Below are 72,089 nucleotides of genomic sequence, written 5' to 3'. Positions count from 1 at the left end.
ATTCAATAGGAAATAAACAAACCACCACAGTAAATAACATAACACCATGATTTGATACCCTTAATGTTCGACTGCTACCAAGGATCATATGTACTACAAGTACCCCATTCGGTTTCGCAATGACAAGGATAGACATTTGGGCATTAGTGCTATCAAGTTCATTAAGTCCACTGTTCACACTGTCCATTTTATGCATCCATTTGCACTCTCTTACGTTTAGGATAGAGTTAATGTCCCCAACCCTGCTTCCCGTGGTTACTTTCTCTAGGACTACCCATCTTAATGACTCAGGTTTGTGATGTTTCATGGTGAAGGGCTCCACCAGAGGCGCACCTACTGTTCTACATCTAATTCTGCTGCAATGCTGTAGTACTCTTGTTTTGAACTTCTGTGGTCTGAGGGTGCCGCTCACCGCGTTTGCTGTAGTGTGCTCTTGTCATCACCTGCCGTTCCTGAGATGGAGGACACCGGAGGGACCTTGTGCTAACATTTCACGGCCCCCGCTTCGCTGGCACCGTTCACGGGGCTGAATCCTTTGAACTACTAACACCGAGGGACTGCGAGGACCAGCAGGCTTTTCCACTCACAGCTGCTGCCTCTTCCCTCGGTGTCGATGCCCCCTGCCTGGAAGGATTATAATCACTTCATTCACCCCGCGACGTGGGACGCGCACGGGTGGGCGCCGGGCAAGGGGCGGCCTCCTGAGCCCGTCCGAGAACGATCGTGGCCGGGCTGGGCCACCCTATTTGACTCCAGGTTTCATTCCGACACTGTGTTATTATATTTTATATATATATTCATAGTATCTGTTATAATTGTTCATTGATAACTGTTGACCTGTCATTATGGCCTTACGATCAGGAAAAAGCAGACTGGTTACTCTGAATACAAATGCTGGAATGGTTACGGGCACATTGGATCCGTTTTTTAAACGGGCTACCGGAATTTTAGAGAAGAAAATAGCTTTTGTAGAAAAGCGTTTGTCGATTGACATTTTAACGGGCAAGCGGTCCTCTCTGGGTGCGATCGGGTCTGCTTTAACACCGGCCCATTGTAATGACCCGGTCCTTCTGGTAGCCACTAGCCCAATCCCTTATTCTTTGGAGGAGGGGCCAGGTGGTTCAGCTACTGGCTCTATCTTGAGTTCAACCTCACTTAGTCCTTTTTCCAGTGGCTTGAGCCGCAAAACCTCCATACCAACGCTACCACCTCCTGTCCTTCGGACAGAACAAGATCAGGTGACGAGGGGAGTTGATAAGAACTGTATTGTAACTTCTAAGCCTGGGAAAAAGAAGACAGGGGGAGGCAAGAGGAAGGGTGGTGGCACAAGTCTGACAAAAACTCAAAATCCTAGTGATGCTCCACAGGCTGTAGTCCAGTCACCTATCTCAAATGATGCACTAACTAATACTGCCCTACCCCTGATTCAACAGAATCCTAATGAGGATCTTCTTGCTAAAATGGAAACACTAGTAAGGTCACTAATATTGCCCCTGATCAATCGAACGAAATTAATCAAAGAAAAATTTGATCAGTTAGAGCTAATGACAAAAGGGAACACTTCAAAACTCGATGCGCTAAGTAAGGGTATAAAAATCAAAGAAGTCGGAGCACCTCCCACTACATCCTCAGGAAACGTTAAGCCTCCTAAAGCTGCTCATTCTGTGACAAATGCTACTCTTGTGGCTCAGAATATTCAATTAGCCACAGGGGAAAAAGGTGTAGCAAGTAGAAAGGCCCAAGGCACCGAGGTAGACATGGTGGTTGCCTCTAAACAGGTCCCAAATCTAAAACAAGTGGTCAAACAGTCTCTGAATAATGCACCACAGGGCAAAGAAGTGCCAAGAAAGAGGCTCCCATGTGTAAATCTCCCCCCGGAATCTATACCCTTCACTATTATCTTAACAGGGGTACCAGAACTTAGGCCAGAATCCCAAGAATCAGATAGGGAACTTAAGAACAAAGGGCTAGATGTAGGTAATTCGTATTTACCGATTCATAAATACCGAATTTTACCGATTCGGTATTTATGAATCGGTAAATATGAAGGTAGGAGATGTAGGTAATTTCAAAAATAGAAATACCGATTCGTTAAAATTCGGTATTTACCGATTCGGTAAATACCGAATCGGTATTTCCTATTGATTCCTATGGGCTGTGAAGCCCATAGGAATCAATGGGAAATACCGATTCGGTAATAACCGAATCGGTAAATACCGATTCCTGCAAGGGTGCAGGGGGTGTCACTTTGACACCCTCTAGCACCCCAAATACAGGCATGTGTGCCGTGTGGCACACAGACATGCCCTAAGGGCATGTCTGTCTGTCACATGGCATAGGTGTGCATGCACACATGTGCATGCACACCTGGATTCGGTATTTTACCACCCAATTGAATTGGGTGGTAAAATACCGAATCTGTAAGGCCTTTGGGACTCAGAAGAGTCCCACGTACATCAGGAAGTTACCGAATCGGTAAAAATACCGATTCGGTATTTTTTACCGAATCGGTAAAATAGGGCCCCTACATCACAAATACCCATTTACCGGTCGGTAACGGCGGTCGGTAAATGGCCACCTACATCTGGCCCAAAGTTATTTTCTGGCTTAGTAAGAATAGGAGATTACCCCTGGGTTCAAATTCGGAGATCTTAGGTGTGAGGCGAGTGGCCTGGTTGGGCCATAGCACTAAGGACCTCGAGGGAGACTGCATAATTGTTAATCTTAGAGACCCATGGGTTGTAGACCATATACGTAGGGAACCAAGGTTCGGCAGATCAGGTGATATTCAATCACTAGGACTAGATTATTTCTACCCCTATGTGAATCCTGGTTTGCAACGTCTATCACAGAACTTCGGCAGGGGTAGATCTTTTGGTGACAACAGATTGGATTGGGTAGCACAGTATCTACCATTAAGGGGTGGATTGTCCCCAGAACCCCTGCATCTCTGATAGTGGGGCTGAAGATATGGATAGGGATAGGGCTGTCAGCCCAATGAGGCAAAACCCAGATGAAGTAGTTGGAATTTGGGTAGCGACGGCTAGTAATATAAATTTATGCCCTAATCCGCTAATTGTCCCCATGGTAGCGGCCAAGCGAGGGAGAGATGAGGCCGAACAAATAGCAATGGTACCTTTGGACCTAGAAAATACTCATATGGCAGTAAATCAGGGTGGGAGAGATAACACCAGTCAGGTAGATTTGGCACCCTTGGATGCAGACATTAGTCCTGTAGTAGTAATCCAGGACGAGAGTGATGTGACCCAGTCGAGAGTAATAATACCCCTGGGGGAAGTAGATAGTCTGGCTGATGGCTGCCCTTTCCGCCTGATCTCATGGAACATAGCTGGTTTTTCCCGGAGGCTAGAGGATCCGGTGTGGTTAAAATTAATTGAATCCTTTGATATAATTTCCCTCCAAGAAACCTGGAGTAGAGGGGACCATAGCTTGGATGGATATGAAATGTTTAATGTTCACGCTGAGCCCTCATATGCTGGAAGAGCTAAGGGTGGTCTTATGACAGCTATCTCTGTGAAGTATAACATGATAAAAACTGTAACATTGGTGGAATCTCCCTGGTACCAAATGCTTATGATTAAGGACTTATTTCCAGTGCCTTTGCTTTTAATTAATTGTTACTACAATATATTTGATGCCCACGCAACATTGGTCATTGAAAAATTACAGGATGAGATTGTTAAAGTGACTAATATTGTATTTCCTCTCTTTATCATGTGGGTAGGTGATTTTAATTGTGCCTTGTGCAAATTTAGCGGAACTAGAGTCTGTGGCTTGGTAGACTTAAGTGACCAGCCATTGGCCCATTTCAAGCACTCAAAACAAGGGGATGCTTTGAATAACATCATTATGATTAATGAACTTTGTGTCCTGGACATGCCTAGTTTCTCTAGACCATCGGGTATACCCACCTTTCAAGGCACAGGGGGCAAGATGAGTGTAATTGATTTTGCTATGGTCTCTAGCAGGTACACTCACCTTGCTAATGATTTTCAGATTGAAGTGAACCCTGCTAGCGACCATAACCTCTTGATCTTAAGTTTGAGCCCTGTTCTTGAAAGAGTTCGGTCCCCCGGAACAGCCAATAAAATATAGCCAGAATCAAGGGGTCACCTTAAAGTGGGATAAGGTAGACGCAAGGCAATTGGAGGTGGAGATTTTTAAAGCAAATAAGGTAAAGATAGATGCTTGCTTAACCCCCACCACTGAGCCAGGTGTAATAATTCAGAACTTTGAGGCTCTTCTAGCCAATGTGGCATCTCACCTTTTATAAACTGTGGGGGGGGGGAAGAAAATGGATGCAAATGGTTTGATATTGAATGTTCCACAGCACAAACTAGATTACCGAAGGCATTACATCAGGTACCACGGGATATGGAGCTGGTTAGAAAGTCAAGGAAAACGTACAGAGATGTTATCAATTGGCGAAAATCAGACTTGAGGAAAAAGGCTTGGGGTGATTTAGGAAAAGCGTCAGAACTGAGGGATAGTAGGCTTTTTTGGGAGGTAATAAACCGCCCATTCCTAAAGAGTAAAGAAAAGGGCAACATGTTGGTGCTTATACCAGGGGGATACCTGGGAAGCACATTATGGAAGAATTTTTAATCCAAAAGGGGTGATGCTGTCAACTGCAAATGAGGGGGCTAGTGATTTCCATATGGAGTCAGCCCTAACGCTTAGCCTTTCACTAACTCTCCCAGAGGTAGAGGCCGCTTTAAGGAAGGGCACCACACTAAAGGCCTCAGGGCCTGATTTAGTCCCTTTAGATCTTTTTAAATACAACGTTGAGGTGTGGGCACCACTCTTATTAAATCTTTTTAGAGCAGTTGCGGTAGGGCGTATTCCGACTTCCTGGCAAGAGGCGGTAGTGGTACCGATATTTAAAAAGGGTGATAAAGGTGATCCCTGCTGTTACAGACCGATAATGTTAATAGATGCGTCTTGTAAGTTGATGGGAAGGGTGATACTGGCACGCCTGGACACCTGGGCTGAGTCATCAGGTATTATTGTGGATTCCCAGTATGGGTTTAGGAGAGGTAAAGGAACCACAGAGCAGTGTCTTAATTTGGCTTTAATTATGGGTAAGTACATGAGGGCCAAGCGTGGTTGTATCCACTTGGCCTTCATGGACTTATCCAGTGCCTTTGACACTGTCTGTAGAGGCAAATTGTGGCAAATGATGGAGACCATGGGGTTTGAAGAACCGTTGGTCACCTTGCTACGGCCCAGGCTGCATGCCGCCACAACAGTGAGGATTAGATTTGGCCCAGGTGGGGAGAAGACAAAACCCATCCCATCTACTGAAGGTGTTCGCCAGGGATGTAGCTTGGCTCCTTTTTTGTTTCTGGTGTATACCAACGGCTTGGAAAGTTTTCTGTTGGATAACTGTGTAGATTTCCCCCAGGTAAATGGTAAACGGATACCGATGTTATCTTATGTAGATGACACGGTGTTAATGACCCTAACCGCTAACAGCATGCAAACTTGTTTGAATGCCTTTGATACTTTTATGCAAGGATTCGATCTAAGGGTCAACTTCACAAAGTCTTTTACCATGGTCTGTGGTCCCAAAGGGGTAAAATCTCGCAGGTTTATGGTGGATGACTCAATTATTGCGAAAGTCGATAATTTTAATTACCTGGGGAATCTATTTAACAAAACTCTGAGTTGGGATCCTCTAATATCAGCTCGCGTTCAAAAGGCTACGCAATCTATAGAGGCCCTTTCCTGTTTTTCAAGTAAACTGGGTCAAAAGCCGGTTACAGAACTAAAAACCTTATATAAAGCAAAATGCCTCCCTGTTGCTACTTATGGTGCGGGAGTGTGGGGGATACAAAATTGTAATAAGATCCAAGTCATGGAAAATAAATTTATAAAGCGCCTTTTATCTGTTCCATCTGGAACTTCTAATAGTTTCTGTCATACTGAGGTGGGTCTTGAATTTGTGAGTGATATTATCCATGTCTCTCCTTTGCTGCTATGGAGTAAGGTTTGGCAGTCTGAAGAATTGAAACTCACAAAATAAATTTTGCAAGACTGCCTTAAGCTTGATCATTCTATGGAGATCCCATGGCTGCTATATGTAAGGGAAACCTTTCACAAGATTGGGTTGGGACATATATATTTAAATCCCGAAATTGTTGGTAAGGAGTCCAAGTTAACAATTAAAAACGCCTATCGTACCAGGTTAGGTATGTTTAGAAATAGTGAGCATGCAATATATGATGGGGGTAAGCTGCAGTAGCAGCTTTACCTGTCATATATTATGCATACCCAATGGCGTTTTTACTTGACAAGGTTTCGTCTTAGCACACTGCACTTTCTTTTTGCTTTTCCAAAGCAAGGGGGTGGTGTGAGAGACTACCCCCTTGCCCCTGTAATAACAAAGTTTCACAAAATACTGTGCACCTTATTCTTTTTTGTACCCTGTATAAAGATCCAAGAAATCGGTTCATTAAGCCTGTCTTGTTAACTCTTGGATCCCGTTATTATAAAGAGGGCTATGAGTATTTATTGTCCCTATCAACTCCAGCCATATGTAGTGCTGTGCTTAGTTTTAGTAGACTGGCGCTCACTATTAGAAATCGATATTGAACAGCATTACTGGAATCCTACTATTATTATTTGACATACATCTAGTAGATTATTGTATAGATTGGTATCTACATGGAACGCATAAGCACTTTAAAATATTTTTTGTTCATATATGCGACCATTTTAAAAAAAATGTATTGTAAATATAATCTGGATATATAATATGTATTACGGATGTCAATATAATTGTATGGTCTTTTTTAATTATTTGTGTAATGTTCTCCTTTAATCTGTTTATACTTTTATGATTCTATGTATGAATCGAAATAAAGTTAATTGAATCGACCTTCTGTCTCATCTGTCCCACGTATATTTGTTCACATGGGCAGAGAATGCCATAAATAACATCCAACATATTGCAGTTGGAATGCACCTTGAGGTCAATGGTATGCTGTTTGTAGCAGAATTGTCTGGTTTCGATAGCCATTTTACATGCTGTCCCGGAGGGGTTGGGACTTGTGGGGAATCTACCACGAGACTGTCTTGTGAGGCTTTGGTAAAGAGAAACACAGGTGCCTTCAGGAGAGGTTTTAAAGAAGGTTTAATGGGTATATAAGTCTTTTTCATTGGCAAAGGCAGTCCACTTGTAATCAAGAAGATAACAGGGTCTCAAATCATATACGGCTTCAATTCAGCTCTAACATCCGGGGTCTTGACAGGCGTGGTGATGTCTGTCACAGGTGCGTCTTTCGAGGCTTCCCCCACCGGTACCAAAAGAAAAGGGAAACAGGGGTCAGGTACTTGCAACGCTTTCAGAATTATTGCAGGGCCGGGGGTGAAGACACAACTCCCATGCAATAGTGCTCGTTTCACTCAGTCGGGTGTGAGGGCCAGTGCTCGTGCAGAGGGAGGGGAAGTAAGGGCGGTGCTCTTCACTCTCGGGGCTGTTTCCTCCGCCCAACCCAGCCCGCTACCCGTCCACGTACCTCTTGGAGCCACGCTCCTCCCGCGGGACCGTGGCTGGGCGATGCGTTTTGTTGTTGGCCTCCTGGCTTGCCGCTCTCTCCACTCTCGAAGTCTCTCCTTTCGTCTCCTTCCACGCTTGTCTTCTCCTGGGAAACGCCGTTCGCGGAGCTCTCGGCACTTCCTGCTTTTGACTTGACGTCTTCGTCGAAGGGCGGAGCCTCGGCCTCACTATACAGTTCCTTAAAGGGGCCGCCTCTGTGGATATCGTCGGTCCAGTCGGCCTCGGGGTCAGCCGTCCAGGTGCATTGTGGTAGCTGTGGGGACAATGGGCACGGTGAGAGGGGGGTGGCGGACCACCAGTCCTTGGGTCCTACCATGTCCGGTCCGCCCGCCCCGTCACACATGCCTTGCATTTTGTACATTTGAAGTGTCCCACTATTTCTGGAAGATTCCAAAGCCTTTGGATCGTGGTTTGCGAGGGTGTGTCGAGCAGGGAGCGGACCACATGGTCTCTGACGCTTTTTGCTTTTTCGAAAGAATGAAGAGGAGGGTCTGGGATTTCAAGATCCTCCGCGATGAGGCCCCAATGTCCATTGATCTTCTTTATTTGGTTACTTTTAGTGCTGAAGGTTGTCACACATATCATCCTTGACATTTCCGTTGGGCGTTGTCTCAGTGTCAGGAGTGCATCGCGGTCATAGTACCGGGCTCTTTTATGCGCTCTCTTTACCAGCCACTTAGGATCTCCTCGTTCTATAAGACGATTGATCAGGTTGTCTGATTCTTGAAAGAAGTCTTCTTTGCAGGAACAATTTCTGAGAATGCAGAGAAATTGTCCGAAGGGTAGGTTGTTCTGGAGGCCTCTGGGGTGGTGGCTATAGTACCTTAGCAGTGTATTCCTCTCAGCAGGTTTTCTGCACAGTGTGGTGTAGAGGTATGCATCATCCAGTTTTATAGTGATGTCAAAAAAACCATTGTATTCTTATGCCATTTAATGGTAAATTTGATGTCCTCTGATCTTAGATTTAGCCATTTGAAAAATGCCTGGAGGTCTGTGTCGTTGCCTGTCCATATCAATAGAACTCTCGTCCATATATCGCCACCACAGTGTCACATTGTTTTTATAGGGATTGGATTGGTGAAAGATGAAATTCTCTTCAAATTGATCCATGTACAGGATCGCTAGATCCGGCGCGAAGGCTGCTCCCATTGCCACACCATTTGTCTGCAAAAAGAACTCGTTCTGGAATAGAAAGAAATTCTTCTTCATGGCCACCTCCAAGAGTTCCACAATAAACTCTGTAGGGACGTAGGCAGGTTGTGATCTTCTGTCTAACAATGTAACCATGCATTCTAGTGCTCCTAGACATGGCTGTACCCCTGCCAAAGATCCTGGAGTTAGGCTTTAAAGCCAAAGAGTCAGCCATTGCTATTGGCCGTGAAGAACTGATTGGCTGGGCTCAATGGGCTATATGCCAACTCGGCAACGTGAATTGCTCCATGTTGAGTGAAAGGCGACACTCCAATCTTTTTAAATTGGACCCAAAACTGGCAGAGATTTCCATTTCAGAGCCCAGCCCCTTGGCTCAGGGCCTTCTTTTTGGCCACTCGTTTCTCAAAGAACTTACCAAGTTCGTGGCTACTTGACAAGGCACAGGGGTCCCTAAGACGTACCTTCTGTGCATTTTTTGGCAGGGCCGGACGGTATCGAGGAAGATCGTTCGGCCATGGCTACAATTAGGGTGCCCCTCGTGGCCAGTACCACCAACAACGCGGAGGCTACCAAGACCCCAACAATGGCCCCTCCTTCTACCCGACTAGATAGTCCAGAAACTACTTTAAGAAAGCCAGAAATGGAGGAAATCTAGGTGGAAACCAAGACACCGGAACCACAGGTGAGACTGATTTTGTGTTCAAAGGTGAGGTTGGGGGGCAGGATCCAGCTTTTTCTGCAAGAATGGCAGGCAATCTCTCAGGATGCTTGGATCTTGGAGACGGCGCAGGGATACAAGTAAGAACTCTACAGTTTACCCTCCCAGACGACCTACCCCCCTCACATGAATTTTTCCCAACAAGATCAAGTCTTCATTTCTGCCGAAATACAATCTCTTGTAGAGAAGGGAGCCATAGTCCCCACAGATCCTCACCCCAGGGGGTTCATCAGCAGCATCTTCTTAGTCAAGTAGAAAGGAGGTGGATCCAGACAAGTTTTGAATCTCAAGGAGTTCAATGGTTGGGTGGTCTATCGGCACTTCAAGATGGAGGGGATCCATCTTCTTCGTGACCTTCTCCAAGAAGGAGACTGGAAGGCCCATTTGGACCTGATGGATGCATATCTGTCCGTTCCCATTTTCATGCCACATCAGCGTTTTCTGCAGTTCTGCTGGGAAGGAGTTTGCTTCGAGTACAAAGTTCTTCCCTTCAGTCTCTCATCGGCACCTTGGTACTTCACGAAACTCCTTCGACTTGGGGTAGAATTCTTGAGGGCCCAAGGGTTACAGTTCATCATCTATTTGGATGACATAATAATCATGGCACGCTGTCCACAACTGGTGGTAACCCAGCTAGCTTTGGCGATCAAGCTCCTACAAAGCTTAGGGTTCATTGTGAACTCTAAGAAATCGGTCCTGACACTGACACAGTCAATAGAATTTCTGGGGTTTCAGATCGATTCTTGTCTGTGCCAGCTACTCCTCCCAGCACAGAAGGTCAGGTCAATCAGAAGAGACTTGAGATTGATCCTGAAAAAGCAGATTGTATCATTGAGGTCAGTAGCCCAGGTGGTGGGGCTGCTGGCCTCTTCAATACAAGCAATCTTTCTTGGCCCACTCCACTACCGAGAGCTCCAGAGATGAAAGAGTCAGCATCTCTGGAAAGGCCTCAGATAAGCAGATCATATTCTCCTCTCAGAGGAGGCGAGGGTGGAGATGTTGTGGTGGCTGGACCTCATGGAGGCTTGGAACTGCAGAGCCATTTTAAACTCAGCGACAGATGTTGTGATTGAGTCGGATGCCAGCCGTTGGGGTTGGGGAACCTGTTGCGGACAGATCTCCACGGGGGGTCGTTGGTCCCGAGATGAACTAGCCTTACACATAAACTGCCTGGAACTCCTAGCGGGATTATTTGCGATCCGCAGTCTATCCCCACGGAAGACGGACTGTTGTATCTTGTTCCGCATGGACATTGTGTCGGAAGTATGATATGTGAACAAACTGGGAGGGAAGAGGTCCCACGTGTTAGCGGAGATCGCCAAGGATTTTTGGCACTTCTGTCTACAACACCGGATTTCGGTTGTGGCGGAATATCTTCAAGGCTGCAACAACACAGTAGCAGATTAGGATTCTCAATATCTACAGGACTTCAGCTAATGGAGACTCCATTCTTTGATTTTCCGGGCACTGAATCTCCATTGGGGACCCTGATATCTAGACCTGTTTGTGTCACGTCTCAACAGACAAGTTCCAGCATTTTACAGTTGGCGTCCAGACCCAGAGGCACAGGCCACAGAAGATTTTCTCCAGATTTGGTCAACCACACTGTGTTACGCGTATCCTCCATTCATGATGATACCCAGAGTATTGGCACAGACACGCTGTCAAGGAACAAAATTGCTTTTGGTCACTCATCTATGGAGAGCACAAGCATGGTTCCCGGTACTTCTGGAAATGTCAAATCAGTTTTGAATCTCAAGGAGTTCAATGGTTGGGTGGTCCATTGGCACTTCAAGATGGAGGGGATCCATCTTCTTCGCGACCTTCTCCAAGAAGGAGACTGGATGGCCTATTTGGACCTGAAGGACACATATCTGTCTGTTCCCATTTTCGTGCCACATCGGTGTTTTCTGCAGTTCTGCTGGGAAGGAGTTTGCAGTTCTGCTGGGAAGGAGTTTGCTTCGAGTACAAAGTTCTTCCCTTCAGTCTCTCGTCTGCACCTTGGTGCTTCACGAAACTCCTTCGACCGGTGGTAGAATTCTTGAGGGCCCAAGGGTTACAGTTCATCATCTATTTGGACGACATAATAATAATGGCACGCTGTCCACAACTGGTGGTAACCCATCTAGATTTGGCGATCAAGCTCCTATAAAGCTTAGGGTTCATTGTGAACTCTCAGAAATCGGTCCTGAAACCGACACAGTCCATAGAATTGTTGGGGTTTCAGATCGATTCTCGTCTGTGCCAGCTACTCCTCCCAGCACAGAAGGTCAGGTTAATCTGGAGATAATTGAGATTGATCCTGAACAAGCAGATTATATTATTGAGGTCAGTAGCCCGGGTGGAGGGGCTGCTGGCCTCTTCGATACAAGCAATCTTTCCTGGTTCCCTCCACTACAGAGCGCTCCAGAGACTAAAGATTCAGCATCTCCGGAAAGGCCTCAGATATGCAGATCAGATTCTCCTCTCAGAGGAAGCGAGGGTGGAGATGTTGTGGTGGCTGGATCACATGGAGGCTTGGAATGGCAGAGACATTTTTGGCTCAGTGACAGAGGTAGTGATTGAGTTGGTTGCCAGCCGTTGGGGTTGGGGAACCTGTTGCGTACAGATCTCCATGGGGGTCGTTGGTCCCGAGATGAACTAGTCTTACACATAAACTGCCTGGAACTCCTAGCAGGATCATTTGCGATCCGCAGTCTCTCCCCACGGAAGATGGGCTGTTGTATCTTGCTCCGCATGGACAATGTGTCGGCAGTAAGATATGTGTACAAACTGGGATGGATCATGTCCCACGTGTTAGCGGAGATCGCCAACGATTTTTGGCACTTCTGTCTACAACACCGGATTTCGGTTGTGGCGGAATATCTTCCGGGCTCCAACAACACAGTAGCGGATTGGGATTCCCAATATCTACAGGACTTCAGCTAATGGAGACTCCATTCTTTGATTTTCCGGGCACTGAATCTCCATCGGGGACCCTGCTGTCTAGACCTGTTTGTGTCAAGTCTCACAGAAAAGTTTCAGCATTTTACAGTTGGTGTCCAGACCCAGAGGCACAGTCCACGGACGAATTTCTCCAGATTTGGCCAACCACACTGTGTTACGCGTTTCCTCCCTTCATGATGATCCCCAGAGTATTGGCACAGACACGCTTTAAGGGGTTAAATTGATTTTGGTCACTCCTCTATGGAGAGCACCAGCATGGTTACCGGTACTTCTGGAAATGTTGTGCGTTCCCCCGATCCTTCTTCCACATGGGTGGAATCGGTTACTGGACCCTCGGGGATCTCCGCATCCATTGATAGAGTTGGGTCAACTATCTCTGGTAGTGTGGAGAGTTTCCGGGATAGATGGCACGTCCCTGGTCCTTCAAGAGACACTCACAGGTTTACCAATGAGGCATGGTCAGCCAATACCCATAAACGATACTCTTCAGCTTGGAATCGATGATGCAGCTGGTGCAGTGAACGGGAGATTGATTCTGTTAACACACATATTTCCCTAATTGTCAACTTTCTATCCTCCATCACCTCGTCTGGAATGGCTTATAGGATGGTGAATAATTTCAGGCCAGCTATTTCGGCAGGTCATGGGCGAGTAGATGGTAAACCAGTGGATGAACATCCTTTAGTATGCAAACTTCTTAGAGCTATCCGAATGGTTAGACTCCCTTCTCCTAAATACTTGGTTTATTGGGATGTATCCACTGTTCTAAGATTTTTGGAATCTTGGCCTTCCAATAAGTATCTATCTAGGAAACAATTATCGGCCAAGTGGACCATGTTGTTGTGTCTGGTCCCTTGTAAACGAGTATCTGATGTCCGTGCGCTGGACCTAGCAGGACTCAGTTTTTACCCAGAGGGTGTTAGTTTTTCCCTTACAAAACAAACCAAATGCAACACCTCATCTGTATCATACCCAGCTTTTCCAGATAACCCTAAGCTAAGTGTTGTACAATGCTTGAAAGCGTACGAGGTAAGTACAGCTGAGTTTTTTTCTGACATGAGAGGTCAATTGTTGATTACAATGCAAAAACCCTTTCGCCCAGTGATCCCAGCCTCCCTGTTGAGATGGGTGCATTGGCTCATGAGCGAGGCTTGCATTGATGTGTCTAAATTTGGAGCCCACTCAGCTTGCAGTATTTACAACAAGGGGTGGTGATGGACAGAGTCTCTGAATTAAGCAGAGTACTCTCACCCAGTCAAGAGATCAGGGCTAGATCCAACACTGTTTTTTAGCTCATTGCACCATCCCAGTTTCAGAACCCGGCTGTATGCAAATTAGTCTGTCCCTGGCCCAGTGCATCATGGGAACAGGGCAGACCAGACTACAAAAGCCAATTCTTACACTGGGAAGGAAACAAGCTTCCGGGGACCGGTTTCTGCCATTTCAGGCGTCTTCGGCCCGGCTTGCTTGAATCCTGATGGTGCAATGAGCAAGGGACTCGCATCTGAGTATACCCTTCCACGCTTAGGGTGGACAAAATTATTTACAACAAGGGGTGGTGATGGACAGAGTCTCTAGGTGTGGCAGGGTATACTCAGACATGAGTCCCTTTCTCACTGCTCCATCAGGATTCAAGCAAGCCGGGCCGAAGAGGCTGAAATGCCAGAAACCGGTCCCCGGTAGCTTGTCTCCTTTCTGGTGAAGAATTGGCTTGGTAGTTTGGTCTGCCCTGTTCCCATGATGCACTGGGCCAGGGACAGACTAATTTGCATATAGCCAGGTTCTGAGCTGGGATGGGGCAGTGAGATAAATAACAGTGATGGATCAAGCCCTGATCTTTGGACTGGGTAAGAGTGGTCTGCTTTATTCAGACACTCTGTTCATCACCACCCCCTTTTCTGAATCACTCAGCTTGCAGGGCTATGGCCTCAAAATCTTTCAACTTGGAAATCAACCTGGCAGATATAATGTTTAGTCTACATAGACCACTTTTAAAGCATTTTATTACAAACCTATTGTTGATGTGGCTTCTGTAGTGGTGGCTAAGCTTTAAACAAGCATAATCGGAGCCTCCAGTCCTGGCATGGAATAAAAAATGTGCAAACATTTGTGACACACATTTTCAATTCTATTAAGGTCACAAGGCGAGGATTATCCCTCCCAGTTAAATGTCTTTAGATTGTATGATTTTTTTGTATATGCTTCTTTTTTCTCCCTCCCGAAATATTATCCTTATTTTCATTACTTTTTGACATGAGTCTTGAGACCAGAATTACAGTAATTTTCTCCTTTGCAATTTCGGGTGTGGATAGCAAGTAAAGAGGGCAGATTCAGCGCTTCAGTGTAACCATTCTGCAAAAAATTGTGGTGGACTTTGTCACACTGACAAGGAGAGAGATCGAGTGTTGAGCTCTGTTGGGCACCAAGTTGATTTTTTCTGGAAGAGCTCCTGTTGGATCAATGGTTCTACATGATCAAGTTATTTGCTGATCAGATTTAACTGTTGAGTGGATATTAAAAGAAAGAGGACTCTATTACTGTTGTGTTTGTTTATATATGGATATACTCAATGGTTGATCAGGTGACTCATTGGTACCTATGGGTAATGTAGTGTTTATGAAAAAGTTTCTTTCATTGGCTGCTGTCTAGTAGTAAAGAAATGAGAAAGCATAATCCTCACCTCAGTGTCCTTAATAGAATTGAAAATTTTTGTCACAAATGTTTGCACATTTTTTATTCCTCTTCCCCGGGGCCAAGACAGCCTCTCCCTGAAGCAACTAACCAGCGGCATGACTGAGGCCATTAATATATGAACAAGTGGACTGATGCCTGACTTGCATGGCTGGTCGACTTGTATCTGCCGTGACTGTGCCTCAAGAGACTGAGAAAGTGCCTCTGTCAATGCCCCTGCCTAAGTTATGACGGATGCCAGCAGCTTTTAATGGAGACAACACCAGCGCTGAGACTACTCTGACATGCCAGCATTTCCCACTGATAAGTACGGTTGCCGCAATTTCTAAATAAATGCCTGCCATTGGTTTATATAGTTGTAAGGCTCAAGCGTGGCATAGAAAGTTATAAAAATAGTCTTTATAAAGTGTATTCATATTTATGATGCCCTTTCTGTCTTTGTTTACTCTAATTATCAGCCACTGATCATTAACTTTGCAAGTCCAAAACATTGCAAGATGCCTTCTGCTTATTTTTACTTTTATAGTATGTACTGATTACGGGGAAAATTCTGGCTTTAGGTGCTTTTCACAATTTTTGTATCAACCAGATCAATAAAATACTGTTCATGCCAGTAAAAAAGACACAGCCAGGTAACCGATCAGTACAAGAGGACCTGACTGTAAAGTGATGCACTAATAGTCAGTAATAATAAAAAGACAATAATCCAAAGTGGGAGGTGGGTGAATCTGCAGACTGAGCAGCATTTAGGCGAGCGAGCGAGCGCGAGAGAGAGAGAGAGAGAGAGAGAGAGGGAGAGAGAGAGAGAGTCCTTAAGGTATAAATGAGAGGGCATTTGTGTCAGAGGGTGCCTCACATTCTCACCTTACATCACACCAAGGACTGTAGTGTACGCAATCCTCAGGACTGTAATGTACGCGATCCTCAGCTGCTACCTGTTGTGTGCCGTATGTGAATTGTACCTGAGTGTTTAAACATTTTAATTCAAAACACTTTGCTGGGACTTGTAGTTTTCTCTTCTACCATCATTCAGTATAAGCATACAAACCCCAGCATACAAAGTATACCTTGTTTTAAAACACACAAACAAGACGTGTGTGATAGACTGCGCGTGTGTGACAGCGCTGACCTGGTGTGGCTTGTGGCGTGCTTGATTCCCTCTCGCGGGTTCCGCCTCGAGACACACCACCATCACTGTTTAGATTCAAGAGTTGCTATATTTTGTTCTGGTTATATTTGCCCCCGAGGATGTGTCAGCCGGTACTCAGTATTGCCGGTTGTAGAGTAGGTTGACTCCACGGCTCCTGCTGACCAGCGGTCATCTGTTGTGGGCAAAGTTGCCTGATAATAAATCTACGTTTCTCCACCAAAGTCTCTCTATTTCATTTCACCACTACTTGTAATAAATAGTGACCTTTCACTTTAGATGCTCTGCAGCAGTTTCAAGATCTTTTTAAAGCTCCTCGTAGCTCAAAAGGATGGAATCCGAATATATCAGTTCCCATGGACTTTATTGATTAGTTTAATTCTTGAGAAAGTGGCACTCTAAGTGTCACACACAGTTGGCACTGAATGTCACTCATAAGTACACTGAAAATGTCACACATCCATCTAAAGCCTTGGCAGCTATGTTTTGGTTCGTTTATCCAGTCCCTTTTTTATGTTTTATGTAACATGCTTTCTTTTCCCCCTTTGTCCGTTTTCTATTTTAATGATCCGTTTTCTGACATTAGACGCGCCTGGCTATTTTTTTCCTGACTTTACCACCACCCCATGTTCAATAGTCCATTTTCTATTTCAATGTACCTTTGTCCTATGTCTATTCCCATTACTTGTGCACCAAAGGGGTGCGGATAGAGCAGAGCAAGTCACGTGCTTTTTACGTCACCGTCTCTCCCAGGCTTCTCCTCCCGTATCGCCATCTTACTTACCGCGTGTCGCTGCGGAGGTCTTCGGTCACAGGTCAGAGTGGGTTTGGGGTCGTTTGTTGGTGATCTTGGGTGGGCCATTAATACTCCGGGTAAGAGGAATGCTCCTGTCTTAAGTATGAGCTGCACGCGCTGCAAAACGGACGGGTGTGTGTTCTGGAGCCTGCAGCCCGAGAGGAGGAGCTGCCGAAAGGCCTGTCACTGAGCCCCGTGAACTGCTCTCCTTAACCGGTTATTGGGTTGTGGTGTCCTTTCCTTGGCTGCCAGCTTCGCCCTTCTCGAGAGTCTTCTCTGTGGTGCCACTCGTTGATTGTCGTGTCTTTTGCTTATTCTCTACCTTTTCCCACCAACACCAGTGTTGGCCCCATGACCATTCCTTTACCCCACTGTCGTATGCGTCGCAGTCCCCCCTCGACTCTGTCCTTTTCTGGTTACTTTCGAACCCCTTTTCTTAAGAGAGGGTAGCTAGAGTTCCCTAGACAGTCTTTGATTATTTCACTGTCTATCCATCCATCCCGACACATTCAATTATAAGGAATACGTCTGACTGACTTTAGAGGACACTTTGGGACACAGAACTTTGGTGCTGCAGAGGGTAATTTAGAGTACGTGTTTGAATCTGATTTTTGGGGAGTGTATATGTGTAAATAAGTAAACCTATGAACATACTTACAAAGTCCGTTTTACACATTTTAAACAAACATGCAGGCACGTTTAAGGCCTCAAACGTTGCTTTGTAATGCAAGGCAGGTGGGCAAGTAAATGTGCATATCGCAGTATCTGTTCCATGTTGTTTCTTGGCACACTTATCAACTTCGGTGGTGGGGCCAGGACAAATGGAGCTGGGGCATGGGCTTCAGCTGGTCTCCATCCAGCGACTACACTGATCTATTTTGGTAGATGATCCCGAGAGCTTGCACGAGTTAAATGTGCATGCTCACGTTTCATGAGTAGCGACTTTAATTGTTTTAAGGCGTTCCCTACCTCGCCCTTTTAATGCAGCGAGCAGGCTTTGGACAATTGTGATCGACGTTTATCAGGCAAGAACCAGTCTTACCGTCCTTAATCTATATTTCATCACAGCAGAGTGGAGGAGGGTGCCTCACATTCTCACCTTACATCACACCAAGGACTGTAGTGTACGCAATAATCACTTTATCATGGGTATCATGGCTTTGCATACTTCCTTCATCCATAACCAGGGTGAAATAATGTTAATTCTGTAACAAGTCTGTTAAAGGGGTCCTAGTTACTCGTTTTAGTGCAGTTCGAATAATTCTCATTGAGATTCCATGGTGCTTCTTTGCCCCAGTCTTTGCATGTTTTATAATGTACTTTCTAGTGCTTGAATCTTTGTTTTAACAATGGAAAAACAGGACTACGCTTGCAGAATACAAACAAAAATGCCGAATGCGTGCGTGATGAAACACTGACACTATTTTTCATTGGGTCTCTAAAACCTCCTGAAATGTAATTATGGGCTCTGCATCTTAAATAGTGAGTTTTTTTTATTGTCTTATGTTTAGTTTGAATTCTAAGGCTCTTTCGTTACATGTTGGTTGGAATAGGGTGAAGAATTTACCATGTGTGGTAAATACTGCATTCTGAGTTTTTATAAAGAAAAATGGGCATAACATGCAGAATCTATTCTTAAAACACTGAATTCCACATTTTTCCCAATAAATGTCAGCAGATTTGACCTGACAGTTTTTTTTGTGGGCAATCTGGTAGTGTTTGCTAATAATCACACCACTCCTAAATCTGATCTCTGTGCAGACCCATTAGCTCAGGGATAAGAGTTTAGCCCCTGATCCGCATTGATGGTCCATATCTTTGTAGATGCTGTGCAATAATGGTGTTTTTGCTGCTGTAGACCTTTTGTGTTCAGGGTTAGAACTAACTTTTAGTTTCTACTTTTATGTTTATGGTCTATCCTGGTTTTGTTTTGATGGTCACCTTACTTTTGCTGGAAGTACCCCTGAACCTCTTGTCTTTTAACCCTTTCGGTGCTGATGGCTCCCGGTCGTCATCAGTTACGGTTGGGTGAGTGCTGATGACGGCCGGGAGCCGTCATGACCACGCCCCCGATCGGAATGTGCCGCGCAGAATTCCGGCGGCGGCCAGGGGGTTAAGTAACACTAACTGCCTGGTGTCTATTATTGTCCGTTGTCCCCTTTAGCTGTACTTTGCTGACTGCCCTCCCTAATTTTGGTATCCTCACTGACTGGCCCCTTCTTTAATTCATTGGTTTCACCTGATGCCTGCCGACTCTGTTCTCCTGATGACCACCACCGTAACAGTGACCCACTCCAATTTGCTGGCTGTTCCTTCCCTCTGTGTCCCTTCCTGATTTCTCTTTCTGAAAAAACTCACCTCTGCCTGTGGGGTACCACAGGGCTCGTCCCTGTCCCCACTGCTGTTTAACCTATACCTAAGACATCTGATTCACTCATTAACAAACAGAAACGTTATCCTCTTCAACTATGCTGTGCTGACGACCTCCAACTTATTTTCCCACTCTGCTCCCCTAACGCCGCAGCGGAGTTCCAGTCCACTATGCTCCACATTCAGCGCTGGATGGACATGAACCATCTGAAGGTCAACCCGGGTAAAACCGAGCTGATCTTGCCAGGGAAGAGTGAGAACAGTTGGAGCTCCAACTTTTGGCCGGCGGAACTGGGGTCTCCCCCTATCCCCACCCCATCAGTGAAAAGCTTGCTGGTCATTATTAATGCTGACCTCTTGCTCCGCGGACAGGTGGGAGCCGTAATCTCCTCTAGTGTCCACCAACTCCGGAAAGTACGGAAAATTGCTCACCTGTTGACCCACTCCGCTCTAATACAGGTGGTGCTAGCTCTTATCCTTTCACGGCTTGACGTCTCCAACTCCATCTATCTGGACTGCCAATCGGCCTACAGAAAAGACTTCAAATGGTACAGAACCAGGCAGCAAGACTGATTGGAAAACATCCCAAACGGACATCCGCCAGACCAGTTTTGAGGAAACTACACTGGCTTCCGATAGCCCAGCGTGTAGCCTTTAAGACGAGATGCCTAGCCTTCAAGGCTCTGCAGGGAAATAGCCCTAAATTCATCAGCAATATGATCACCAAGCATACACCCTCGCGCAACCTCCGTTCTGCACATCTCAGCATGCTTACCATTCCGACTTTTAAACAGAAGCGTCTGGGAGGTTGCCGCTTCTCTTGCCTGGCCCCTAGGCTTTGGAACTCCTTCCCTCTGTCACTCAGAAACTGTGATAATCTCCTAATCTTTAGGAAGGCTTTAAAGACATGGTTATTTGAGCAAGCCTACGATTAAGTAACCTCACAATTGCAGCACTTGGTCTTCAGCACCATGAAACTCAAGGGTGTACGTGCGCTATATAAGCATCTATTAACATAACATATCTTTCCTTCGCCTTGCTGTTGGGGCCGATTGCTGGTTTTCCCATTCCACATTTGTGTCATTGCTGATTGCCCCTCCTCCTTCTGTTACCCTTCTTTTTCGTCCTTGCTGCTATTTGCTGACTCTCCCTCCTTGGTACCCATTGCTAACTTACCCTCCCTCCTCCTTTAGTGTCGCTTAAGGATAATCCCCCCCCCCGTGACTCCATCTACAGACAGTCAGCACTCCCGACTTGGTGTTAATTTTGCATGCTCACTTGCAACCTCCCCCCCCCCCCCCCCCCCCCCCATTCTCATCATTTGCTACTGTATCACCACTGCTGTCTGTGCCCTAAGGTTCACTTTGACTAATGGTAATTTCCTCCATTCCAGGTAAACTTTGCTACACCTCAATTCTTTAAATTGTTTCTCCAACCAGTTGATCGTGAGCTACCAGTAGCTTGCAGGCACCATCAGCGTATCTCACAGCATTACGTTCATTTTTAGATAAGCACAGGGTCACGTTTTCCCTTTAAAGTTAAGGAAAGGCTGTGTTTATTTTTACATTATCATCAGTCTGCAGATAGCTTTGCCTTCCAATGAGCAGTACTCAGTCATATTTATGATCCAGGCTGGGGCATAGAGGTGAGGTGACAAACTGAAACAGTGAAGTGTTTAACTCTTTAAGTCCTTGTCAGCTCAAAATTGGAAGGTGACGACAAAATGACGATTCTGAATGTTTTTAAATGGGAGAAAATGGAAATAAAGTCAACGTAATGATTAAGTTAGTACTCCATTTGAAAATGTTCCCATTTGCAGTGTTTCATATACAAGCAGCATGCCTCGTGCTCCCAGGAGAAAATGGAAATAAAAAGTCAATGTAATGATTAAGTTAGTACTCCATTTGAAATTTTTCCCATGTGCAGTGTTTCATATACAAGCAGCAGGCCTCGTGCTCCCAGGAGACAATGTGCCGTATTTATATAGTGAGGTTTTTTCTGAGTAAAATTAAGTGAAGAAAAATATTTATATTAAACGCTAATTCCAAAGGTTTTTTTTCACTTTTAAAGGATAGTTTTTAGGTCTCGCTGGCGTTGCAGTGCGAAGCACTGCCGCCAACGAGACTTATAGCCACCTTGCTGTCTCCCAAGGGAGACAGAGCTGTGGACGAGCCGATCCAGACCTGTGCACGAGCCGACTCAGGTCTGTGAAAGGCAACGTGCACGCTCACGGCGTCACGCTCCTGCCCTCCGGCGTCTCTTCCGAGGCGCGCTCCCGGCCGACGGGCTCCACTGCAGGCTCCAGCGCGACGTCAGGTAGGCTGTATTTCACCCTTTTTTTTGATTTTCAGGGAGGTCCTCGTCAGCCGCGCTTGTTTATTTATTTAATTATTTTCTCGCAACGGGCCTCTGTGAGCGGGGCGTGATTACAGGGCTTTGTTTTCCTCATCCGAGTCAGGTGATCTGCTCAACTGTTGTGCTGTGGTGTCGACATTGCCTCTGGTTTCCTCCGCTACTCGGGAGTGCTACCTCTTTGAGTGTGTGGATGTCGGGATCACAATTACTACCTCTAGGAGCCTGTGCCGTGGGCCGGGGCACCAGATTCAATGAGCTCTGCCTTGCTCAGCTAATACGTTGCTTCAGGCGCTTCTGCGGGGAGTTCTCCTGCTGCGGCTGTCACGAGGACCTCGGGTGTCCTCCTCCTCCGCTAGCGTGAGGATCTAGGCCCATACTGGCTCCCAGATCCGGCGTCACCTCATTCAGGGCACTGTCCTATTGCCCAAGGAACCGCCTGCACCTACGGAGCAGGTCGTGGCGTTCCTGGCTCCCCTCTGGTCACTCTGGCTATTTGGGGTACTTTCCCCCCACATGGCAACAATCCCACCCCCTGGTCACTAGCACTCCCAACAACCCTGCTCTTCTTGCTTCTAACCACGTGCGGTTCTGGGCCCAAATCGACACTTGTGCCCCAGCCCTTTGTCTTCGCTGCGGGTCACAGGAGCGATCGGGGTCTCGCACTTCTCCCTATGCGTCTGTCTCTGCGATTTGCTCAGTCTCCCCTGCAGTGAAGGGTTTTGATTCTCTCGGCGACCCTCAGCAGCTACCTCCACACCGATCCTGCTCTCCTGACCTCCAGTTGTATTTCCAGACCCTCCGCCTCCTCACACTGATGTCTTATGTTATCACTGCGCCCACTCTATACCTGGAGGCGGGTCGGAACATCTGCCACTTAATTTTGCCATCCCAAGGGTGGGGGATTTTGGCGTACTTGCATCTGCCCAGCTGGTGCACCTCTCCGTGGTGCTCGTTACCTCCGGATATCGATTAGGCTGTGCAGGTCTCCACCTGTTTTGGTCTCCCTTTTGGTTTTTACCAGGTCCGATCTTACATTGCCTGTGTTTTCTTTCTTATGGCAGGTGCCTCTGCCAGTTCGGGAACGTTTAGCACAAGTGGGGCCTTGCACTTTCCCCTGCTGTCGCACATCGTTCTCCAGCTTGCAATACGACAGCCTCATAAAGGACAATAAGCGGAAACCAGGGTCCACCCGGTACCACAGCATGTGCACACATGTTCCAAATAACCAATAACATTGAAACATGTTTCTTTTCACCAACCTTGCCTAAGCCTACTAAGTTTAGGTACAGCCGGCCACGAAACACAGGATTCATTAGATATCTTCAATCCTGCAAAGTGTATGTTTTTAATATACCGAATTGAGGATGCAACAATGGTACTGCTATAAGCTTGAAAGCAGATTTTTGTTATTTGAGCAGGCTTGCTTTTACTGCCTTGTATTTGTGAGCAGAGTGGAGAATATTGGTGTGCCTGTATAGAAGCACTGCGCTCTGGAATGCACAGTGAATATTTTCATAGAGTGCATTGGTGATATTTCTTGTTTTGTAAGGATAAAAGGAATGGACTTGAAACAGGTGCTTACAGCCCTGAAGTTATATTCTTAACTTTTCAGGCAAAAACTCAATGATTTCTCAATAATAAGTGTAAAAGCATTGATATAACTGTGTTGTTCCTGCTTACATTTCACATGATTTACATAATCCTCCATTCCCCATGAGCGTTTCCTATTTCCGGGATGTTGTTACTTTAAAAAATTTTAGAGTCATCATATTACTCTTGTCTCTCCTCCCTCATAACCTATTTCCCATTTTGTGGTTCTCCAGTGCTGCGAGGTCATACAAATGGCAATAGCGCCATGCAAATATCACTCCACTGCACAGAAAAAACGAAAGTAAAAAGAAATTGTCATTTTCAACACCAAGAGCTCTAGCTTTCACAAATGTGAGACCTGTAGCATTGCAAATGCTTGTTATCTAATGTATGTACCCATGTGCTTTTATGGTTTTTAACCGATAATAAAGCTTTTTGACTGACAATTAAGGCAATGATGTTTTTGAAACATGCCTCTTAAATTTAAAATCTTCTCATTTAAACAAATGGCTGCATTTTTCTGTCATAAATGTGGCGCCATGTCTACAGGCCACTCAGTGTAATGCAACACTTTGAAATGGGAGAACATTTTAATGATTAATTTTATGGAATCCTTATAAACAAAGTTAGGTCTTCAGCTTAATTTGGTCTAATTTGAAAGTGTCCCCTTTACACACACACTTGCTCTCAGTGGCTGGAAGATGTGGTGACATATTACAACTGCGAAATTCAGCCATTATTTAAAGTACAGAAAATTGATATATATATATATATATATATATATATAACACTTAGACTTTCTCTGCAAGGTTCTGTGTGGTGGAGTCTATTGCAGTTTCACAGGCATTGATTTCTGCCAAGCAGATCTTTAAGCATCTAGCCTATTAGTATAATTATTGATACCTGCAACATAAACTGTCGTGAAAGTCACAATTTCAGTGTCTAAGTGGCGTAGCAAAATTAATTGCAACCATGTATACCTTTTCTGTGAACCTGTGCAAAAATTGCAACTTATCAGCATGCTAGCGCTCAGTACCACGTGGGCTCCTTGCTTTTAGAAGTTGCACTGTAGCAATGTGGACTAGGTAAATGTAACTCTGAGATGATTGAACCATGTGAATATGCACCAATGCTAGATGACAGCTGTCAAGACTGACGTTTTGAGTGCATATTTAGTCATATGCTGTTCAAGGTTTCTATTACAATATCGAGTTAGTGTATTGAACTCTCGTTTAATAGCATGGAGCCTTTACCTTCAAAGAGTGGAGCTTTATAAACGCAGGTGCATTTGAGATTTGGTGTCACAAATGTCCGAAATACAATAAGAATGTGGATGGCAAGTTGTTACGAGAGATGCCTTTACCTTGGACGTAAAGTACACAAGTGGACCTTCAGAGGGAGGTGTTTACCACCATAAACATTTGGTGGCATTAACTTTAAGTCGAAGTTTATTGTATATGCCTTTAACATCTATTATGTTCAATGGCCACTATCAATTTGATCTTTTATGGTTCTATGATCCATATAAAGAATACATAAATAATGTTCTTATGTTAATGCTGTTCAAACTTTATATTTATGGTTCATCAATGCAAAGCCTTTATTTTTAGGCTGAACTCTCTAAAGAAGTGTAAGGCTTTGACTGCACTACTGACAGTGGTTCCAATATAAAACTATGTAGCCACAGTTGCAAAGCTTAATATAAGGCTATGTATAATGCTTCCAGAATGCTCTAATTAGATTGAAATATTTGCAGAATTTAGAAAGCAAGACTGATGATACTTTTGCTTTCAAAATAAAATGTTGACCAAAAATGCTACGTGGGCGGCTGGGGGCATTTTGCCAAAGTACAGTAAAATATATTGAGGGCCTATTTCTTTGAAGCATCATTTAGTAAAATGAATGAATATGGAATTTATAGAGCGCGCTGTCACTCTCAATCCTAATAGTTATAGGAAGAACAGGAGGAAACCCATAAACCACGTTGGGATGGGTATGTTATGTAAACAAAAAAACAATTCCCAACAGGTATTATTGAGAGACAATTTCAATTGTGCATGCCTAAAGGCATTACTGAGAACAGAGACAAGGAGTCAAATTGGATTTTGAAGAGAGGTGGTATTATTCACCAAGGACAAGGGGTATTGGACGTACATTTACAGTTAGGAACAGCACTGTAAAGATTAGATCTTGTGACAACCCAGTGGCACTTGGTGCAAGGTGCTATATACAGTTAAAGTGAAATGAAAAAAGTGCAAGTGCTTAAAAGAACAGCATTGGTGGCGCATAGAATATATTATATACATCAATTACAGCTTCAATTACAGTACAAGTTACAGTCACTTGGAAAGGGTTAGTTTCTTGTAAGAGCTGAATGTGTCATATGCGTCTTTTAATTCAAGGCCGATCAGCAGTAAATGCGATAACAGACCTGTTATCGCATTTACTGCTGATCGGCCTTGCCAGATGAGCCCCCGCCTTCTGTGCCTCTAAATCTTCAGACGCTGCCCAACTACGTGAGCAGACCCAGGACCTAACCGCGACCAGTTACCGGCGCACAGTTCCCCCGAATGCCACAAGCCACGCATCCCTGCTTGGCTTCCTCACTGTACTTATCGACAACCCCGTCCTGATGACGATCCCGACTCAAGGGGATCGAAACGCCGTCGACCACACAGCTTGAATTAAAAGACGCATATGACACATTCAGCTCTTACAAGAAACTAACCCTTTCCAAGTGACTGTAACTTGTACTGTAATTGAAGCTGTAATTGATGTATATAATATATTCTATGCGCCACCAATGCTGTTCTTTTAAGCACTTGCACTTTTTTCATTTCACTTTAACTGTATATAGCACCTTGCACCAAGTGCCACTGGGTTGTCACAAGATCTAATCTTTACAGTGCTGTTCCTAACTGTAAATGTACGTCCAATACCCCTTGTCCTTGGTGAATAATACCACCTCTCTTCAAAATCCAATTTGACTCCTTGTCTCTGTTCTCAGTAATGCCTTTAGGCATGCACAATTGAAATTGTCTCTCAATAATACCTGTTGGGAATTGTTTTTTTGTTTACGTCACTCTCAATCCAGCATCCTGGGTCTAAGCTTCGAACCCACAAGTGGAGGTACTGCAAGAGAAAGCAGTTCTCTAGAACAACAAGCATTAAAAATGCAATAGGTCTCGCCTTTTATTAAGTTAAAGCCATTTGCTTTGCAATACAATACCATTAGCAAAGCAAATGGCTTTAACTTGAACAAAGGCAAGACCTATTGCATTTTCAATGCTTGTTTAAGAAGTGGTGTTCTCCCTATTACGGGCCTGGGGCAACTTGCTTTTATAAATGCTTCTCGAATGAATGTGCAAAGAGATGCTCAATATAATTATTCACATTGCACAGCAAAATTGCAAGGGGATGTTAACTTTAGGTTGCACTGAATTATTGTCATCATTAAGTAGGTATACCTCGATGCAAAGGTGCTTAGAAATAAACACAGTTATAAAAACACTGTAATAATCAGGATTTGTAATGTAGTGCCTCATCCAATTGAAGTCTGTCGATATAGACGCAAAATAAAAATAAAATATTTTCTATTATTTGGAGAATTTCTTATTTAAAATGCCCGAGAATGCACTTGACTAGATATGCATTTGCTAAAATTATTTACCAGATACTTAATGTGTGAAAATGTTTCAGGCACGTGAAAGTGATACCACGATATGACATTTTCTTCCTTATTGAAATTCGCCCAACTGCTGTCTCTCAGGCCAAGAAATAAAACTCAACCTATGTTGGGACTGGCCTTGAGTGAATGGATTTCTGGCTGCCGCGACCGATTCAACGTCCCATGTCACCCAAAATTAAACGATACAGCACAGACATGTGGGACTTGCAGCAAAATCCATTTCATTACCAAGAAATGACTAAGGGAGACGCGATGCATTTCTACCCACATCGGATCTTGATCACATGTGATCACTGATGCAGCTCTCATTGTATCACCTTATTTTGGGTGACATGGCACTTACAATATATATACATGGTCATGTGATCAAGGACTCGGACGAGTCAAACGCGTCATGGTGGAGGTGCGGGCGGTTGCCGAATAAACCCGTTTTTGCACAAGAAACCTCGGTCTGCCTTTCGTTTTTCTAAGGATGATTGGAGTTCTGTGAATGCGAGCAGCTGATATATATATTTTCCACTGAGGAACACTAAAAAAGGTTTAACTGTGAGATATATAATATATATAATATATTTATTTATATGTTCAGGAGTGAAGTTAGTCTATTTCCCGTCCTCCTCCTGCAGCTGCAGTGGTGGGAACAAGGAGGATACGCATTGGCGAGTGTACTCCAAGCCATTAGGGCGATTTAATCTATACAAATACAGCACAGCGGAGGTCATGAAGCAGAGGTCACGAAGCAGCACTTCACTGCAGTTCCTCCTCCCTAACCCAGGCGTAAAGAAGTACTCTGCAGTACAAGAGAACACACAGTGGCCAAGAAAACATTCAGATAGAGAGGGGTGCGTCGGCAATCACTAGTGTGCCGGTTTATCTCACCAAGGGGACAGACTGAAAATCAGAACAAGTTTAAGAAAAAAAAAAGTACACTGAGAAGGGGGAGGAGAAACACGAGAGACGGCCGCGCCGTCAAAGTGAAAGTACGGCCGGCATTGCTGTGGGGAGGGGGGGGGGGAGAAATGCGACACGGCGGGCAGGGGAGGGGGCGGAGCGAGGAGAGCGGCATGAGGGTGTGAAGCAGCAGGGTCCTTTGAAGTGAAGCTAAGCTTCACTTCAAAGGCTTGTTGGCACGGCGCACGCTGGGGGATGACTGTGGGAGGGGGGCTGGTGTCTGTGCACGCGCTTTTTATGGCAATGCACATGCGCATTGAGCGAGCTTTCACGGGCACTGCATGGAATCGCCCGATGTCGGTAAGCTCTGTTTAAGCCCCTTCATATCTCGCTCCGCTCAATGCGCATGCGCATTGATAGGTTGCGAGACCTAAAAAGGGGCAACCCTGTAACCCAGGCACGGTAAATATGTAGAAGATGGTCGAGACCCCACCCCGGGACATACACTTCTGCAAGAGAGGTCAAATTAAGGGGCCCGATTAAGGAGTAACAGAGAATCTGGGGCCAGGAAGAGCCAAGTCTTCAGTGTGGTTTTTTTTTTTTTTTTCTTCTTTAATATGGCTTCAGTGTCTGAAGCGGAGAGAGCTTTGGAGTTGGTTGCAGGCTTTGTTGCCTAGTACTATGATGGACTTTCCCCCCTGGCTTTTCAATCTAGAGAGAGAAAGCTTCAAAAGATTAGCATTGGATGATCACCGCACCCATGGTCTTGTAGTGGCAGAAACAGGCAGGGAGATATTTGAGTCTGGTGGGCTTGGCAACCGCTCGTTCTCTATTGGTTTGCGCCGCACTGACGTCATCTTTTCCGCCTCCCTGCCCGCCCCTCTCACCTTCTCCTAGGACCATTATGGAGGCTGCGGCCTGTCCGCGCAGCAGACACCGAGCGGGGGTGCAAATGCAATCCTATCTGCGCCTGGACCATGCCCAGCACCAGGAACACTGTCTTTCCACCTATCCATTTCTACATCACCAAGCTCCCTGTTCTAGGCCACAGAAGCTGCAACAACTGTTGACTTTAATCCCCAAGATCCACTGAAGGATCCTCCTTCTGCCACTGCTGCCAGTTCACCTGCAACTCCGAAGCCCTCGCTGCACCTACACAGCTAGCCTCCAACCGTTCAGAACAACTCGGTGCATGCTGCTCAACGTTCAATCCATGTGCAGGCACGCCACGGAAATCTGGGACACCATCACAATCTCCACCCCGACGTGATCACTGAGACCTGGCTCACGCCATCGTCATCCTCCGACTTGGCAACTGCAACACCCCACTGCTACAAGATGATGGAGACCCACCCCCGCTAATCTACGCCAAGCACTACATCTTCCTCTGCGACCTAAACCTCAGCCACGACACCAATTCCGCCAACCTACTGAAAACCATGAGCAGCATTGAACCCTCGCTACTAGTTACCGGCTCCACACACAGCACACGACACACCCTCTACCCAGTCTTCACAGCCAGTGACGGAATCAAATTGAGCCATGCCACCAAACTCACCTGGACAGACAGTGGCATTGTCCTCTTCAAAGGTCGATCCTTCTCCTACTGGGCAGCCAAGTCCTGGAATGACCTCCCATGTGACCTCAGAGCCTCCTCTTCACTCGCAGAGTTCAGGAAGGAGCTAGAAACTTGGCTCTTCATCTAAGGCTCCCCTTACCTCAGTGTGTGGATACCCCCGGGGTGATAAGCTCCGCTATTAAAATACAGATTGATTGATAAAAGATCTGAAAACAAATAGGAGGATCTTGAATGGGATCCTCTTCTGGATTAGTAGCCAGTGTAGTTTTTTCAGGGCTGTGGAGGCTGAGCTGCATTGAGGCATGCTATTGTTTCCCAAAATATTTATTTTGGAAAATTCGTGTAACCAGTTTCAACAAGATTATAGAAATGTGACCATAAACAAGCCTTGGTAAAGCCAATAGGTCTGACACTGGTGGTCGGCTTTTTTGTTTTTGTCAATGTGTCTTATTTTGACATGGTTTTTGTAAACCTTTATGGTTGTGGGAGCTGCCCAGCCCTCACCATTATAACACATTGGCAAAAATATAATTCTTGTTCGCAAAAAGCTCATATTGCCATAGTAGCTCCTACTACTGAACAAAACTTTGTATGCTGCTGTGCTCCTTGTGAAAGAGCAGCAAGTAGTCACTCGGAGAAGCAAGCTGATAGAGACGGATAGAATTTTAATAAAAAGATAGAGGGGGTCTTGGTTAACATTAGAGACCCAAATTATTAAAGTCACAAAAGTACGCCCATTGTGTATGTCCTTGCTTTAGTGCAGATTTACGGTTTTCGGTAATTCACAAGAATTTACAGAAGTAGGCCACATCGTCGTACTCCTAGAAAATATTTGTGAACTGCATTTTAGCACAAGCAAATGTGCATGTGTAGATGTGCTCGTGCAAAAATCTGAGCGTTTACGAGTTTACTTTCCTTTAAACCACTTTTTTTTCCAACCTTGGAAGAGTTTTTGTCTAGTCGGGAGTACATTTCCAGCCTTTCTCAGTATGGGAAAAGGTTAGGGAAGACATTGTGAAAACCCCCAAAACATGCAAGTTAAGTTTGAAAGCTCAAAATGGCATGTCAACTCTGGAACTATTGCGTACTGTTGCCTCCAGCCCCAGAATGTAGATATGTGCAAAGGTGGCAATAGGGCATTGCTAGTATTCAACCGTAGTATAGTATGAGCCCCAGCATAATCAGAGAGGCTGTTATCAGAGCTGTAATATGATTGTTGAGAGATAATTTGTCGTCTCGGTAAAAGGACGTGTATTTTTTTTTTTTTTACAGGACAGGCAGACTTATGAAGCAACCTGTCCCATGGCCAAGTAGTTTTTAATAAATTCCATACCCCTGTAAAGTACAGCTGCTCTGCACCTTCTGATGTTAAAGAACCTAAGTAATGGAATTAAGAACTGTTTCCTTGGCACATGTCCAGTTTGCAACAACAACAAAAAAAAGTAACGTTGATTGGTCTGACTGGCATTCACAGGGGCATGTCTAAAGGCTCAATTCTCAAAGTGTCTCCTGGATAGACCATTAGATTGGCTATGTTAAATCTAAACACTAGCAAATAATGTATTTGATAGTTATGAGGTAGAGAATAACGGTAAGGCTCCATTCGATCTGTAGTAGCTAGAGTTTGATAAGCCGCCACTCTCTTCTTGCTACGCTCTTGGGATTCCCTTCTTCCCCACCTAGTGAATAAGTCTATTTTGAGTTTCGCCTTTGCCTTATACAGTAATATATCCTGTGGGCTAATAAAGTTCAGCCCTCCCTAAGCTATTGAATTGATCATTAAAGTAACTCCACCACTAGATTTTGTGGGCCTAATCAAGCAGCCCATGACTGTCCTAGTTGTGAAGGGTTTCATGTTTGGACCAGATGGAGAGCCACAACATGAGTGGAGCTATCTTAATAAGGTTCCCAAAGTACGGTAGATCTAACTCTGTATGACATGCTTAAGTGAGCACACTGGTAGAAACAGATAGCAGTCTTCTCAAAAAACGCATTCTCACTAACCTGCAAAATTCAAAGTGCTGCATTAATCCCCTCCCCCCCCCCCCCCCCAATCTGCCTCCACCAGACATCAAGACAAAGCAACACCGACCTTTGTAAAAATTGATCACACCTAGGGGTTTGGAGCCTAACTTCCCAGCAAACTCAAAAATTGGGTTTTCAAATTGGGTTTTCCTAACTTCTGTTAAATGCACGGAGTTACATTTGCTGTGAAAAGGCACACCCCAGATACGTGAAAGTTGGGACACGTTTATTGCTGTTGATATAATAGGCTTTACGGTTGCTTGAGACTAGTCCACAAACCTTAGTATGCAACTTGGCTGTATTGGTTGCCAGTCCTACGTCGTTCATAAAGAGGACAAATCAGCCCAGTACTTTCTGAAGCCTGCACCAGTTCTTGACAAGAAGGTGCAATCAGCATATAACAGTGCGGTGAGACTTCTTGCTAACACCCTGGGAGTATCTGCCTCCCCTAGTGTTAGCAATGTGTCATGGATGTTAATATAGAGCCAAAAAAGAAAGGGACCCAACACACACCCTTGCCCCACACACCACTTGATCTTATTAGGGTAGTGCGTTCAGCATTCACCCCAAACATAATTCGTCCAGTCTGCATGTAGTTGTCCTAGAAAATGCACTAATGGGGAATCCACTCCCATTTCTAACAAACTTCCCCCATACATTTCCTCTGTTGACCATTCAAAAGTAGAGCTAAGATCCAGCTACTTGTAAGCAACCATTCAGGCTCTGTCTTCAGGTCAGTTTATTGTATATGGCTTCAGAGCTATTAAGTCCATTGGTCACTAATTTGCTTGATTCCCTGCTAATCCCTTATTTAAATCTGGGTGGAGGATAGTATCTCATGGATTCTGCGGTGGAGTTGAAGGATAGACATTGACTAAACAATAGTCACAATCTTCGCCCAGAAGTCTTTATTTAAAAAAAAATGCTGCATGTATGCCTTTCGGGCCGGGGTCACGATCTGACTTTGATTCTTATTTTTATTCGAATGTGATGACTGTTGTAGATACGGCCACTGAAGTCAGACGGAGAGGGTTGGATTTTTCTCTTTCCAGTCAGTTTTGATGCCATGGCATTGGCCACATGATTAGTCCAGGCAGACTCACTGACGTTGGTGTTATTTGCTCATTTGCCTCCTAAGGATAAATTTGCAAAACTACAAAGTGTTTTTGTTGTCAAGCTTACAAAGATGATGCAAACGTGTGCGCGTTTTTTTTTTTAATGGCAAGTTGTTTTTGCCCCCCCCCCCCTTGTTGGTTTTATAAGATTCTTAGACCATGAACCGTATGTTAGTGGAACAATAGTTGGCAGTTTATTCAATTTTGTGATTTTCTCTAGTTTATTTTTCTCTTGGGCTAAGGATCTGGTGCACCAAATGGCATTAAGTTTATTTTGACTTTTTATTTAATTGTACATCAAAAAATCCATCTAGAATACATCTTGACTTTGTAGGTTTTCGGAGGGGAATCTATGCTTGTTGCAACAAAATAATGGTTTATTTTACTTAACATTGTCCTCTTCAATGGATTAAGCCATATCCGATTCACAGTAAGAAGTCGTTCTGTATAAATCGGATTGAATGCTCCTTGCTAGTTTATTTAATTTATTCCTATTCGTTTAATTTGATAGCCCAGATCAAGCTGCATTTCGAACCGAAAATCACATGTTGACTGGTTTTTCTTTTTGGAATTATTTTTTAGAATACTGTTGTGGAATATATAAGCTTGTATGCTATTGAAAGAATGGGTGCTTTCATGGAGTTGCTCATGTTCAATTAAATGAATGTTAATTATATTGGCAGCAAAATGTTGCCTCGCAAATTATTTATTTTTAAATTGGGTGGTAACTGATTAAGAGTGCAGACAGTATTTACCGTGGTAAAACATTGTCGCTTATGTCTTTCACCTATGTACTCTATCTTTGATTTGTTCCTATGTGTGAAAAGGATCAGTACTAAAGGCCAATTAGTTGACAAAAGGAGTTTAGATGTGCTCAAAATGACCTGTGCTCACAACTTGCCCTGCTCATATCCACCTAATTCTGTGCAAATTCTGTACCCTATTGCTTGGTGGTATGGCAGGTGCAGCCATCATTCATTGGAAACGAACTATGGCTGGCACACCACCTGTTTCCTGGCGTTAGTCCGGCAAATGAGCAGGATTGCTGCGGAGGAAGGCGGGACGCAAATAAGGCAACAAAAATGTCTCCTAACTTCTTTGCAGACTCCGTTCTCTACAGCTCATGAAATACTCGAGCACAGTAACATTCCTGCCTCCATCATGAGAGGGCTGATGCTTGTATTTCTTTCTCGGACGTGTGCACTGAAATATGATCTCACAGGCACTGTGGGTAAAGGAGTGGGTGCCGGCCGACCTGAACGCTTTAGTCATTTGACATGTGGATGCGAGCCAGTGGATATTACAACTTCAGAAATGTGAATGCAAGAGTTGTTCACTACTGGACATCCACCCATTGGAAGGAAGTGAACTTCAAGCCGTTGGCATGTATGTGGGCGTAGCTCCGTGAAGATGCGCCTAAGTGTACAAACGTTAATACAACAAGCAATAACTAGTTCTAAAACTGCTTCCAGGTTGTGTTTGCATGCTCCACGATATTAGTAGCATGTATATTTGACATGTCTGCCATACAAGGCTGCTTTAGGTCCCCTTCTTCCTGAATTCTCCCCTTCAATGAATACGGTGAGGTCTTACTAGATACTTGCCCTCTTGAATTAATGTAAGACTTCGAAAATGTTCATCTTTAACTGTAGATTGCTTTTGTTACTGCTTGTAAGAAGATCAAAACAAGCATTTACAATGCAACGGTCTCGCCTTTGCCAAAGTTAGAGCTATTGGCATTGTAAATGACAACATTTTTATTTGTGTTGGTTTTGAAAGAAGATAAATGAATGGCATTGCCATTTACAATGTCAATAGCTTAAGCTCTCGCAAATTCGAGACCTATTGGATTTGCACCCCCACACACACACAGAGCCCCCGCACACACACACAGGAGTGGGGGAGAGGAGTTGGCCTAACGGCTAGGGCGCCCGACCTCGGACCTGGGGATCTGGGTTCGAGTCTCGGTAATGACGCCAAAACCTCCTGTGATTCTGGGCTAATCACTTAATCTCCCCGTGCCTAAAATGAAAATGTGTCCTCATGTAACGTAACTGGAAAATATGTAAAGCGCTCTGATACCTGATTCGGTTCGGGTCTAGTTCGCGCTATATAAAACTCTGCAAAAAAAAACACACACACAGACCCCCCCCACACACACACACAGAGCCCCCCCACACACACACACAGAGCCCCCCCACACACACACACAGAGCCCCCCCACACACACACACAGAGCCCCCCCACACACACACACAGAGCCCCCCCACACACACACAGAGCCCCCCCCCCACACACACACAGAGCCCCCCCCACACACACAGAGCCCCCCCACACACACACAGAGCCCCCCCACACACACACACAGAGCCCCCCCACACACACACACAGAGCCCCCCCACACACACACACAGAGCCCCCCCACACACACACACAGAGCCCCCCCACACACACACACAGAGCCCCCCCACACACACACACAGAGCCCCCCCACACACACACACAGAGCCCCCCCACACACACAGAGCCCCCCCACACACACAGAGCCCCCCCCACACACAGAGCCCCCCCCACACACAGAGCCCCCCCCACACACAGAGCCCCCCCCACACACACAGAGCCCCCCCCACACACAGAGCCCCCCCCACACACACAGAGCCCCCCCACACACACAGAGCCCCCCCCACACACAGAGCCCCCCCACACACAGAGCCCCCCCACACACACAGAGCCCCCCCACACACACAGAGCCCCCCCACACACACAGAGCCCCCCCACACACACAGCCCCCCCACACACAGAGCCCCCCCACACACAGAGCCCCCCCACACACAGAGCCCCCCCCACACACAGAGCCCCCCCACACACAGAGCCCCCCCACACACAGAGCCCCCCCCACACACAGAGCCCCCCCACACACAGAGCCCCCCCACACCACCCCCCCCACACCACCCCCCCCCCACACGGAGCCCCCCCCCCCACACGGAGCCCCCCCCAACACGGAGCCCCCCCACACACGGAGCCCCCCCCACACACGGAGCCCCCCCCCACACACGGAGCCCCCCCCCACACACGGAGCCCCCCCCCACACACGGAGCCCCCCCCCACACACGGAGCCCCCCCCCACACACGGAGCCCCCCCCCACACACGGAGCCCCCCCCCCCACACACGGAGCCCCCCCCCCCACACACGGAGCCCCCCCCACACACACGGAGCCCCCCCCACACACACGGAGCCCCCCCCACACACACGGAGCCCCCCCCACACACACGGAGCCCCCCCCACACACACGGAGCCCCCCCCACACACACGGAGCCCCCCCCACACACACGGAGCCCCCCCCACACACAGAGCCCCCCCACACACAGAGCCCCCCCACACCACCCCCCCCACCCCACACGGAGCCCCCCCCCCCACACGGAGCCCCCCCCCACACGGAGCCCCCCCCACACACGGAGCCCCCCCCCCACACACGGAGCCCCCCCCCACACACGGAGCCCCCCCCCACACAGAGCCCCCCCCCACCCCACCCCAACGGAGCCCCCCCCCACACGGAGCCCCCCCCACACACGGAGCCCCCCCCCACACACGGAGCCCCCCCCCACACACGGAGCCCCCCCCCACACACGGAGCCCCCCCCACACACGGAGCCCCCCCCCACACACGGAGCCCCCCCCCACACACGGAGCCCCCCCCCACACACGGAGCCCCCCCCACACACGGAGCCCCCCCCACACACGGAGCCCCCCCCACACACGGAGCCCCCCCCACACACGGAGCCCCCCCCCACACACGGAGCCCCCCCACACACACGGAGCCCCCCCCCACACACGGAGCCCCCCCCCACACACGGAGCCCCCCCCACACACGGAGCCCCCCCCACACACAGAGCCCCCCCCCACACACAGAGCCCCCCCCACACGGAGCCCCCCCCCAGCCCCCACACGGAGCCCCCCCCCACACACGGAGCCCCCCCCACACACGGAGCCCCCCCACACACGGAGCCCCCCCCACACACGGAGCCCCCCCCACACACGGAGCCCCCCCCACACACGGAGCCCCCCCCACACACGGAGCCCCCCCCACACACGGAGCCCCCCCCACACACGGAGCCCCCCCCACACACGGAGCCCCCCCCACACACGGAGCCCCCCCCACACACGGAGCCCCCCCCACACACGGAGCCCCCCCACACACGGAGCCCCCCCCACACACGGAGCCCCCCCCCACACACGGAGCCCCCCCCCACACACGGAGCCCCCCACACACACGGAGCCCCCCCACACACACGGAGCCCCCCACACACACGGAGCCCCCCCACACACACGGAGCCCCCCCACACACACGGAGCCCCCCCACACACACGGAGCCCCCCCCCACACACGGAGCCCCCCCACACACGGAGCCCCCCCCACACACGGAGCCCCCCCCCACACACGGAGCCCCCCCACACACGGAGCCCCCCCACACACGGAGCCCCCCCCACACACGGAGCCCCCCCCACACACGGAGCCCCCCCCACACACGGAGCCCCCCCCCACACACGGAGCCCCCCCCCACACACGGAGCCCCCCCCCACACACGGAGCCCCCCCCCACACACGGAGCCCCCCCCCCCCACACACGGAGCCCCCCCCCCCCACACACGGAGCCCCCCCCCCCCACACACGGAGCCCCCCCCCACACACGGAGCCCCCCCCCACACACGGAGCCCCCCCACACACACGGAGCCCCCCCACACACACGGAGCCCCCCCACACACACGGAGCCCCCCCACACACAGAGCCCCCCCACACGGAGCCCCCCCCCACCCCACACGGAGCCCCCCCCCACCCCACACGGAGCCCCCCACACACGGAGCCCCCCCCACACACGGAGCCCCCCCCACACACGGAGCCCCCCCCACACACGGAGCCCCCCCCACACACGGAGCCCCCCCCACACACGGAGCCCCCCCCACACACGGAGCCCCCCCCACACACGGAGCCCCCCCCCCACACACGGAGCCCCCCCCACACACGGAGCCCCCCCCCCACACACGGAGCCCCCCCCCACACACGGAGCCCCCCCCACACACACGGAGCCCCCCCACACACACGGAGCCCCCCCACACACACGGAGCCCCCCCACACACGGAGCCCCCCCACACACACAGAGCCCCCCCACACACACAGAGCCCCCCCACACACACAGAGCCCCCCCACACACACAGAGCCCCCCCCACACACAGAGCCCCCCCCACACACAGAGCCCCCCCCACACACAGAGCCCCCCCACACACAGAGCCCCCCCACACACAGAGCCCCCCCACACACAGAGCCCCCCCCACACACAGAGCCCCCCCCACACACAGAGCCCCCCCCACACACGGAGCCCCCCCCCACACACGGAGCCCCCCCCCACACACGGAGCCCCCCCCCACACACGGAGCCCCCCCCCACACACGGAGCCCCCCCCACACACGGAGCCCCCCCCCACACACACGGAGCCCCCCCCACACACACGGAGCCCCCCCCACACACACAGAGCCCCCCCCACACAGAGCCCCCCCACACACAGAGCCCCCCCACACACAGAGCCCCCCCCACAGAGCCCCCCCCACACACAGAGCCCCCCCCACACACAGAGCCCCCCCCACACACAGAGCCCCCCCACACAGAGCCCCCCCACACACAGAGCCCCCCACACACACGGAGCCCCCCCCCACACACGGAGCCCCCCCACACAGAGCCCCCCACACAGAGCCCCCCCCCACACAGTCCCCCCCACACACAGACAGAGCTCCCCCCTTCCCTCGGAGAGCTCCCCCCTCACACTCGGAGAGCTCCCCCCTCACACTCGGAGAGCTCCCCCCCCCCACAGAGCCCCCCCGCCACACGGAGAGCTCCCCACTCCCCTCCCTCGGAGAGCTCCCCCCTCCCCTCCCTCGGAGAGCTCCCCCTCCCCTCCCTCGGAGAGCTCCCCCCCACACACACACTCGGAGAGCTTCCCCCCCCCACACACACACTCGGAGAGCTCCCCCCCCCCACACACACACTCGGAGAGCTCCCCCCTCACACACACACTCGGAGAGCTCCCCCCCCCCCCCACACACACACTCGGAGAGCTCCCCCCTCACACTCGGAGAGCTCCCCCACACACAGAGCCAATCAGTGAACCCCTGAAGCCCAATGCTACTTAAATAAAGTATTTCCTTTTATATTAACTAAAGGTCACTGATAACTTGTCCCCTTAACGCAACAGTTTCTCACGTATAAGCGTATCAGACAGCAGGAGTTACTACGGCATAATGACATCGGAAGGATGACAGGCCGAGTTGGCCTTACCTGAATTTGAAGGTGTAAGTGCAGATCAAACGTAAATCAGGAGCATGAGGCACTTGCTTTATCCCTTCTTGTGAAAACAATCTTGGGTGGGTTTACAGAGGCGCATTCTAATGGGGCGCTTGTGTTTGCCTTAAGCATGGGAGCAGCGAACAGGAGCTGGGTGGACCCGAGAGCAGTGAACATGCTGGACAGGGCAGCCCTGCTTCCTTCCCTCTTAGGACCATGCATCTACTCAGCCCCTCTCTACTTTCGCATCTTAGGCGCAGGGCACCAAACCAGAGTCTTTTAATCTGAGGATTAAACCGCACCACGCAATCCAAGCCTAAAGTTACTTCATTTAGGATTTGTCTCTTTAATTTGGTTGATCAATCTCTACCCACATTGTGTATTTTTCTCTGGTGTGTAATCTTTTATCATAAAATAGATTTGCCAACTTCACAAATACTTTGATTATATAAACATAAATTAATATATCTTGCTGGTCGCATGTGCAACTTAAATGTGATTAAGTTATTTATTAAGTTATTTATTAGCAAGTTATGTCATTTATTTGTAAGGGGTGGCACTCGGAGGGCTAAGAGAGCGATGGCCAGAAGAAGAGTGGCCTTTGAAACACTGAACCAAAGAGGTCTGTGCCTCTTTGGGCAGAGGTAGAATCAGCAAAGACTTGGTTTAATAATTATTAGGCCTTTTGTGAAGCAGCCGTGCAAAGTCTGACCAGAGGAGTAGTGGCCTTAGGAACACTGTACAATACCAGACCGGTTTAAACCCCTGGAGGACGAGAAGGCAGAGTCCGGGCAGTCAGCCGCGTCTTACGTTTTACAGATTAAGGTTACAGAATGAGTGACTAGGCCACCAAGGAGACACTACTCCAGTCCCGGTTTGCTTTTCTTTGGTCTTTGTAGCCTTGTAATTTAGGCCAATAAATTCCAGGTAATCAGACATACCAGAATGCATCTGGATGGTAAACAAAAGCCCAAGACTGGAACATGGCGACCTTGGTGACGCAGAGTCTTCTGGTAACCCTAACCCGGAGGTTGGCAAAAAATGGGTGATAATAATGTTATTTACAGCTCTTAGAAACAAGCGTGGTAGGAAACACTACTTAAAACAAGCTACTTTTATTATTCGTTTGACTGAATTTCTCTGACTCGGTCGTCTTGGGTCCTTTATTTCAGGCTTTCCTTGAAGCAGGATTTGCAGGAATCCTTCCCGGGTGCCAGAACGACAGCCCCTATTCTATCAGGATAGGCCAGATCCCCCCAAGGAGGAGAGGCACGTGACTGCACAGTTTGATCCCAGATTATGTTGAAGTGGGCCGGGGGAGGGGCGCCTTTCCTGGAATCCCGCTCTCCTACAGTATGTTGCACCTTGTCTCACTGCATTAGAAGCAGCCTTTGTCGGGAATCAAGCAAGCCATTTATGATCCAAGCATTAACTAACCAGCGTAGTGCGGCCCCGGCCTCCACTTAAACAGGCGGGGGGGGAGCGACGTTTACAAAACGCTTAACATTTCCCTACAGAAAAGGTCCACGTGCTAAAACAAACAGTGTAGATAGAGAAAGATATGAACCCCTGTACTGACAAAGGAGCAGCACAACAAAATCATGGCAACCGACGAAGCAAAAACGATAAAAAATGGTGTCTTAAAAAAAAAAACCTGTCAAAGAAAAAGTAATTTAATTTTAATCCTCAGTTTAATAACCGCTGTATCAATGATGTTACAATACAATATTATACAATCGTAAATGGTTTAACACACTGCACGTTCCCGGTTTGATCACTCAAAGGGGGTGATTAGTTACATCATTGTGTCGACACCAGGGGGTGTGATTAGGTGGATCATTGGTCTTTTAAAAACTTTTTAAAAGAATTCCGGCTTCAGTTACGTGGTGCCAAGAGTATGAAAAGAATATGATTATCTTTTGGAACAGATGAAGTCTGCAACCTGCCAAACCAAAATGGCTATGGCTGCGCCCTCATCTCGAAGACTACAGTACTCTTCGGTTCCATTGGGGGAGCTAGCACCGGCAACAGTGAAACGAGGAGCTGAGGGCTGGCATCTCAAATCTGTCTCCTGGGGAGAAAGCAACCAGCAAAGATGCACTCGCTCTTCGCATGCCACCGTGCACATCTGACCCACTCACTTTAGATGGTCATACTAGATCCGCCCTGCAGCAAAGCAGTTCACCGGCAGAGGGTCTAGGCCTGCCAGAGGCCCTCATACACTGCCCTGTGCCCCATGATGGCCCACTCGTTCCGCACGTGCAGGGCAGTGATGCAAATGACCAGGGTGACTAGGCCAGGATCGGCGAGAGCGCAGTGTAAGCTCGCAGCCGTGCTGCCAGGACACCCTCGCTTGTAACTCCCCGCATCTATTCAGCGGTGCTCTGGCACAAAAGAAGTCCATTGGATCTTCGTGAGTCCTCCAGTCTGTACATTGGCATTCCCGCCCCCGCCATTCCTGTCCCCTCCCTGCTGATGCTGGATAATAATGATGGATGATGTGAGCGTCGAAGGAACAGGCTTCTCGCGCGCATCCATCGATTCAGGCCGGACTAGGACAGCAGAAAGTAATGGGCCTTCGGCCGGGGGAGGAGACGGTTTAGGGGTGTTAAATTCCTCGGAAAGGCATGGCAGAGGGACAGTTTACATCAGATGGGCTGGTAGGGTTGGAGAAAAAAAACATCAGTCACCTCGGGCACTGTGCAGTGTAACCGGCTCAGCACCAGCCCTACCTGCCTTTAGTGGAATGTCAGGTCCCGGACCGACAGCCAATCACAGCGCGGCCCGGGAAATGACGTCACGGGGTGTCCCGGGCCGGCAGCCAATCACAGCGTGGCCTGGGACACACAGCAACAAGGGGCGGGACTTAAAAAAGAGTCAAACGCCCACGATTCGCGTTCTGACCGGGGGAAAAGTGATTGACAACGATGTCTTCCAATGGCTAGCCTCCATTCATGGAGCTAGCCAATGGAAGACTGGGCGGGTTCAATCCCCCATACTATTCTAACATTAGATTTCGCCTGCGCGAAACGCTTCTTGCGCAGCTTTCGACAGGTGAAACCTAAACAGCTGTCGATTGAATGGGCATATAACATTTGTAAAGAATAACATTTCAAATATGTTGTGATGTTGTTTCTGAGCACGGCTTAATGAATTGTATTGAGTTGTATACCATGATTCTGTCGTATTATTTTTATACATGGATTTGTAAGTTTATAGAGAAGGCCGCTAAAGGGGTTCCCTTCGCTATATGCATTGAACGCACGGTACACACACCTTACATGGTTGGTAACAGTTTACTTGTAAACAACAATAAGGGAGTTACACCTAGAGGATATACCCAATACTCAATGGAGGCGGGTCTGTGTGTTAACCACAATCCAAGAGAAGGACTTCCTTTGTCCTTTAGAAGACCCCTCACTCACCAACCTAGTTGGTGACATGCTTCATCATCGGGTTCCCACCCGGATAGCCGAATGCCATCCAGGTGTGCTGCGACACCTGATTACAGTGGAGCGGGATTTAATTTTTATGTGTGAAAAGGAGGGAACTAAGTGTTATTAAAAATATCCGGTACTACCCACTTATGTGATTTATTCTGGGGTGTAACGAATAGTATTAAAAACAGTAAGGCACCTGTTGCCCAATTAGGAGAGCTGTCGGTGAAAAACTATAATACAGGGTGTGAGATTAAAAAGGTCTACATGTTTCTACCTATGTGTAAATTTAACAGGTTTTCGTCAGGACCATGGAGTACATAAGGGACGGTGTACGCACGCTAAGGCGCACCCTATCCTTGTATGTAACAAGAGGAGAAACTAAAAAATGAATCTCCAAAGAGCTGTTTTCTTCTTAGTTTGTAGAAAAAGCCTGTGGAAAGAATGAGGGAAAAAGGGTTGTGGATAACGAACTTACATATAAATAACACACATATAATACGTGATTGGTGATGTACATCATTGTTCATCAAAGACTTGATGTGAGGGACGTGTGAGGTAAGTCCCAGTATCGCGGCAACCAGCGAATTACATACCACGTGGTAGCGCACCCAATGTATCGTAGATACTGAGATCGCTCAGTGTCAGTGCTCACCTTAGACAGGGGCATAAACACTAGTGGGCGAAATCGTGGGTGTTATGTCTCAATGACTGAGATAGCGAAGTCGTCGTGGTGGTGAAAAACGACTTCACGTGATTAAAACAGCATTCAATAAGTACGCAAATAATGTGTGAGTTAAAAACCCCGAACTGGACGTGCTACACCGACCACATAATAACATAAGAGCGAAAGTGCTTGGTATACGGAGCATGCACAAAGGTAATGTGAGTAGAGGAAAGACGGAACGCCTTACTGGGAGCGTTACTACTCAATGCTCCATGAGCGAACTCGGGACTGGCACTTTCCTCGTTACGATCTGGCAAGAAAGTAACAAACCGAGTTATAAGGATATGCCAACATGAAAGAACCCAAGGGCTCCGTGTGTTACTGAGCGGAGCCGCCGCCGTGATAGATGAGTGAGAAGCTTCCGGGTTGGGCGTGGTCAGCTCCAGCGTGTCATCGGTGTATTAGCCAATAGTGAGGCGGGGGTGTGTGGAGGACTACATGTGACTATTAGGTGGCCAATCAGAACGGGAGCGTTCGTGGGCCGGTTGTGCATTTACATTATTTAATCGAGTGCAACTCGAAATTCAGCGAGCGGGTCAGTGGGTGTTACCATTTACTTAAAAGGATAGGAGTAAGGATGTATTGACTGGATAGCGTGATTGTATTACACAAGGGTCAGTTGGGGTCATACAGTTTCAGGAAATAGATGATTAACATGGAACTCCCACAGTATTACACGATGGAACTAGTTCTGTACTGAATTCCAAGGGATATTATCGTTGAGGCCAGTCTTATGTGTGGCCAGTCTGTAGACCCAGCGTTGTTCCTTTTCGAAGAGGTTGGACTCTTTCTCAACTTGTTCTATGATGGTCCATTTAATGTCATCCGGGCCATGTTTCATAGACAAAAAATGTTCTGTGAGTTTTGTCATTGATTTTTGACAACGGATCGTACTGCGGTGTTCGCAAATGCGTAGCTTGATCCTCCTGCTGGTCATGCCCACATACCGTAACTTGCAGGGACAGGTGATTAAGTACACCACATGTGAGCTGTTACAGTTGGTGTGTGATCTGATAGTCCAGATCTTACCTTCCTCCAAACTACCACATAGTCAGATCTGTGAAAATTTTCCGACAGAGCCATTTTACAGAACTCCATTACGTGTCCAGATTCTGAGGAACACAAGGGTTCGTTACCCCATTGTTGTGAAAAATCTTGTACTGCATAATTTTTAGTTATGTTTTGTGACTACTCTAGTTTCTTCTATTAAATTGTGCTTGCCTTCAGCATAATCCCGTTGTGTGCCATAACTAAGACATGGAGTAATGAGAGCGGTATTAACAATCTTTCTCGTTTCAGATTTAATAATGAATCAAGAAAAGCTTGCCAAGCTTCAGGCTCAGGTTCGGATAGGGGGCAAGGTAAGGGCATTATATATACTGTTTATTCTCTGAATGTTTTTAACCTAGTAAACATTTTTTTTATTCGGCCTGGTTTACAGAAAAATGTCTAGAGGCACGCATATAAATGAATACAATCAAAGCACTTAATTCATCTGGGTTTTTTTTTTCTCACACCCATACGATCGATCATAATTAGTAGCACCAGAAAACATGATTCTCTTTATTTGCCTTTTATAGCCAACCAGTGGTCTAAAATGTTATGGCCATCTTCACCTACTCTTAAATTAGTTAGCACTGTCAGATACTTTGTAAGATACTAACGTATAGAGCAATTGTGCAGTTACTTGGGAGCGTTGAATAGCACGCTAATCAATTAATATTTTAGTCTTAACAAAATACACATTTATGGTGGTTGACATAAGTAGTCAAATGGTCATTTATTCATGTGTAAAGCAAGACACCACATTTTTCCAAAGTTGATTTGATTATATAGGCATCCACCAGGTGGTACGTCACATACACAGATTCATGAGATCTGCTCAGTGTAGAGTCAGAGAACAAGGTAAGTATGCATCCGTAGCTCAGACTGGGTCCCTAGTAAGGGCGTTCTCTAAGGTGTTTACAATTGTGAGAGGAGTATAGAAATCTCAGTAGTATGTAGGTCCAATCTTGTCCAGCAATATCAAAAAATATAGTTGTATCCTAAGCACTTCGTGCATTTTGAGGGTTTTAAACAGTCCTGTATAGATTGGTGGTATGTTTAACAATAGCAGTGTATCTAGAGGTGCTTGATAACTGTGGTATCTAACCATAACGGTGCACTCAGTAACCTGTTCTGTTTGCTTTGTGGGTGGGTGCAGTTATTCTCAGTCTCTTCCAAAGCACACTTAAGATTCTAGCCCAATCTTAACATTTTTTTTTTTTCCTAGTCATTCAGAAACTACTGGCGTCTTCGTAGTTCTGTGGGGGAAAGTTGCAGATACCGTGTTAAATTTGTGACTCCCCAGGTTTAATGTGTTCGTCCGTTAAATGTTTTAGGGATTCAGGTGTGATTCTAAAGTCCATTTCGGCTCACACCAACACATTATTTGATGCAGGTGCTTAAGCTAGTCAGAATCACATTGGTTTGATGTGAGGGCCTACTTGATTTTAATGTTTTTTGGGGGGACATCTGTTTATCAAGGCAAAGAGTATTTGTGTAACAAAGGTGTAAATACTTCTTGGGAACCAATCATCAAGGGCCCCACAATTCAAATTATTTAAACAGTATTCTAGAACTATTCAAAAGCAGCAGCTGTACTAAAATTGAAATAACTTGCTTATAAAACAAAATTAAGTTATGATCTTTAACGGTTTTACTTTTTTTTAGCTCCATTGTTGCCTCGCTTAGTATGGAATTTTGCTAAAACCACTTTGTAGGTAACTTTATCTAAATACTAGGCCAACACCTGAGTAGCAAACTATTCGAACAATGGACAGAGCGCCTAGCTTTAGGTGAGCAGTGTGGACAAATGTGTATTGAAAGCAGATGGTTCATTCACAACTGCCGGTGCCTGCAATTGGGGAATGACAGTTGTCCGCTTTCAGAGCAGAGTTCAATTTTAATGTTGAAGTAAGCACTTTCTTTTGTAGTGTTTTCTGTGATGCTTTTAAACACATGCAGAAGCAGCTGTGAAATCTCTGGACTTGCTGACTAATACTCTTTCCTTGTGTTTACTCAGGGTACAGCTCGCAGAAAGAAGAAAGTCGTACACCGAACAGCAACAGCTGATGACAAAAAACTACAGAGTTCTCTAAAAAAGCTAGCAGTAAATAATATAGCTGGTATTGAAGAGGTAGTGTTTTTGTGACTTTTTTTATACATAACTAGTGCAACTGTCTGCCTAGTCTATAAAACTGTATGCATGGCTGTGTAGTGGTGGAAATTTCTGAAAAGCACCTTGTTTTTTAGTTAGACCTATGCTAGTTTCTGCTTATCCTATTAATGTTAGGTTATGAGAAATCTGCTTTGGTTGTTTAACTCAACGTCGTTTCTACATTTTGTTGAACATTTCTTTGCTGTTTACTACATATGAGTTCTGAAAGGGACCATCTACGTTTTTTGGTTCACAGATATCCCTAGTTTGTTTACCCCCGGATGTCGGTAACAGCTGTGAAATGTAGAATCTGCAGCAAAAGACACCCAGAATAATGTAGTCCGCCTGTTCCTGATTTTGACAAGCTGAAGTTGTCCAGCCTTTCCTAGATCTGATCTTTACTATTTGTTTCTTAACCCAGTCATGTTCTTATCTGCCTTATGCTAATTAACTGTCTATTACTCCTACTTGTTGTGAATTTAATGTATTCACGCCCCTTCTCATGGGGAAAATATCCAAATTTTATTCCAAAGTGTTTTTACATTTTTTATCGTCATCCTTGAATCTGTATTTGGTAGTGCACTTTCACAGAGAAGTGGTTTGTTTTTTCTACTGTTAATTCCCAAATCTAAATGTTTCTGTCCTATTCTCCAAATGTTTAAGTGCATTGTCTTTCATCCTTTGAATTTGTGATTTTAAACGACTGACTATTTTGCTGTTACCTTTTCTGGGTTATCATTTTGTGATGCGGCATCCAGGGCTGATTGTATTATTCCATATAAGGCCTCACCACTGATGTGTTGTCGACTTATTTGCTGGCTTTACTACTCCCTATGTAACACAAACTCCTCACAAACCTTCCTCAAGCGCCTTGAGACCCTCTGGGTATGTAGTGCGCTATATAAATTCTGACTTGACTTGACTCTTTACTCTTTAACCACTTCTGTTTTTTGCTGGTTGACCTTAACATCTTAATTTGAGTTTTCCTCTGGCTATCCCAAACGGAGTTCTTGACACTTGGATGCATAAAAACATGTTACACAGATAGCACGCTCAGCTTGTTAGAACACAGTACCTTGTGTTTATGTAATGTTCTTTTGAGGAAAGAGGAAGAAACTGACCTATGACTATTCATGGTATTTTTTTTCTCCAAAAACTAGCACTGGACTAGGACGTTTTTTTTTTTGGGCGCAAGACTTATTCTAAATCAACTTTGCTTACCAAATTCTCTACCTTCTGGTGTGTAAAATGTGCACAAAAAATAGAATCTCAAATTACTTGCCTTAATCTCTTTACCAGGTTAAAGTAAACTATTCATTTCAGGCACTGGCTGTTGGCTTTCCATCTCTGTTCATTTTAGGCTGGTTCACTTGTCATTAACCACTTCCTTCTTGACTCCTTTCGAAGAGTGTGGCACTATCCTTTTCAGTTCAGATAGCTGTTGCTACTGCTGTTACTTCAGACCCGTGCTTACGAAATACTCGTAAGATGTTGACATTGTAACACAGGATGGTTTGTGATTCTGTCAACCTCGTCTCTGCTGTTCTTCGTTGCATTTGTCTATGAATACTGACCCAAAGACTTGATTCATAAATGTTGCTTTTAAGTTTTGCCTACCATACAACTTTTTGTGGTCTGGGCGAAAGCCTATTGCACCCAGCCCATTACAATGGCTATCTTTGTCCTTCTGTTCTGTCCTTCTTTGGAACACAACCTACTTACCATCCTTTTGATTGCATGACTCGTATCCTTTCACTGCTCCGTTTAAGGGGGGGGGGGGACTATGATTTCTAGCTCTTATTTGGGTTCTGCTTCCCTTGCTCAAACACTCAATCCTCCATGCTCAGTGTTGCTCTCATATTCGCTCCCCCCACCCTCCTTTGGTTTCTCCACTAATTTCTGTTTGTTTGGGTCGGGTGGGGCTCTCTGGCTCAGCCTCAAGCAGGTCAATTCCTTCCCTGTACCACACCCACTTGTCCATCGCTCCAAGCCCATCGGTCTTAATGTGTTTTTTTTTTTTTGGTGGGGTGGGGGGGGTTACTCCACCCTACAGGATAGGCTTTTGTATTAGCAAACCTAATTTAAGTTACCAGTTAATTTTAAATTGGTTTATTAAACTGCATGTGCATCATTTTGTTGGTGTGCATTTAATGACTCGGCTACAAGGGCAAAAGGGATACCTGTTAGTTTAGCCAAATATTGCTTGTCTTATACATGCTCTCGCCTTTCAACCTCACTGATCTACACAAAAGTTACTCTGTCCACACGCTGCTGTTGTTCCTTCTACATTTGTAACCATGCCTGCTTTGCCCTCCTTTTTAGTTTTTTATATATATATCTATCGGACTCGACCAAAAGGTATCGGAGCACTTTAAATGAGCACCAGTTTCGTTGGACTGGCTCATTCATTTTTGTTAGGCACGGGGAGATTAAGTGATTCGCCCATAATCGCAGGATGTTGAGTGTCCCTGCCGAGACTCGAACCCGGTTCACCAGCTTCGTGGTCGACCGCTCTAGCCTTAAAGCTACATCCTCTCCCCACCTTATTTGTTATAACGTGGTTTAACTGTGAGTCACGTAACTTATCACCAGCTATGGATGATATTCTCTTCTCTGAAATGAATCTATAGATTGCACCACTGGTAAAGGTGTTCCGTTCTCCAAGTTTCCCCTTTCTGAATAATGCGTGTCAGTGGCTGCACAACACTGCGCTCTCATTGAACATCATTGGGGTAGCAGCAGCCGTAGGGGAGTCTGACCGGTAGAATTGTGACATTTTCACTCTATATAAATATGCATGATCCTCAAGATGTAATATTGTGTGCACTCAGTCTTATTTTATCTTTTAAGTCTGATTGCTATTTTACAAAATGAGTAGTTCAAGTCCTAACCGGAGTAATGCTTGGTCCAATATACATCCTTTAACACCTCTACACAACCTACTTCCCCCCATCATGAATGCAAAGGTGTTCCCAACCTCTTCACTAGTGAACATGTTCTCTGCATTAAAACATTTAAGAAATCAGTTAAATTACACCGTTGGCCGTATTCGAAAATCCGTATGTAATCTCGGGCACCATTATTTTGCACAAAAAGTTGTAAAGGGTTGTGTGGACCGAACTACTTCTGGCCCCTGAGTACATTGTACTTTAAGGTATGCTGTCCTCCTTTATCCCTGGGTTGTAAAAAAATGGAAATCATCTGTTCTTAATTGGTAGGTCAGGTCAACTTTTGTTTTCACTTGAACCTCGTGGTCACTGCATTGTCTCACGCCCTTCCAAGTGCCTGGGGAGTGGGGAGAAGGCACTCAGCATGGTGCTTTAGCAATTAAACATGCAAGTTGCACCAGCAATTCTCCCTCACCCCCTTTTCACCCGCAACCCACTACAAAAATGCTGCTTCTGTCTATGCTTGTTTTGAATAAGTTATATTGGGTATCTTATTTCTAGTGGTGGCTTCTGTTTTTCGTGCCTCAATAGTTTCTGTGACGGTTAGTGCACAGCAAAACTTCTCCGTATTCATTTCAACTCCCCGATGTTCCAGGGGTGCTAGTTTTACCAATTTTCCATTTAGAATGTTTGCCTGCATTATGAGACCATAATGCATGATACTAGTCACCATAAAAACTTTACCATTTTAGATAAGCACGGTGAATTGGCTGCTATCCGGACTGTCTAAAACAATGCAAGTCTTTGGTCATTAAAACGTAATTCATAATAGTTTCAATATGATCTTTTATGACTGAGTAGGTAAACACGTTGAAGTTGAGAATCGATGCTAATTAATAATTAATTATGTATTCTTTTAAATCCATCATTTGTGCCTTGTTTTTGTGTATTTTGACAGGTAAATATGATAAAAGATGATGGAACAGTTATTCATTTCAACAACCCAAAGGTCCAGGCTTCTCTTTCGGCTAACACCTTCGCAATTACTGGGCACGCAGAACCTAAACAAATCACAGAAATGCTTCCTGGCATTTTAAGTCAACTCGGCGCAGACAGTTTATCGAGTCTTAGGAAGTTAGCGGAAACGTTTCCAAGACAAGGTATGTGTAGTATCTATCTCACAATGTACATGGTGGTGTGTTGAAGAGTCATTGAAGAGTAGGCTTTCATTGTGAACTAGCTTTGAATCTTAAAATTAAATTTCTCGTTAGTCTGGGCTTGTCTAGAGTGATTCGAGCACTGTTCATTTTACTTCTAACCATAGTGGTTTCAGCTCACATTTGTTTAAAGTCTGAACATCTCTCAAACCCCCGTGGCGGAATTCGCGCGATTAAGGAGCGAATCTAGGCAAATGGTTTACAAACTTGACATGCCTATGTATAGTTGACAAAACCAATCTCTTCTGCATTGTTCAAGTTGCCCAAGCGCCCTCCTCCCCCTGATCCGTGAATGATAGTTGGAGAGTTTCCGGATACTTTTTGTGATGGCAACTATATAATTAATCCTTTTTGTTGCAGTGTTGGATAGTAAAACACCAAAACCTGAAGACATTGATGAAGAGGATGATGATGTTCCAGGTAACTATAGAGCGCCTCATTGACTACAAAATGACAACAGTTAGAAGGCACAAAGATTGCAGCTTAATTTTACTCCATAACCAAATAAATGCATGTTCTGTAATACTGTCTCCAAAATCCTCTTGCATCAAAAAAGACAAGCCTGTGAGAATAATGCAAGAATTTAGTGTGTTCATTGTCAATGAACTATTGACATTAAAATTTCGGGCATCTACAGAAAATCAAAATAGTTTTGACAAAGTCAGTAAGTTTGATGCTAGCACTCAAGTGCTGACAAAAGCTATAAAAAATCCAGTTCTAGTGGAAGGCCTAATAAAGGACTGTTTTGTGTATACAAAGCATTGGTAAAAAAAAAAGTGAGATCAACATAATTTTCATATGTAAAATAGTCCCTCATGCATTCCAAACAAAGTACAAGGATTCAGCCAGTTGGAAGATAGTGAGACTAAAATGCTCCAGTGGGATGATCCAAGATATTAGGATGTATGTCTGGAGTCAGTGATTGAAAGTGTTGGAGCTAGAGAGACAAGTAGTTATCGTAGACTGAACCAAAGCCCTTTTGAATATGTATAGAATACATTGTTCTCCATGAGTGCTTCTAACGCACCATTAAATGTCAGACCTAATGAGCATGCGACTTTGAAGATAAAATGTGAGGGACTTTCTTTTTGTCAACTAAGATATATGAAGGAGACTATTACGATTTGTGAATCCGATGACCTGGTTGTTTGCAAGAAAAAGTGAAAGCCTCTGTACTAAACTTTGTGCTGATACACTTTCCTAAGTCTTTACACAGAACCTGAATATTAAATGTCTTCTGGGGCTCTTCCTCTCCATTCTGTCTTAATTTAATGTATGTCCACTCCAACGATTTTAAGCCATTTAGCTCTTTCAACTAGTCTGCTACTTAGGAGTTCTTCCTTATCCGTTTTCTAATTCCTTTAACTTGTGCCACTGTTCTAAACACCCTCCATATTTTCCCGGACGGAATCCTCTAACCTATATATCTATTCACTGTCTTCTATGCACAAACATGCTATACATTCCTGTCATTGCAGATGTTTAATTTTCTTCGTATGTGGACTCGTTGGTAAACTACTATTGTCGCATGCCATACAGCTGTCTCAATAATCACATTTGTAAAGCGCACAATCACCCGTAAGGGTCTCTAGGCGCTGGGGGCCGACGGGAAGATTAAGCAAGCTATTGCCCAGAGTCGCATGGTGCTGGGCTAATCTGCCGCCGGTGCCGGGGATCGAACCGTGATCCCCAGATTCCAGCGTCAGTCGCCCTGGCCGCAGCGCCACACCTCTTCCCTGGCAGCCTTTGTTTAAAACCCAATGGATCGGGACTTGCGTTGTTGAACACTGTACAACTATCACCTTTCATCCACTATTTTAGACATTTACCTTATTGCACCTTCCAACAGAAATACTATGTTTTCCACCAGCACATCTGCCTTTGAAATGGTCTGATCCTTCAGGTGCTCCCTTCATTAGTTTGGTCCCCGATCCCAGCAATATGGAGTCCAGTTGTTGTATTGTCCACCCATCCATCTACTACATTAGTTGCCAGCCTTTTTGCAGGTATCCTGCATTTCACAGGAACAGTGAGCTATTCTCTACCTCCCACAATAATCTGAAAAAGCATTGACTGAGTACTGGGCCTAATTAATTTGTAGATAGTTGCAAACTTGTTTCTATTTTTCACTTCAGTCCCATTTGTTTGTAGTCTTCCTTTAAATTGCATTAAGCAGGAGTTTTATGGTTGATTATTTGTTGCGTGCACTGTTTTACACAAACTGTCGTCTTGAAAATAAGGTGCAAGAATAGTTTACAACCGTATTGATTGATTGCCCTTTTGTTTCTTTCCCCAGATCTCGTAGAAAACTTCGATGAAGCATCAAAGAATGAAGCGAACTAAATTAGTAATCTTACTTGGAAGCCATGGACTTGATTTTTATAATCATCTGTGTGGTTTCAAAGTTTTTCAAACATAAACATCACGTGTTAATAGTTCAGTAATATAAATATTTTGTATTTTTAAAGATGCTGTTTGGTCAGCATTTTTTCTGTCTATTGATTTTGCATTTTGCACTTACTCCCAGGATCCATTTTTTTGGTCAAAGTGAGAAATGCTGGTAATGCTTGAGTTTTGTCTTCAGTGGAGAGCTGTTTGGATATAAATTGGGTTGCATTGAACTTTTCCCCTTGCATACATTAACGGATCTTAACTTTACTTACCTCCCAACATATTGTACCTTTTTGAATGCAGTGGCCTTAACAGAGATAAATTGCGTTTTACTTTGTTACAGGCTTGTAAAAACGATCATAAACTCATAATGTTAAGACATCCACGACTTTGTTTTCTTTTCCCTGTTTAAAGGTATTTTAACAATTTTCAGCATCTCAAACGGTGCAATTTCTGTACCTTTAGTGTTGCGCTTGGGCAAACAGAAAATAAAATATTCATTTTTTTATAACTAGATTTGATCACTTGATTACATTGGTCATTGCATTTTGATTGGTAATTTTTTTACATTAAGAATTTTTGTTGGCTTAAAAAAAAAAGCCTACTATTGCCCCACTCTATGTAACAATTGCATCTTGAAAATACTTCACAAAGAATTCTGCCTTTGGGGACAGAGTGTAACGTGGTAGGGAAAAGATTTGTGACATTTGTTATTTCTTGTTTTGGAGCAATTGAGTGTTTGAGATGTTTTTATCAATATATACCAAAGATGTGAACACATGCTACCTCAGTCATCTGGTTTTGTTTCTGCAAAGAGACCACGCAGTGTCGAGACCAACAACCACTTGGCAACATCAAAATCAGACAGAGAGCATGCTCAGTAAGACCTTTGGGGCTGGGGGGTGAGCCATGGATTTTATAGGACTTTGGTGATCAGTGCATATACCTATGTCAAGGTAAAGCATAACATGTGTGCCTTTCTCGCTGAAAGTCCTTGCTACTCAAGTGACCACACAGGAATATCTATAGATCTGTAGTTTTTGTGACCCTTAATCAATTTGTATAACCATTATTTTGAAGAAATATGTTAAGGAGTGAAAAGCAGACCACTGAGAAGCACAGAGAGTGAGACCAAGCTCACTGAATCTGCATAATTAGTTGAGGTGAGGGAACAGGCAGGAGCCCCTGGCGCCATGCCCCTAAGTTGACTACAGCTATCCAAGAAGTATCAAGGGCATTCTGGGCTCAAGGAGCAGTAGTACACATTTTGCGAGTGAAATATTGGTGAGCTTGCACCATTCTGGGCATGCAGAGTACCCAGACCTGATTCAATCTACCCTCATCCAGCCCCAGAATGGTCAAGAGATTTTCTCTCTTCGTCCTGTGTACTAGGGCTGTGGCATGTTGCCTGCAGATGATCAAACCATTCCCAACTGTTTTACGCTAGTCAGTAGTTCTTGCTTTACGTGCAAATAAGCATCTTAATGTTTGGGCCCCTGGTTCTATGTAGAGAGTGATAAAGCCTACGAGTGCCCCCCAGCCAATTAAAAAAACCTTACTACACATCTGCCGTTTTAAGATACGGGTCCCTGGCGTTTCGTAACTCTGGGAATGCCTTTGTGGTTACTTGCATTACTCAAAACTTTGAGGAGACCAGTTGGGTCCTGGACTTACTGAACGGGATTCCAGTTTAATGCAGTGAATTCTGCAGCTAGATAAATGACTAAAGCCTCAAGATAGTCAAGCCTTGCTTTTATTAAAATGTCTAAATTCTCTTCCAATTGCCTCGATCTCTTTTGCAGCTCTTTGGTGCCTACAACCTTGTAGGGGACGTTAATCCAGTATCGGGGTAAGAGATTAGGTCAACATAACCTCATAAGAACACTGAGCTTGGCAGCCCTCTTTAAACTTGCCATGATCCAAGATATGTAAGGTTCAAGGGAATTGTTTTCTTGTTCAGATGTGGGTTGAGCTCCTTAAGCTTCACAACTTTCCTCAGCTGGCTTTAAAAGACTTAAACGTTCAGTATAATCTCTTTTGGATTCTCCCCGTGCCAAGAAATCCCACTTTGGCCAAGAGAAGTGCAATCTTGCCAGTCTTTGGCCATAGAGCTTAAGATGAATGTAATGCCTGAACATAATCAAATTGTGTGATTTGTGTCATTGGCCCAGAAGGTGCTAGCACCCCCTGATTTATTGTAATTATTTTATTTACCTATTTGTAAATAAAGTCCTATTCATCTTTAAAGTTTTAGCAGTGACTGGTCATTCAGTTTTTTATTTACAGTAGGCTGCTATATCTGAGCCTGTAACTCACCACTTAGAGTAAATCCGGACTGTTCAACTTCATTATCCCTGTAGTGTCAAATGTGAGTAACTTGTTCGTCGTTCTTCTAGAAGTAGTATGTTACTTTTTTGTTCATGGATACTGTACAGGAAATTTGGTGATATCTTTGTATTTCTACTTGGTATCTCTTTAGCCTTGCCTCGGTGTTCTCATTATGGTGCCGGTGATTGTCTGGTTCGTTGTAGAATTTCTTTAGTGAGTATGTTCTTTCTGGGGACATTTTAAGCTGATTTTTGTGGTTTTTCAGTAGCTTAAATGTGCGATATATCAATGCTGAAATAAGTGCAGTGAGCAATCCTGCTTTAGAATGACTTGTGTATAGGAATAGAGATATCAGTACACACCCACAGTACACAATAAGTTGTTGGCACTTAACGTGGCCACTAAGGCCTTTCTCCCTAATTTTCTCTTCGATCCATCAAGGGGTTTCTGGGTGTCACAGTAGGTCTCTGTATAGACTTAATTTGATGCCTTTTGTTCCATGTGCCACAGATGCTATGAACTACAGTTCACCCCATTCTGGGTCTTTTAAAGCATAACTAAGCCGCTTTGGTGATTTGGAAGACTGTGCTACCAATACTTTAGGCAGTATGTACATGTAACCAATAGTACAGAGTGGGTTTTGGTTAATTCCTTCAACCGTTTGGCTCTTGTGTGTTTCATTGCTTGCCATTAATTGGGTGAGCTTTCTGACAACCCTGTGGCATTTCGTGGAAACTTGCATTATTTACTGTTTCTGTTTTGGTGATGTGCTTCAACAAGACAACACCATGTCCTCGTCATTCCTTGGCCTTGCATGCTTCTAGTATGCTTTCTCTACTGCAGCAAGAGTTGCCGCTGCCTGGTCCTGTAAAAGCATTGCACCCGGCAAGCAACTTTGAGACCGTCCCCATACTGCTGCTGTGTTACTCCTGCAAAGGAAGAATGTCCTTCTAGCAAGTTGTGACACCCCCCAGCTCCTCTCACACTGCCTCCATGACACACTGATTGTAGGCAGGTGTCAATTCCAGGGATTTAATTCAACTGCCTCCCCGCCTCTGTGCAGCCCTATGCTTCTATTGTGATTAGATCACATCACTTACTGCAGAGAGTAGATAAACCTTCCTTATACCTGCTCGTGCCAATGCCTCTGATGCTCAAATTATTTTTAATTGTGGTTTACTATGCATGCGCTCTGAGCGCCTCTACTGCCCCCATTCATAATGTCCGCTGGGCCACTTGCAGTACACCCCATGGCAAACACTCCTAAGCGATCACTGTGATCCTTATCTAAGTATCGACATAGCTTTTAATTAATACTCGTGGCCCCCACCAGCACCTTTATTTTGAGGGACTGGGACTCTGGTTTCTCCTGCAGACAGAGGTTCTGCGAGGTTTCACTGTGCTTGCTTGTTTTACAGAGTGGTGGAGGGTGACTAAGTGTATCATCATGGTTGTGTTGGTTCCAAACCAAATCTGAGTAAAGGAGATTAAGCAAGACTAAATGCTGCTGCTTTTTATGAAAGGGCTTCTTTGGAATTGGAAGGCTGCAGCTGTACTCCACTAGTTACAAGACAGGCAAGACATTCTCCACATACACAGTTGGAATACACTCTGGTGGGCTTCTCTAATCAATAAGGGCCTGCCTAACCTCACCATTGCAAATAACAGGAGCAATGGTGTTTGCTTTGAATGGCTGGCTGAGATTTGTCCATACAGCAGCTTAAGCACATTGGAGCCTATAGGCTCGCGGCTGAAGTGCTATTGGTCTGATAATTGGAATGGAGGACACCACTTTGTCTAGACAGTCTGTTACATTCCTTGCGTGTGGTGGCTCGATTTGTTTCTATTCCCAGCTGTGTCTAGCTGCTTTTCTAGTGTGTGCCTTGGTTGTCAATGGCAATCATTCTCCTCCTCATATACTTTATTCGATAGATATATATCATAAAAGTACAAACATTTAAAAAATACATAAAACAATCCATCCGATAATACTACAATTCCATCCAGAACAGCAAGGGTAAAACAAAGTTAAAAACAGTAAATTCTTTCTAAAAAGAGAATTATACATTGCCCAACAACCTTGAGTGGATTAACCAAGCGCCTGCTAGATATTTGGCAACCCCGCAGATGATAAACATGGAGACAGTATTAGTTGAAATAATACGCAGGGCTGATCTATGATCCTTCACTCCCAATTCCCTACATACTGGTTTCAACCATTTAGCTCTAACATGCTTATAAGCTGTACATGCAAACAGAAAGTGGCCAAGAGTTTCCTCTGGACATGGGCAGCCGGGACATTTTAAGTCATGCCCTCCCTTGCTCTTCCACCCCACCATAAATTTTTTAAGGGGCAGGATACCATATCGTAGTTTCAAAAACAAGGTTCTATCTCTAGGTAATTGGATAAAATCCAGAAAAGGTTCTAGCTTCCTTGAGGATTTATGATCCAAAAAGTTGGACGTCAGGGTTCACTGATTTGAGTTAGAATTAACCTTAGCCTCAACCCAATCCCAATAAAGTTTTTTAACAACTTGTTTGACCGGGGGGCATTGTGAGACCCAAGACTCTCCCAAACCTATAGATAATACCAGTATTTTGAGCTTGTTTAGCCACTTTATTTTATTTGCGACATTTAGGGAAATTAACTCGTCCAACACTCGAGCATATTGTGCTAGTTCTTGTGTCCTTCTAAGGCGTACCCAGTATAACAGCGACCTTAGTTGGACTTTATCTGTAATTGATTTTTTACCCATATCAAAAAATAGTGGTAACAAGGGGGTTGAGACTGGGAGTGAGACTAGGTCCCTAACGAACTTATTCTCCGCAGTAGCCAGTGCCTTGGTGTTCTCGGCACCCCATAGTTCGGAGCCGTAGACTGCCGAGGCTAACGCCTTCCCCTCGTAGACTGCCAACGCAGGGGCCACCGGTCTGCTAATGGAAAGGCGCTGGTTCCTTAATATAGCTCCAGAGACCCTTTTGAGATTCAATACCATCTTTGATATATGGGAATCCCAGCTCATATTGTTGGACAATCTTACCCCAAGATAGTCAAATTCACTCACTACTTCTAAGGGGGACCCATATAGTGTAAGATGAGCCTTCCTAACCTTTCTATGCGTTGATAAAACCATTAACTTTGTTTTAGATGTGTTTACTGTTAACCCACGATCTTTAAAGAAGAGGGAAAAACGGTCAAGTCGTTTTTGAAGACCATTAGGGGTCTTGGACATCAGAAGGGTATCGTCCGCAAAGAGGAGTGTGGGGGTTTTCTCCCCGGCAAGGACAGGGGCATCCGCTGGATCCTCCCTCAAATGGTCCACCACCCCATTTATAAAAAGGGAGAATAGTGTCGGGGCCATCACACATCCCTGCCGCACCCCTCTGTTGACTGGTACCCTCCCTGTCAATTGGCCCTGACTCCCCCACCGTATCCTTGCGTAGTTATTCTCATGTAGCTTAATAAAAAATTGTAGCAAATAGCTAGGAAACCCCAAGGCCAGTAGAACCTCCCATAGTTTGGTGCGTGGAATGACATCGAACGCAGTTTTCAGGTCAATGAAAGCCAAGTAGAGGCTGCCTTTGGTAATTAATACTGACTTCCAGTAGACCGCACAAAACCGGAAGACCTGATCCACTGCCCCAACTTTCTGCCTGAACCCGGCCTGGAAGTGGATTAGAATACCCTTGTCCGCAAGCCAGGTCTCCACTCGATTTATAATGACCCTGCCAACTACCTTTTGGATGGTATCAATTAAACTAATTGGTCTGTAGTTGGCAGGGTCCTCTCTATCACCTTTTTTGTATATCGTGATCACCTACGCCCCTTTCCATGATTCCGGGACTGGGTGGCCTAGCTGGATTAGGTTCATTAAGCATGCTACATAATCAGCCCAAATTTTGGGTTCAAGTAATAGGTCCCCAGGCAGACCGGCTGCCTTACCTGGAAGGATTTTTAAAATGGCATCTCGAACTTCTCGCGGGGTAAATAAGTCCACCTTGCTATCCAAATCCAAACTAGGGTTGCTCTCGTTACCCAAGGGTGGTGGTATTAAAGAGACTTGGGCACCATCCTCTCAATACAATTTTAAAAAATGGGCATACCATTGCTGTTCATTAATGTGGTTTAAAATTGGGTCAACTCCCCTACGCTCTAAGACATTAATTAATTTCCAAAAAACGGTTGAGTTCTTTCCACAGACAGCGACCTTAAGCTGTTGCCAATGCTCCTCCTCCCAATTGTTCTTGGCTAAAATTATAGTGCTACGGTACTCCTTTCTGGCTGATCTCACTGCTATAGGGTCTTTCGATTTAATGGCCAGTGTAATAGCCTTCTTCTTTGCTATACAGTTCAATGTATACCATGGATTAGCCTTTGAAGGTCTAGGATCCACTTGAGTGGGCCCCTGGGAGTGTTTAAGAAAATACTTTCCTATTTTAGCAGTTAGGTTTTTGTACTGGGCTAAAAAATTAGGCCCTGAAGAGTGGGGACCTGTTAATTCCACCGCTGTGAGGCTAAGGGTTTCTGCTGTAACTAACTCCCTAATACTATTAATTTTCCCCTCTTCACATTTTACCACATCCCATCTTAGTTTCCGGTTACAATTGGAGGGGAAGACCTCCTTAGTGATCAACTCTGGCCCCCCACTCTTACAAAATCCATTACTCCAATTGATTTTCATACATAATTGGTTGTGATCACTATCTTAGGTCTGTCTAACCTCCATATCTACTAAGCTAGCCCAAGATTGTATATCTAAAAGAATGTAGTCGATTCGTGATGGGCAACCTAGCCTATTGTAGGTCATTGCCCCATCACGATCGGAAATAGTCCGACCATTTAGAGCCCGTAGGTTGTGCTCCAGGGTGAGGGCATTCAACTGGATTGCTCTGGCAGACCATTTCTTAATAGGGGCCAGAACTAAGGGGGGAATTGTCTGTCTCCAATCCTCAGAACTCAAACCCAGTACATCCTCATCATCCAAGGGTTCAAATGTACAGTTAAAATCACCCCCCACCAGGATATGGGACCTAGGTGGTAATTCTAAAAGCTTAGTATACAGTAGCTCAATTATCGGCGAGGTTAAAGCACCCTGGACCCCTCTTGCATAAACACAAAAAAGATGAACAATACCCCATATAGATTTTTCAGGGAAATATGCAAAATATAATTGGAATCAACTTTATGTGTAGTAACAGTACAATTTTTAGATCAACCTTCACCCAGATGAGCAAACCACCAGAGGGGCGTCCTTTCCCTGAGGAAACTGCTGGAACAAAATAGGTGGAATACCCATTTTTGTAATGCGGGGACAAGGACCAAGTTTCCTGAAACATACAAATCTGAAAGGAATCAATAAAGTTGCTCCATTCCGGGTTGACAAGGTTTCTCCTAAGCCCTGCTATGTTCCATGAAAGAATGTTAATCGGGGTGAGGGGTACAGGAGATGCCTTAGTTGTGACTATAAGGCTATGTTCAGATTCACCCAAACTACGATATATCGTTTCCATGTTCATTTGCTCCCCCCTACCACTTCCAGGAGCAACCAATGGAGAAGTTACCACCTCCCCCATATCATTATTGCCAGATGAGAATATTAAATGTCAGTCAACTGCTTCCAGACCACTATAACGATTGAAACAGGGTATTGGAAGGGGATTTTGCTGATGACCAAACCATACCCCATTAAACTGATTAGCACCGAAAGGGGACCTACCAGCTCCTCTTTGTACTATGTTCCATCATTCATCAACACCCCCATCCCACTGATTTGTGTTATGATCCAACAATATCTCCCCTCTCATTCCCCCTCTCATATGCTTGGAGGCTCTCAACCAGCTCCACCTATTGCTGCGATGATCTGCAACCATATAAAAATAGGAAAGGGGTTTAGCTGAAATGGGAGAATTGTTAGAGGGGGCCCAGCACAAATATGCTCCACCGAACGTGGGTCCCCAAATGTCACAACCACACAGTCGCCCTGAATATTTTTTTTGTTCTCACCAAACCACGGTGCTCTCTCCACCATTAGCATTTTACTATGGATGTGGGGTGGGAGAGGGTGGTTTCTATCTAACCAGTGGCATACTTTGTTTTTTAAAGCCCAAAATGGTTCTGATGTTGTGGGGGCAAGTTCGGGAACACCTGTTAGGTCTATAACATAAGGGCAGGCGTCAGGTGGTAAACTAATATTCCTGCGTGCCTTGGGATTCACGGGGGGGTGATGTAGGGGGCTTCGGCGCAGGAATGATAGAACCATCTTTCCCCTGCGATTTACTGGGGACATTAGAGGCAACTTAGTGGTACAATTTATATTGGTCTTGAGGGTAGGAGTTTTGGGCGGGCATATTTTAGGGGTGGGATTTTTCCCTATAGACTGTTTGGCGGATAGAGGTGGTTTTGATCCAGCCAAAGTTAGTGTACCTGAAGCTTTTTGGGTGGGAACATTAGGCCGGGTTTTTAACTCTTGATTTAAAGTCTGGAGCTGGAGTTCAATGCCCTGTAATCTTGACTCCAGAGGAGAAAATAAAGACTTAATAAGATCAGATAGGGAGCTCATAAATATACCCTTCCGATCTTCTACACCCTCTGCGGTTTCATCCAGGCTACTCGCCTCAAGGATACTTTCCAAACTAATGTTTGAGGCTGTATCGTCTGGAATACCCATCGATAGAGGGCGAGATTCAAGGAGCACCTCTATTCTCCCGACATTATTACCCATATCATCCAGATTAGCTCCCCTCTCCTCGGGCCCGCCACTAGTATTGGTGGAACCGTTTGTTCCACCTGCCTCATCAGAGATGATTGTGCGAACACCAGTATTCTTACAATTTGGTTGGGTGTGTTTAGGAATAGCACCCTCCAGTATGCCCCTTTGTGAGTGTCATGTCTTGATGGTCAATAGCTAAAAAAGGGACCGAAGAAGGGGTAAGGGAGACTACTAATGTGGGGGTAGAGGAAGGGTTGGGTTCAGGAATACATTGGGCTTTAATTGGTGTGTGTGCAAAGGCTATAGGGCCTAATGAGGACCTTCTCGCTTGAGCGAGATCCTGGGACACTCTTCTTTCCATGAGAGCGATACCCTCATCAATTAAGGAATTAGTGCGCACAATGAAATTGTCTAGAGTGCCTGTAAGTTTTAGAGCACCAGCTGCGGCTTTGCTTCGTGTTTCACGAGTGCACATAGCTTTGGCTGGAGATTAATACCTTGACAACTGAGTACAATAACACAAATAAATGACGCACGTGCTAATTACCGTTACTAAAGACCCTCGTGATTATACATAATACAATATGGTCACCTGGAACAATATAAAACAAAAGGTCCTGGCCCAGACCAGACCCTACGGGCCTCGGAGGGCCTAAGAGGGCCCGCCCTTTGCCCGGGCTTAGCCCCGTGCTTCGTCACGCGCTGCTGGAAACTATTACAGTTTTAAAGTCCTCCCGGGGGGGGCGTGTCCGTTGAGGGAAGAGGCAGCAGGTGTGTGGCGCTATGCCTGCTGGGCCTCGCAGTCCCTCAATGTCACAATGCTCTGCCCCACGAGTCCGTGAACGGCACCCGCGAAGCGGGGCCCTGAAAGGTAGCAAGAATGCTGGAATGCCCTTCCGATCCTCTTTATCAGTAGCCGGGTAAAAAATGCAGCAAGGTAACAGCAGTTTCAGCGCCCGTGGAACAGGGGCCGTCCAGTCGATGTTAAAGAGCCAGGGGGGGCGTGTCCGATGAGGGAAGAGGCAGCAGGTGTGTGGCGCTATGCCTGCTGGGCCTCGCAGTCCCTCAATGTCACAATGCTCTGCCCCACGAGTCCGTGAACGGCACCCGCGAAGCGGGGTCCGTGAAAGGTAGCAAGAATGCTGGAATGCCCTTCCGATCCTCTTTATCAGTAGCCGGGTAAAAAATGCAGCAAGGTAACAGCAGTTTCAGCGCAATCATTCCACTTGCCATGTTTTGGAGCTCCTGTAGTGTTAGGGGATCAGGCCTGTTTATAGTAGAGCCTGTGACTGTTATCCATCACGTATTTGTAGAAACAAAAATGCATAAAACTGATATTGCTAATCACTTGCAATCACTTTAAATTCAATTGGTGCTTCCTGAAAGCAAAGGAGCGCTCTCATCCCTGGCCATGCCCCCAGATTGGCTAAAGAATGGTAAATATAATAAGCCACCTGTATTACAAAAGCAGCCCCCTCGTGTGTGCTCCTTTTTTGTTAGGATGATTTTGCACAGTTTGAGAACTTAATTCTCAAGAGTCCTTGCTTGCAGTACTTCTGGAGTGGGTGGCATGGCCATATATTTTGCAGAACCAAAGATTGCCATTCTTGTATGAAGTCTAGTATAATTTAGAGTATAAAGTCTCATCATCCCTGCCATTTTCATGTGAATGTGTGTTGGAGTTGGAACCACTGGTACTGGTGCTATTTTAATTTCATATGCACCAATTTTAGACTGTTCAACCTTACTTCTGAAATTAGAGTAGACCATCTAAAATCCAAATAAAGCATTAGCAAATCTGATGTGTGGCCTTTATAATGCGAGTGCTAAGCTAATGACCTTGCCAATGCTTGTTTGTAGAGCATTGATAAAATAATCAAAAATTAGCTGCAAGGTTATGCCTTTTTTAAGGTCACTCCAGGATTTGCTGCTTTTCTTTTGACTCTGGAGTGCACTGAGGCCTCCCATAAAACTTTGGTGCTTGTTCCCTGACCCAGTACATTTGTTGAATTGGTTCACGCCTAATTGCCCAACCCTTACCTGTTAACCCCTAGTATATGGTACATAGTGCATGCAAGTTAGTTCACCCCACAGATTGCAGCATTGGTTGTGCCACCCTGGGGGTGGCATGAGAAACTATTCCGCCAGTTCAGACTGGAAGACCAGTGCAAAAACTGCTAGCCTGTCTGCTATTTAAACCAGTGGTAAAATTAAGTCGCCCTTATGGCAGACCTATCAAACCCTAAACCCAGGGTGTAGCATACTGCATGGGCTGGACATGTATTTTACATGTTTTTGACAGTAAAAACACAACTTCTGTATTTATGGTGTAAAGACTTGGTCACCCAAATAGCAAGTACAGAGTTACACATGGACTCCTCAGCTCTTCGAGGGATCTTTTTCATTGTAGTGTCCCAGAAATACAGTATTACAAATGAATGTCAGATTTCCTTGGTGTGGTCAATTTCTTCAATAGTTTTGATTCTGTTTAAATGCTTTATACTTGTTCCTTTGTGCAAGCCTTGCCGCTCAGAGCCCCATCCACCCAGGCTGGAGCTGAAAGTTTGGCAAATAAAACCTACTGGTCCTAGAGGACTTGGTAAGTGTATTACATGGTCAGGTTGCACAAAAAAAAACACCATGTAATACTCTTCATTTCCTTACACGAACAGAGAATTTAATTTACATCTTAAGGTGTCTTGAAACTTAACATTAATGAAATATTTTCAATCTTTTGAATCTGCTTGGTGTTTTTCAAATTTCATGCATGAAAAACTGAACAAAATGTAAAAAGCTGGTGGCAGTTTAAAGCAAGTACAGATCTATTTGAGGAAGTGTCAGACTTTAAAGAAAGTGCTTGCCATTTACTTTCCACATGCCTAGAAACTGGAGCAAATGCTCCAGTCATTTGGTGCTCCACAGCATCCTTGGGAACAGTTTGTTGTCACAGATGAAGAAATGCCTTTCCACCCGCTATTCCTTCTGACTCAAATGCAGGCTGTGTGAGTACAGTAGCTCTAGCCCACCCACAACACCCTAAACGCTCTGTGTGCTAGTTGCTTCATGTGCATGGCAGGAGGTGAAAGATCTAAAAGCCTGCTAATTTGTGAAACTTTACAAAAGTTCTACCAATTGCTGTACTTTTTAGGAGCTGGGATGTGTGGGGCGCAGCAAAGAAAGCATGGGTTTGAGAAAAACACTTGCATAGAGAGCAAGCAGACATGTACTCGCGTGGAGTGCTGAATTAAAAAAAATGGTATAGTTTTATGATGAGCTGTGAAAGGATACACACTATCAATTTGAAATGATAGTAAAGAAGGGATGATCTAGGGGGAAGGGCAAACACATGAAGACAAACTAATAAGAAAAGATAATGCGATTGGCAAGAAAGCCAACGTTTGATAAGCAATGGACTGGTCAAAGCCTAACATAGGTATTGTACAGACAGCAAAAAGCTGTTTATGGGTGAGTCCTAAATATCAACTTGGTGAGCTAAAGTAAGCTTGCACTGTGATGGAAGGAATTCTTGTAATTAACCACTTGCAATCACCTGGGGTAGCATTCAAGACTGTTTTTCTTTTGTTGCATTTTTTTTTTTAAATGCCCGCCACAGTGTAGTTCCTATTTCCCTAATCCGCTCTGCGCATTGGAATAATATACACTATAGTTTTGGCATAGGACTGAGGTCAGTTCAGTATGCCTCTATCAAGTACTTTAAACGTAATTACTTTGTGTGCCAGCTAACTCAGAGGTCACTAGAAACTTCTTGAATAAACAAGAAGAAAGTAGTTTCTGACAACCGCATAAACATGGCGACTTTGTTTCCCTTACACTCGGAACCGTTCTCAATCGTGGAAACGATAGAAAAGTCAATCGTGCATGCTTAGTTTCTTTAGAGTTACACAGAAATAGATAGACTGGCGTTTCAATAAAAGGATTTATTTCCATCTGGATGAATTTCCGCTGCGAGTCTGGACTCTGACGCCGATCGTGATTATTAGATTGCGATTCTGGCACCATAGCTGTAACAGGCTTGGTTTGAGTGACAGCGCGCTGATGGACTGTATACTCTGATTGAATAACTGATAGATTGAAATTATATACACTCGTAGCAAGTGAACTATTCCGCTCTTGGACCTTATATCTGCAGGTAGAGTGCTACACTTTCCGGGATTCACAGTTTCTGTACACCTGGACGGCCCCCGACTCGTAGTGGACTTATTGAAATTTGACTTTGTAGTTCTCAGGCGGAATCTTGTCTTATCCTCATACCTGTGGGCCTTTGTTTCTTCCTCCTTTAAACTAGCCGTGATTTGCATTGGGACGGCCCCTACATTACTTTTGAATTATCCGGACAGACGAGCCTTTTCCCTGTGCGCAGTAATATTCTCATACCACGGTTTACCCTTGGGAATACTTTGAAGTTTCTTTTTAGAGCCCTGAAGAAGTCCCACACTCGGACGAAACGTGTCTGCTGTACTGTGCTTTGTTTATCTGATGAAAGAAAGATCTAACTGAGGAACCTCTCCTCTCGGGACTTATTGGAATTTGAACGTAATACTTGTCTTCATTGAACCATATGCTGTGGTGCACCCGTGCTTTCATGTTTAAATTGTTGAGTTCCTGAGGGAACAGGCATTGTAACAGTGGGTGCTGTTCGGTGTGCACACGGACCCCTGTGAAAATAGAAGGGGCAATATCTATTTGGAGCTATTTCATGTTAGGTGCTGACTCTGAGAAGGTCCCATTATTAAGTCTAGTTTTCTTTGATTTATTGAATAGTCTTATTTCTCGTGCAAGAGATATGAGCTGTTACAATCGCAAGACAGTATGCGAAATATAATACGTACTGCTTGAGCAGTAAGAAGAAATAATACTGCAATAGCATAGTCTTTTAGCTATGACATATTCATATAAACATAAATAATAGGCTAAAATGTGAGTACTTGTCTGGTGCTTCTAAATAGTTCTACCCCAGTGTATCTAACCTAAGTGTAGTACGAGGTAAGAATTAGGTGCTGTTTTCTATAGTATAGTTGTACTAAGTTTTGCATTGCCAAGAGTCTCTCTAGGCTGCTCCATACCTTAGAATGAGAGAGGGATTGAGATCCAAAAAAAAAGATTCCCACCGAACACCCCGCGAAGGGAGTCCGGACACTGGAAGCTGGACTCTGCAAGCAGGGCAGGATGACCGCGTCAGGTCAGTGCTTTCAGACCGGGACTCTAATACCTTCCAAACTTGCTGTGGCAAGCCGTATTGAGTAAGCATGAGCGCAAAATCCGTTCCGCTCGTGGATTTTGCGAATTTTTGGTAAATTTGCGATCCGCGAACTCCCGCGAATTTACCGCAAATCCGCGAGTGGCGGATTCCGGGGGCAAAAGTTCAAGCCTGCCTGGCCTGTTGTAACTATTTTACGATGGCGCCGGCAAGTGCCAGCGCCATCCTAAAATAGTTACTAAGTTAGCTTCAACAGGAAGCTCTAATAGATAAAACAAAGCAGGTGCTCGATTTTATCTATTAGAGCTTCCTGTTGAAGCTAATTTAGTAACTATTTTTAGGATGGCGCTGGCAGCTTGCCGGCGCCATCGTAAAATAATTACAACAGGCCAGGCTGGTGTGCTGTCTGTCTCTTCATCTGCTGCTCTGATCGGTCCCAGACCCTTTGGAACCCCCGCCCACACACTCGCGGTGTGCACCGTCCTCCCGCCATTGACCCACAATGATGGACAGCTCAACCAAGGGACCCCTGCGCCCCTCGGGGCGATTGCCGGCGCCATCGTAAAATAATTACAACAGGCCAGGCTGGTGTGCTGTCTGTCTCTTCATCTGCTGCTCTGATCGGTCCCAGACCCTTTGGAACCCCCGCCCACACACTCGCGGTGTGCACCGTCCTCCCGCCATTGACCCACAATGATGGACAGCTCAACCAAGGGACCCCTGCGCCCCTCGGGGCGATTGCATAGTAACACACACATGGTCGCTGGAACTAGTTGAAACTCAAATTCAGTGACTCATCAGCCAAAAAACAATCGTGAGCGTTGTCAAGGCTGGGCAGGTGTGCCTTCTTCCCAAATCTACCGTCGAAATCAGCTGTGATGCTGGATAGAGGCCTATGCATCCTTGACTTTCACGAGCTCTATCCCCGTTCTGTTCCTGTGACCAGGAACTTCTGTCTCTTCATCTGCTGCTCTGATCGGTCCCAGACCCCTTTTACACACACAAGAGGCATGTGCACTCGCATGGAAGCCCCGCCCAAATCCGCCGATCCGCAAAATCCGCGGATTTTGCGGATCTGCAAATCCGCGAATCGTTGATCCGCAAAATCCGCCCATGCTTAGTATTGAGCAGTGTAGTGAGCTGAGCCGTGGTTTGCCATGGTAAGTGAATGCATATGTATACCTGGAAGGTGCCTAGGAATGCTAGCATTGATGTAAAGTCGGGCAGAGGAAGTCGTTTGGAATGAACCCCTCAGGAATAGTTTATGCAGAATAAATTAGTTCTTGGAGAAATCCATAATTCAAGCAGGGAAAGTCCCAATGGCTTATGGGTCTGGTTTCTAACAACTTGTGATGTGGGCTGGACGGATGTAGGTGACCATTCATGTATTTGGCTAGCATGGCCGCTGCCTAAATAAGGACTGGGATACGATGCCTAAATAAGGACAATGTGAGTTGTGCCTATATAAGGGCATGATTTGGAAAACCTATGTACGGGTATCTAAATCAAAACATAACACCTACTCCAGTTTCGAATGATCGACATTACTAAATGCTAAACATACTAAAAATAGTTACACATGAGTTGCTAAAAACATGTCTTAAAACATATATTTTTAAATGTAATAAAACTGTTGCCATGCATGAAATGCAATGGTACTGTACATATTAAAGCAATGTCCCATTCGAAGCATATGCTTACTGTGAATGCTAAATGAATGAACATAAATATATACACATGATGAAATGGTTCGTAATTACAGAAGAAAAAGTTCGAAGCCATTTCATGTTGAGTTACATAAATGAAAGTGTTCAAAGAATTCTGTTCACTATGAATAGTTCTACTGTAAGCAGATGACTGCCAGAAAAAAGAAAAATACAAATTTGGAAAAAGAAATTAATCATAGAAAAAAGTTCCAAGTTTTGTCTCTTTGTTTTAAAAAAAAAAAAATGAAGGCCAAATTCAGATCTTTCCCGGTACACTGTGCTGAATCAAGTCAGTGTATGGGATGGAGAATACATGAAATCCTCTATTCCTATAGACAAAAAATAGTCTACCGTTGTTGCTGATAGTTGGAATACCACATTTAGACGATTAACAACACATAGATGTGAAGCATCGCCTTCAGCATTGGAAGCATCAGCAATGTTCGTTTCCGATGTAACCTGCATGTCCGTTGTTTCCTCTCGTACCTCAGCAGTAGCAACTTGTGTCTGTGAGATCTCAATGAATTCCGTCATCAGGATTGGTAGCCTCTGGGGACAACACAGAGCATGGGCTGTTACCGGGTCCAGCTGAGTATCGATATCCGTTAGCATGACTGATGGGAGTGTTAGACAGATGTCTAGTACGCATTCTTCACCGCAAAGCAGGCAGCGTATAACAGGTAAGATGCAATCTTGCCAGATTGGTCTGAATGACAGAAACCATGCGGTATTTAATTCTCGTAGACTAGGTAAACTCAAAAGTTGTACTATGCGCTCACAACACTTCCTTTCCAGGAGAGCTTTCTCCACAGTGCTTAGAGTGATGCCAGGGATTGGCTTGCCATAGCGTAGCAGTGGGAATAAAAACAGGATTCCTGCAACGAGTGCTAGAATTAGTGGCAGACCACCAAACACAGAGTGCACGAAGTGTGGAATGGAGAACTGCTTGAAAAGGTTTTAACTGTCCTGAACATACGTTCTTAAATACATGCACAATACCGCTCGTATCAGACATGTTTAAGATGCGTCCCAACATTTCTGTGAAATGTGTAGGGAAGTTTGACCTTAACAGAGCCTATATCTCAGCCGAAGTCCGTGCAATTTGTAGATCATAGGTTTCTTTGGCCGAGGTCAAAGGCACAGTTTGTTGTAAAAGAATGGCTTTCATTCTGCTTAAAGTATCAATGCGTATAGCAGAGATGTTCTGGAAAGGCCATAAAGGCGACTCCCTGACTGTCGAATTGGGGGGACAAGACCTTCATACAGCAAGTGACCCGGGAAGTAACTGTTACTAGATATGGGATGCCTGGCAACATGCCACAGCAGCTTCGATCATTCAAGATAATGTAACTTCCATTTGAAAGTTGTCAAAAAATTGTATTCATCACTGCGGCTGGTGAACCTTGCAGGTGACGATACCAATTTGTAGTGGAACCGTTACAAGCCCCGTGTAAATTAATAACCTGACTTAGGAGAGAACCGCTTAGTGCATTTTCACAGTGTTTACCGCTAAAACACTTCACGCCCCCCACTCCAACATCTGTGTATGTAATGTAAATCCCAGGATGTCTTGATGTATTCTTTACCCAACCGTTCATATTTACCTGCTGGTGTATTTTTGAGGCAGTACTGAAAATGGAAAGTTGTAACAGGCAGAGTTATTTTGCCATGAATGATCCACTTAGTAGCTGGATTTTCTGCTACCGTAAGTGGCAATTTTTCCAGTTTTTCAATGCTCAAGCACTGTATACTTTGCTCCCCTTTGTGCCTGTTCGATCGGTTTATCAGTGAGATTGAATTCTAAAAACAGACGTGTTGATAAAACGCCAAGGCACATAGCCTGCATGCAAGTTTTGTAGCATCCAGCCTATTTATTTTATTTTTTGGATTTGTAAAGCATGTAGCTGCCTCAGCAACGAGGTGTCCCAGCGCTACCATAAACCCCAAGAGACCTGGGACGATCGATAGACGACAACAGACTAGACTACTTACAGGGAAAGAGCCAGGTCTTTAAGGCTTTATGAAATGCCAAATGGTTCGGCATTACTCTCGGTGAGAGGGAGTGTATTCCAAAGTTTCGCGGCCAAATAACCAAAGGAACGACCACCGGCCCTCGCTCTCCAGACGTGTGGGACACGGAACAATGCAAGTTCAGCAGATCGAAGCAGGCGTCCCGGCTCGTAGTACTCCAACAAGTGGAATAGCCCTGGAGGGGCCTGTCGTGACAGAATCTTGTGGGAGTAACAAAGTGCCATAAACTCAATATGCCGGTCAACTGGGTGCCAATGGAGCCTAGGAAGCACATGGGCAGCCGAGTGCGATCGAGGTAGTGCAACCAAAAGCCGAGCCGCCGCATTCTGACCCCTCTGAAGGCGTTTAATGCTCGATTTATTAGCGCCCAGATAAAGACAGTTGGCGTAGTCCAATCTGGACACGGTGGACGCCTGGATGATGGTCTGTCGCACCTTAGGGGGAAAGAAACCGAGCAGTGGCCTGAGACCGCACAATAGCCAAAAACAGGTCCCCGCGATGGCTTATGACTGTATCACAAATGTCAGGTTACTGTCGAACCACACGCCCAAGTTTTTCACTGCCTCTTTAGGGCGGGCGGGGGGCGGGCTTGAGGCGATCCGGCCAGCACTGCTCAGACCACAGCTCACGGTCCTTGCCAAAGAGGAGAATCTCAGACTTGCTGGCGTTCTAAGCAGTTAGCTGCCATCCAGTCCGAGATAGCCAAGAGGTCGTCCATAAACTTACCCAAATTGGTGTCGCACATCGAGAAAGCAAACACCAACTGGATATCGTTGGCGTAAGACACCAGTGACGGCCCCCTGCTCTTAGCCACCTCTGCCAAGGGTCTGACATACAGATTGAACAAGAGAGCACTCAGAACGGAGCCCTGAGGGACTCCCCGCTGCAGAGCAGCCTCCCGAGAGTGGTATGGAGGAACAAAGACCTCAAAGGACCTGTCTTTAAGAAAGGACCGGAACCAGGCCAATGTCACATCTCTCAGCCCCACTTCCTTGAGGCGTTTCAGAAGGATAACATGGGAAACAGTGTCGAAAGCGGCACTTAGGTCCAGAAGGACCAGTGCCGCAGAGTCCCCCTCATCCAAACTGCCCCGGATATTCTCTAACACAGTGAGTAGAGCAGACTCGGTACTGTGCCGCGGCTGAAAACCATGCTGAGTTGTGTCAAGAATAGCATTCTGCTCAAGGAACTTGGCCAGGATGGAGTTCACATGAGATTCCACCTGCTTGGCCAGAAAGGGGAGCTGGGAAATCGGTCGAT

The 72,089-nt window shown here is 45.8% G+C and overlaps 1 protein-coding gene across 1 annotated transcript; it reads left to right on the top strand.

Moving 5' to 3' along the window:
• The first annotated feature begins 16,921 nt into the window (after positions 1-16,921).
• BTF3L4 (basic transcription factor 3 like 4) lies at positions 16,922-53,347 on the top strand. Its single transcript, XM_078670701.1, has 6 exons — positions 16,922-17,051; positions 44,441-44,502; positions 46,206-46,319; positions 50,187-50,388; positions 50,806-50,865; positions 52,742-53,347. Exons 2-6 carry the CDS (start codon positions 44,449-44,451, stop codon positions 52,786-52,788), a joined length of 477 nt encoding a protein of 158 aa, XP_078526827.1. The 5' UTR covers positions 16,922-17,051; positions 44,441-44,448; the 3' UTR covers positions 52,789-53,347.
• The last annotated feature ends 18,742 nt before the right edge of the window (positions 53,348-72,089 follow it).

This window comes from Lissotriton helveticus, chromosome 1_2 (genome assembly GCF_964261635.1).
Source record: "Lissotriton helveticus chromosome 1_2, aLisHel1.1, whole genome shotgun sequence".
In the NCBI taxonomy this organism is placed as follows: domain Eukaryota; kingdom Metazoa; phylum Chordata; class Amphibia; order Caudata; family Salamandridae; genus Lissotriton; species Lissotriton helveticus.
Note: the sequence above shows the minus strand (reverse complement) of the source record. Positions and strands in the feature narration are given on the sequence as shown.

Excerpts from the sequence above, each read along its gene's own strand:
- BTF3L4 (XM_078670701.1), top strand. The coding sequence starts at position 44,449 with ATGAATCAAGAAAAGCTTGCCAAGCTTCAGGCTCAGGTTCGGATAGGG. Across the intron at positions 46,320-50,186 it reads ATATAGCTGGTATTGAAGAG|GTAAATATGATAAAAGATGA; the intron begins GTAGTGTTTTTG and ends GTATTTTGACAG. Across the intron at positions 50,866-52,741 it reads AGAGGATGATGATGTTCCAG|ATCTCGTAGAAAACTTCGAT; the intron begins GTAACTATAGAG and ends TTCTTTCCCCAG.